The sequence below is a fragment of the Rhea americana genome, unplaced genomic scaffold (assembly GCF_003343005.1).
Source record: "Rhea americana isolate MKP2758 unplaced genomic scaffold, rheAme1 scaffold_250, whole genome shotgun sequence".
Lineage (NCBI taxonomy): Eukaryota > Metazoa > Chordata > Aves > Rheiformes > Rheidae > Rhea > Rhea americana.
In genome coordinates this window covers 836,076-901,771 of record NW_028186369.1, presented here as the reverse complement: position 1 = coordinate 901,771, position 65,696 = coordinate 836,076, and the positions used below count along the sequence as shown (strand labels likewise).

The 65,696-nt window shown below is 45.3% G+C and overlaps 2 protein-coding genes across 2 annotated transcripts; one reads left to right on the top strand and one right to left on the bottom strand.

Annotated features, from left to right (window-relative positions):
• The first annotated feature begins 13,557 nt into the window (after positions 1–13,557).
• Positions 13,558–22,827, top strand: VRK3 (VRK serine/threonine kinase 3). Its single transcript, XM_085307019.1, has 13 exons — positions 13,558–13,663; positions 13,745–13,953; positions 14,041–14,187; positions 15,505–15,557; positions 17,567–17,633; positions 18,289–18,373; positions 18,849–18,951; positions 19,300–19,392; positions 19,761–19,893; positions 20,708–20,828; positions 21,167–21,225; positions 21,665–21,813; positions 22,515–22,827. The coding sequence occupies exons 1-12, from the start codon at positions 13,569–13,571 to the stop codon at positions 21,811–21,813; spliced, it is 1,314 nt and encodes a 437-aa protein (XP_085163145.1). The 5' UTR covers positions 13,558–13,568; the 3' UTR covers positions 22,515–22,827.
• Positions 22,828–23,173: 346 nt separating this feature from the next.
• CCNF (cyclin F) lies at positions 23,174–38,229 on the bottom strand. Its single transcript, XM_085307018.1, has 17 exons — positions 38,156–38,229; positions 34,598–34,752; positions 34,054–34,160; positions 33,044–33,111; positions 32,052–32,245; positions 31,615–31,668; positions 30,969–31,073; positions 30,359–30,436; positions 29,812–29,963; positions 28,985–29,149; positions 28,123–28,246; positions 27,548–27,728; positions 27,012–27,099; positions 26,329–26,428; positions 25,866–25,996; positions 25,495–25,664; positions 23,174–24,896 (listed from the first exon to the last, which is right to left on the bottom strand). Exons 1-17 carry the CDS (start codon positions 38,166–38,168, stop codon positions 24,433–24,435), a joined length of 2,349 nt encoding a protein of 782 aa, XP_085163144.1. The 5' UTR covers positions 38,169–38,229; the 3' UTR covers positions 23,174–24,432.
• Positions 38,230–65,696: the final 27,467 nt, after the last annotated feature.

Genomic DNA, 65,696 nt, shown 5'->3' with positions numbered 1-65,696 from the left:
GGCGCAGCACGTGCGCGTGCGTGCGAGCACACCCGGGGCATGGCGTGGGCAGGGGCATGGGCGTGCAAACAAGTGTGTCTGCTCGTACAGGACACTGCACGTATGGCTTTGGGCAAGGGGCATTGCACACGTGTTGCCTGCACGCTTGTGCATTGCACGTGCATGTGTGTGCGCACACATGTAAAAGGCATTGCACAGGTGTATATGCACACGTATGTATATTTACATAGCACATTGCACATTTAWGTGTGCATGAGTGTGCGTGTGTGTGCAGGGAATTGCACACGTGATGCACAGGGCATTGCATATGCACAAGTGTGCATGTGCACATGTGTGTGTGTGTGTTCAGGGCTTTGAACCCCCATGTACGTGCACATGTATTTTCTCAGGGCATTGCACATGCGCATGTGTCCACATGTGGGTGGATAAGGGGGTTTGCAGCATACTGCATATGTGTTTACATGYGTGCACATGTGTGTGTGCACATAGGGCATGAAAGCATGTGCGCGTGTGCAAGRGCATTACAGGAGTGTGCACATCTGTGTGCATCCACAGCGCATAGCATGTCGGTGCATGTAACTCATTGCACACACACACACAAGTAGGGGTGTTTGTTCGTGTTTGTGCAGGTGTGCAGCAGATCGCACGTCCATGTAGAAGGAATTGCATGTGGGGGAGGTCCAAGAGCTCAGAATAGAATCTGRGTATCTGAARGGGAATCACAGAATGGTGGAGGYTGGAAGGGACCCTGGAGAGGTTTGCGGCTCTCGTGCATACGGGGCAGTGCTTGACCTCTCCCTGTGCCAGCATGCAGAAGCTCGGAACTCCCCGCCAGCCCCATAGTAGAACCAGCTTCTCCCCCTGAGCCCCAAGCCCTGAAAAGTCCTGAGATCATTGTCATGTGTGTTAGCCGCTTGCTCAATTTTTCCTCAGCGGTCATTTGGGCTACAATGTCTTTATTTGCAGAGCCGGAGCCCAGACGCTCCTACATGCTCRGAGCCCTGGCCCAGGATGTATGTCAAGATGCACTGGGAGGAGACAGCCAGCAAAGTGCGCGTCCCTTTCTGCACCATGCTGCTGTCCTTCCTTGCACGGGAAAGGATTGGCATCCTYCTGCTTCAGGGAGCAACACAAGTGCGCGTCCCTGCAGCTCTCTATCCCAAGACTGTGAGGAAGAGTGGGCTGAGCTGTGGCCTCCCCTCATTTTTTGAGGACCAGCACGAATGGAGCTGGCTCACTTGCTTTGGAGTGAACCAGCTGTGCTCATGGGAATGAAGCTGTTTGAGGGCTACTTAGCTCCCAAGCGGCRTCTTCTAGATAAGGATAAAAGGGCTGAAGGAGGAAAGGATTTTAAGTGGTTCSCGTCCCAGAGCTCACCTTCCCCAGGGTGCTTTTCCTGGCCCCTCCTTGAAGCCGGCTCCAGATGGCAGTGAAGGAGCACAGCCCGTTGCACCACTCTGCCCACTGCCAGGTCCTGACGCTACCATCCACCAATTTGGAAGGACCAAAAAAAAGCGGGGGCGGGGGGGAAGACAAGGGTGATGTTTTCTCAATAGGAGAGAGAGGAAGCTGCAGCATCAGCTTCAAAAATAGCACTCGAAAAACAAAGAGTAAACACCCTGTGACTGCACTTGCCAGGACTTGTCCTGCAAAAGCAGGGGAGACTCCACACACCAGGGATGGAAGGTCTTGGCTCAGCGGCTTTGCCAGCAAGGGATCACAGCGTGTCCCAGCTCTCCTGCATGGCAGAGCTGGTGGGATTTGTGGTTTCTGGAAGAGAAGCTGAAAAAGAAGCTGCTAACACAACATGGTGGGAGGAAAGGGRGAAGAGCATAGCAGGCTGCACCTCCTTTTAGTAAGGAAGAAGTGTCCCCACAGACTTGCCTGTATTTTCCTCCCAGCAATGAGTGTCCTGCCCTGAATGCAGTACGAGAYCTACAGGTAGCAGTTGCTCACCAGTGCCCATCTGAAGAGCGTGGCCCTCTGCAAAGCAATACAGAGATTGCTCCCAGCACGTCCCTGGATTTTTCAATGGACACAAGTGGAGCAAGAAGCCTGTTTTCCAGAGGAAAGCAAGCAGCTACAAGGACCTGCCCATGCAGGAAACCTTTTCTACTTGCAGCCTGCAGCAAAGTTGATTACTAGGCTCAGAAAGASTAAGGAGTTATCACAGGTCAGCGAATTACTATTCCTCAGCGGAGCGGCATACATGCACACTTTGAAATGCAAACAATGCACACTAGCAATGTGCAAGGATAGCATCTACCACCACAATGAGTATGGCCCAGCTGGTGGCTGGTAAATGCCAGCTAATGGCTAGAAATTTCTTAATTTGCTTTCCCCCATCACTTGTAATCATATTGCACAGCACTCACGTGATGCTTGTATTCTACTGCAAACATGATATAAATTGTACGAGTGCAGCTCTCTTACCTTCAGGCTCAAATCCCATTGCTCACTGTGGTGTAGGTGAACACAGACCACATCTCAGGTGATGCCTGCAGTACGCTGCAGTGGCTCATCTGTCTGTCAAAATGCAGAGTTTTACTAGTAAAATCTCCCCTGCCAGTTCTTTGATTCTGGAATAAGGGTGGCTTTTGGAGTTTAGTTTAAAAATGAACATTGGCACAGTGACACTGTACTAGTGGCATAGCTCTCCTTTTGGGGTGCCAGGCTGTTCTAACATCGAGGTTTACATTTGCACTTCAATACACAACTAAGTGGAGACAAGCAGGCAGGGCTGAGGAAGAGCCCAGCCTTGGGATCTAATCCTGTGCAGAGCTGAGCTCCTTTGTCTGAAGTAATGCAAGCGGGAGTCTGCAGACTGTCAGCAGTGGGTGGCTACAGTCCTCTGACATAGACTCTATGCCAGTCTGAAGTGTGGGGAACAGGGCCAGGAGAGACTGGCAGCATGAGCCTGAGGCTGAAGAATATSTGGGGCAGTCAGTGCCTTTGCAAGCAAAGTCCTCAGAGCTGGAGCCTCATGTAAGTCAGCACAGAGCCACCTCTGCTGCCTTCCCCACGCCTGCTCTGGCCCTGGTTTGACCCTTCCCGATTACTCCTGCCTCATTTTTCCCCTTGACCTTCTCCATTGCCTCATTCAAGTTCTCTTTGTGCCTGCCTTTGAAAGAAAGAACAGAAAGTAAGAGATATTGCAATGAGCCACAGTCAGTGGCATTTCTGTGATGCAGCTTCACACTCAACTGAGAGCTTGCTGCAGTGGTTTATAAAGCGGTATACCCATGTTGGAGCAGAGAAGCAGATGAAACCCATAGGATACAGCAAGAAAATGGCAGTAGGATATAAAGATTGAGGGGTCTGATTAGATTTTGGAAATCTACTAACTACTATTTCTACTACTATTTCTGTTAACTCTTGGTCACTYACTTGTTCAGGAGATCATTGGATTAAGCTGTTCACCATCATCTTCCCTTGAAGGCTGCCACCCCACCCCCATTTTACAGAATCATAGAATGGTTGAGGTTGGAAGGGACCTCTGGAGATCATCTAGTCCAACCCTCCTGCTCAAGAAGGGTCACCTAAAGCTTGTTARAGAGGATCGCATCCAGGCAATCCAATATCACCAGAGAAGGAGATTTGACAATGTTCCTGTATTCCTCCCAAATGTTCTGTGCCTTTTTCCACATTCTGTGTACTTCCTTCTTCTGTCTGAATTTTGCCAGGAGCTCCTTTCTCATCCATGCAGGTCTCCTGCCCCCTTTGCTGGACTTCTTACTTATAGAGATGCACTGCTCTTGAGCTTGGCCAAAGTGATGTGGCTGATACACCTGAGGGCTGTGCTGCGATTCAGAGAGACCTGGAGAGGCTGGAGAGTTGGGCAGAGAGGAACCTCATGAGGTTCAACAACGGCAAGTGTAGGGTCCTGCACCAAAGGAGGAATAACTCCATGCACCAGTACAAGCTGGGGGCTGGTCTGCTGGAAAGTAGCTCTGCAGAGAAGGACCTGGGTGTCCTGGTGGACAACAAGTTGGCTATGAGCCACCAATGTGCCCTTGTGGCCAAGAAGGCCATGGTCTCCTTGGGTGCATTAGGAAGAGTGTTGCCAGCAGGTTGAGGGAGGTGATCCTGCCCCTCTCCTCAGCCCTGGGGAGGCCTCACCTCGAGTACTGCATCCAGTTCAGGGCTCCCCAGTATGAGAGCGACATGGAGCTACAGGAGACAGTCCAGCGTAGGGCTTCAAAGATGATTGGAGGACTGGAGCATCTGCCTTATGAGGAAYGGCTGCGCCTGTTTAGCCTGCGGAAGAGAAGACTGAGGGGGGATCTTATCAATGTGTACAAGTACCTGAAGGGAGGGTGTCAAGGGGATGCGGCCGTACCCTTTTCAGTAGTGCCATGTAACAGGACAAGAGGCAACAGGCATGAACTGAACCACAGGAAGTTCCACCTGAATATGAGAAGGAATTTCTTCACTGTGAGAGGGACAGAGCTCTGGAACAGGTTGTGCAGAGAGGTTGTGGAGTCTCCTTTGGAGATCTTCAAGGCCCGCCTGGATGCAACCCTGTCTAACATAATTTAGGTGACCCTACTGAGCAACGAAGTTGGACTAGATGATCTTCAGAGGTCCCTTCCAACCTTACCAATTCTGTGATTCTGTGATGCTTGAATATTAACCAGCTCTCTTGGACACCTCTTTCTTCTAGGGCCCTAATCCATGGGATTCCACCAAGTAGGTCCCTGAAGAGGCCAAAGTTTGCTTTCCTGAAGTCCAGGGCTGCAATCCTACTTATTGGCTTGCTTCTTCCTTGCAGGATCTTGAACACCAACATCTCAAACTCCACCATTTCCCTAGGACAGTTTCTGGCTCAACTACTCCTGGAGGCTAATTCCAGACGTCATCCCATCAAAACTAGCAGGGCGTCCCATGGCACTAGCTGCTGCCCATGAGGAGGCAGCCTGTGATGCACTGTACATTACAACACCTTTTAATGCTGGGCAATGCCAGGCTGCATGTCCCTGAATCATAACTGTAACAGTCTACAGGGTGGGCACCCAGACTACCATGCAAGTAGGCTTAAGGTCCCAGCATTTCCAGGCCAGGTAGGATGACCACTCTCAGCATCTCCCTGGGGAGCTTCAGCTGATGATGGTGTGACAATGCAGCATCAAGCACAGGACGGGAACAAATAAGGCCAGGGCTTTCCTGCTCATCAGCCTCCCATAAAGCCTATTTTTTCCTGCTGGGTTTTGAAAGGTGTGGAATGACGGCGTAGGAGAGGCTGGTGCCACAGCATGGAGGGGACACTTGCCAGCAGACTAACAATGTTCCGCCTTCCTCCTCAGTCTGATTCAGAAATCCTGGCATTATGTGTCCCATACTTCACTTCATGATGAAAAGCATTTTAAACATCCTGTCTGTCCAGTCCAGGCAGTGCCCCACTCTCCATCCTGATCAGCATCACGTTTCTCTGGGTGGGTGCATCCCATCAGTAACGGGGTCAGAGACAAACAAGTATGGCCAGGTTCTGCAGACACCATTTCCCATTTTATACTAATCTCTTCCCACTTGCTGCAATATTGGATTTGGCAACAGGGAACTTTATTTATTACATTAGAGCGCCACCTCCCAGGGAGAGGATCACTCGGATTTTGTATTTTTCATTAGAGCAAGTGACCATAATTGGAAAGATGCTCGCTTCGAGAAGCCTAGTGTGAGGAGTGGTAACTCCCCAGACTGCAGATGTGCTGAGGCCAGGCAACGGCAGGACTCATTAAAGTACCTGCCATATATCCCTGCTCCAGGTGACAGCACTTCTGTGCAACCTTCTGCCTAATGCTTAGGATGCTACAGTCAGCATAATATTAAGGATTTGCTAATGTTTGAGGGGATTCTGTGCACACACACAGATGCTTGGATCCTCCCTGGTTACACGCCCAGGGGTCTTCTCTGCATACCAAGGTATGATGGAGACAAAACCATTTTTCTTGGAAACACTGGTAACATAAAAGAAGGGATAAGAGTTCCCATTTGATGTCCATTCTAGGGAAAGATGTGTCCTTAACATTTCCTAAGCAAGACACTGGCAGTTCTCCAGCTCGTCTCCCCAGTACCTGGAACACCAAAGCAATGTTAAAGAAGATGCTTAACTTCTCAGCATTGCCATGAGGGACAACTGCACAGGCTCTAGAGAGGAGAGGCTTTTCTTTCATTCCCTTTTTCTCCTCCTGCTCCCCTGCCTGCATCCTCGCTTTCTGCTAGCTAGAGGCTATGCAAGCTCTTGTGGGCATTTGTGCCACCTTTTAGCAGGGGAGAGCTGGGAAGGGGAGCAAAAGGAGGGGGGAAGCTTGCGTGAAGATGGCTGAACGGGGGCATCTAAGAAACAATACTGCTGTTGCCTGAGTGTGGGTGTTTATTGGGGCAAGAACACAGTTCTTTCCAGGAAGAGGGCTGGGATTCCCTCTGCAAGGCATGCCTGCTCCAGTGTCTCCCCTGCTTGGGGACCCCCCACAGCTGGGATGGCTGGCTGTGCATCCCAAAACCATCGTCATAGCCACAAAGACCTCCCTGGGCTGCAGCCATGGGAGACACGAAGGGAGGAGAGACTCCTCTTGCAGTGCTCAGCCACAGGAAAACTTTCATTCATGGTCTGTTGGGCTGAGAAGCTTGAGATGGGAGGAAATTTTTCATCCCCTGCTGCTCTTCCTAGTCTGTGCTCTCATTGCAGTGGGATTTTTCTGGCAGAGGTCTGCAGGGAGCTGCTGTAAGATCTGGCCCCCACTAACCTGCAAAGTGTCCTGGGAGCTGAGCAAGGGGCATCCTTGCCACCTTTGCCTGCATCCTCCTTCCCTGCCCTGCTACACTGCTGATCTCCAGCATGGCAAAGATGTGCCTATTACCGGTGTTCTTCCACAACTGCTAGAACATCCTGGGCAGCAGCTTGTGCATGCTGTGATCAGAGAGGTGGCAAACACAGTTGGGAAGGCTTTCATTGCCCAGAAGGCAGCGCAGCCCACGCATCGCAATAGCAGGGCTCTTCATGCCACCTCAACAACTGGCTGGCCAGATCAGCTTTTTTTCCAGGCATGGCGCTACTCCCAGGCAGCCAGCCTGTGGAAACAACTTGTACCACTTGCAAAGACTGGATGTGAACTGGCAATTTAGAGAAGAAAGGTTCCTGAGACCTTCCTATGACTCAGCCATCCTCTATAGCACTGCTGCAAAAGCTGTATCGCCTTCTTTCAGGATCAAAAGGGTGTGTAAATGCAAAGAAATAGCCTAATCTCGTTAATAGCAGTTAAGGAACTGGCAGCTTTGGGTGCTCTGTGAAGATCAGCATTCTCAGATTTGTGCCAGCATATAAATCCAAGAAGCCATATGTTCAACTGATGACTGCCACTCTGGGCAGACAGGGATGAGATAAAGGAGACATCACTGATTAGCTGTTGAGAAGATTCCTGAAGGCAATATATACAGCTCTTTCTGCTGCCACCCCTGCTGATGGCACATTCCTGCCTAGCACAGTAGCACATACATTCCTCAACACATAACGGTCAAATCCTGCAAGCTCCTGGAAGCTGGATCATATCCTAAAAGTTTAGCCATTTCACTTCTCCAAGACCTGTTCCTGGAAGAGTGAATCCCGCTAGCTCTAAAGCTTTCAGTGGCGATTCAAACCTCTGTCACCTGCCCTCCCATCCTGCAGAAACAGAAAGCATTGCAAGGAAGAGTGTTAAAACCTCACTTACAAAAGGCTTTAAAAGAAACCAAATAAACTGCAGTCAGTGTTGCTGGCTCAGTGAGGGTGGGCAGTTGCATGGTTTAATTTCATTTTCTAAACAGGGTGCTTACATAGAAAAAAAATATAGCCCTTAGAGCTGCGTAAAGGCAGGAAGAGGACTTCACCTTAGGCTGCTTCACCCTTTCCAATTTCCCTTCTCCATTAAGATACGGAAACAGCTGATGGCATGTGAAAAAAAAAGCAGTTTCTGTCTCAGCACCAAAGGTTCAAGAGAAACAAACTACTAAGGAGAGAAACTGTTACATCAGTTTTTCTGGTCAGTTCAACAACAGGGGCTTACCAGAAACCCAGCTAACTCCCTCCACCACTTAGCCAAAAATGAGAAGCCAAAGGGACTGCAGTGGTGGGGCTGAAGGTAGCAGGAGGCATGAGTAGGTCTCTTGGGGCAGTTGAGTTAGCAGGGCTTTGCTGGGGCTGCTTTTGGCCACACTCATTGCATCTCAGAGCATAGCATGGGTGCGTGGCAGCCAGAACCTGTTGCAAGCTGTGGTTGTGGACACATCTCCCTGACTGGGCCATGTCCACAGGGCATCATGGGACCTGGATTTCTGTCCTTCAGCAGGAAATGAAGAACACTCTTCTTTGCTGACCAGCCCCTTTTTCCCAAAAGTCATGTCCAGTCCTTTGCAAATCGAGCCATAAGGCAGTGCTTTGGCATTTAAGCACACGCGCTATTGAATAGTCTCACTGGCATCAGCGCTGAAGTCGTGTTCAGGAATCTGGGAAGATGAATGACACCTCCTCTGAGGTCCAGTTCCCATGAGGACATGGCCATGACCTGGGCTCTGCTTTCCTTCGTGGGTAGTGCTGTTCTTGCAATGGTTTCCTGCAGTCTTTGGGCATGAGGCTATCAGCCCATTGTCATTTGCACATCCGAGCAGTTTTTGAGCTGTTTCTCTCTCATCTTTTTCCACTGCTATCACCTTGAGATTTGTACTTCTCTTCCCAGCATATACAACAGGCATCTTCTGCCTAGCCCCATCCTCCACCCATAGGCTCACATCTCTCCCCATGATGGGAATGACAAGCATGGGTTTATGGCTGGGGCAAACCACTGATACAAGAAGGCACTCGGGATTTGACCAAGGATAAAAGAATAGATCCATGGATAGACAGACAGGTGCATAAGGATAGATAAGCAGATCTTAAACTTTTTGCAATTCCATATTTATAGTGCCATGTCCAGAGAATATTTTAATTTAAAATCCAGTCCTAATAGGATATAATGATCACCTTAAGCAGTATTTGATTCTAGGGACATTTTTAGGAATTCAGCTACAATAAAAACTTAGAAAGAATCACAGCAGAATCAAGTTTAGAGACTTATAAAGAGAAGTTGCCAGAAGCTAGTTAAGTTCCAGGTCTGTTACATYTCAACATACAGCAGAGCATAGCAGTTTACAGTCACATCTTTCATGAAACTCATTAGTTAGCTGTTCCTAAACTTCACAATAGAAAGCTGGTGTGAGAAGAGGAAGTGATTTTCGCTTTTCCCCTGAAAAATGGAAAACAACCAAATGGCTCTCCTCCCAGGTGAAAAAACACATAGAACTAAGAGTACGTGACAGGTATGAGCACCCCAGCCCCATGAATGGGTTGAGCCAGAGCTAAACCAGACATCTAGGCAATTTCTTGGGGAGTTCATGGCCATGTCTAAACAAAAATAAAGCCAGGCTGGCAGCCCTTAGAATAAAAATAATCTTAGGAGGTTTTTTAAATCAAAGACAAAGGGGTAGATTGGTGGACAGTGGGGATGGAGAATCATTCAGAGGTAAATTTGTAACTCCATCCCATTGATAAAGGAATGAGAGACGTCAGGACAATTCAGGAATGTGAGGAATGCTCTCTACAAGTGAAGTCTCATGTGGGACATAGAAAAACAGGCAGCCAATCCCAGATGCAATGCATGTGCTGCTTTGCAGATGTGTGGGATCCCAGCTGAATGGAGTGAATGGTCTGGTTTTAGATGAGGTTAAAGCATCAGTGCAAACCCAGGGACGCACTGAAGGAAATAGTCCAGGAATGACGGTGGAGAAGAAGCTGGTGGAGGGCTGGCATTTGAGAAGTGCTAAGGCAGGCATTGAATTAAGTGAGGTAAACGAATTATATACATCAGTAAGCAGTATGAATCGGCAGGGAATGCACTGTGAAGCATAGAAAACGAACAGAAAAGATTACTAAGGCTGTCCTCATCCTGACCGGAAAGGATGGAGATAGTACCCCAAAATGCTAAGAGAGGCTACAAGGCTGGAAACCACAGTATAGTGGAGACTTCAAGTAGAGAAATGTCACAGCAAAGTCATTCTAAGTAAGTGCGTCTTGAGATGCTAGATAGAGGCATCTCCTGAGCCRAAATTTGGGAAAATATTCTGGGAAGCATCACCACATGCTCCGTCAGTCTCTATACTCTTCCTCAGTCATTGGCCATTGCTAGTGGCAGGCACTAGATAAACCTTTAGTCTGATCTGGTATGGCTGGTCTTAAGCATGAGTGACTCTTGATTTAGCTCTCAGCAACAAACAGGACCTTGCTCGTATTGTTAGRGAAGAATCAGTCTGTCAGAGTAAGCATAATGCTGGAAATTCAGCACTCTAGTAGGAACCCTCAAGCAATAAAGTGGGAGCAGTTAAGGACTAAAAACCTCTATAAGCTTCCTTATCTTTGCAAAAATGAACTACATAAAGAAACTTGCTAGAAGGAGTGAAAATCAAATACAGAGGCAAAATACTTGCAAATAACAGGGAGATATCATCTAACCAGGATGGATATGTGCCACCTAGCAAAAGAGGTTCAATGAAATACCATGTTGAGCCCTCAGGAGGATGGCTTAATTACAAAGCAAGCTATCTAAAAAACAAATAATTAAATAAAATTAAAAGTATCTGCAAAACCTGACATTTTCTTCTCAAGCAACAAAAACRGAAAGACACATAAACCCCAGCAAGTTAAAAACTGCACTCAGATAGATGAAAAAATTTTGAGCATAATTGCCTTACTGCATAAAAATTAATAACAGCGTATTTTGGCAAACACATCAGAAGCAGGAAGTCTGCTAGAAACCCACTGTAGCTGGCAGGGCACTGAAATGGTGTGTGCTCAAGGCAAAGCCTGCAAACATTATCACAGCCTTCAGTGGGGCACAAGGCAACTGTCACACAATACCTATGAGGTGACCTGACCTTTTCAGCACTGCAAAAGCAGTTGGCAAATTTTTAGAGGCGGCTAATTTATAGAAAGAGCTCCAAAGGGCTCTGGGAAACACTGGACTCTCATTTCTAACTTTGGTACCAGGAAAAATTGCTAATAGTAGTAATTAAGAATGGAATCAGAAAACAAGCAGATAAATACAAATATCTTGAGGCAATGTCATCAGAACTTTATGGAGGGAAGTCTTGCTAGAATTCCTTGCTTGATGTGAATAGTACAAGGAGGTGCCGCGCAGGTAATATATTAAACAACAAGTTTCAAAAAACTTTGGAAAAAAATCTCTCTCCAGAAAGTCTTTGGGGCATTAACCAGTTAAAAGTGAGGCGACCAAGGGCAAGAATAAATGGACAGGATCTGTGCCAGACCTGCACCATTCATGCATAAAGGAGAGCAGACTCTGCTGATGATACGAAGCATTTCAGAGTGGTCAAATCTAAAGCCATCTGTGAAGAATTGGAAAGAGATCTCATGATGTTGAATGGCTGAGCAGTAAAACATCAAATGTAATTCAATATAATTAAATTCAAGGCAACGTACATGGGAAGAAATAACCCTATCTGTACGCAGTGATGAGCTCTAAATGAGCGATTATCATTTAGGAAAGAGATCCTGGAGTCGTGGTGGATAGTTCCCTCAGAATATCATCTCTGTGCTCTGTGATGGTTAAAAAAGCAAAACGATCATTAGGAAGGCATTGCTGGGATTGCCGTAACGTGCATGCATGGTTACCGTGTCTCAAAAAGGATGGGGTAGGTAAGACAGAGAAGGGTAAGGAAGATGGGCAGAGATGAAGTGGCTTCGGAGAGAGACTAAGTACACCCTTCAGCCTAGGAGGGAGGCATGGGTGAGGGATCCAGTAAGTGCTGCTGACACCAAGAAGGGGAAAAAAAGGAAGAAATATTTCCAGATTCCTAGAATGGAGGCATCAACACCACCACAGGACCTGATGCAGTTTAAAATGACAGGAAAGACTTTTGCAAACCACACATTACTACCTTGTGGACTCTGTTATGGAAGTCAGCAGTATAAATAGAGGAAATAAGACAGTGTATAGAGGGCTGGTTTCCTGGGGCTATCACACCCCAGAAGCACCTTCCAGCTCAGGACGTTGCTAGGTCATTGCTGGGTGCAGAGGGCAATGGGAGAGATGCCCCTTTCCTGCTCTGCCCTGGCCTCCAGTTGGACTCCACTCTCCCCATCCTGGTGCTCAAGTAGGGAACACTGGCACAGAATGCCCTTGCCTGCTCTTGGCATGGATTGATGCAAGGACAGGGCACAAGGCACAGGGTAACTCAGCTTGGCACATTCCAGCCACTCAGAGTTTTTAAAGCACCCAGTATTTTTGTTAATGTGTTGGTTATTCTCTACCTAAATTGAATGTAATCATGTCATGTTCCATAGGCAACCCACCAACAAAATTATGGACCTATTATCATGAATTATCGCTGATAAAAAGAAAGTCAAAAAATCATAACTACAAAGCTTCAAAAATCTTTGCTGAAAAAAATACATTCCCATTAGTGCATCTAGTTGTCAAAGTGGAAGGTTTTAGTAAATAAAAGCAAAGATCATTGAACTTGATTCAAGTACTAAATGACAAAATATCACACACAGGACTGATAAAAGCATATTCAAACAAATTTGACGATGGACTACTTATATTCTTTTCAAAGAACTTGAAGAGCTGCTTTGTTTAACAAAGGAATTGCTATCTGTGTCTACACAGAGCGTTAGGAATAGCGGGAACTGAAAAGATTGTGTTGAGGATGACAGTGAACTTAAGCCAATTTAGCATATGCCTGCTGCCACATAMAATGTCCAGGAAAAAAAAATGAAATGGGTAAGTAGAATTAATTCTGCCACTAGAAATTTTATAGCCAGGAATGCAGGGACCCATCTATTGCTTCTAACAGTGCTCACAAGCTTCAAAGCCAGGTAGAAAAATGCCTGCAGCAGACTGCAAAAACTAACCCTGTCATGTCCTGAGCCTCCTGATTTCCTTTGGTGGAGTTTGGGCTTCACTAGGCCTATTTCATGTGCTTACTTGAGCATCACAGACATTTTGAGGGACTGAGTGAGGGCGACTAGCCTGAGGCAACATACGATCCTTATGGAATACCATCTCTGCAGGAAAAACATCTTGTTAGCCCCCAAGATTTTGTGGTAGGCTCAGACACAGGATTGATATCCCACGTTATCTTATTCTAGCTTCTGTAACTGCTCTTCACATGAGCTCTACAGCTAGGTCGCTCCCAGGTTCCTGCTGAGCTCTTTTGAGTGTCCTCATTCAGCTCTTCATCACCGGAGGTCAAGCCTATTGCTCTTCCGTTTCTTCTTGGTTCCTGGACGCATCCCACACACGCTCCTATATGTACTAACGCAGGCAGCGGCGGCGCCTTTAGAGCGGGCCGCCTCTGGCAGCGCCACCGGAGGCCGTGCGCATCCCCCCAGCAGGGGCGGCCGCCGCCGCCTGTCCGTAACGGCCGAGCGGAACGACCGTTAGCACACGTCACACGAGCAGGAGGCGCGCGCGCATGCGCGGCGGGTCGGAGGCCTGCGCCGTAGCTGGCGCAGGCGCAGTGGCGGGGGGCTGCGGCGCAACATGGCGGGTCGAGGGGGGCGCGGGCGGAAGCAGTGTGGGTCGGCGGCGCGGGGYGTAGAGGCGGTGCCGCCGTCGGCGCCCTGCGCGTGTCCCAGGTGGGCGAGGGCTGGCGGCGAGGGGGGAGGCGAGGCGGCGGCGGCTGACGGCTGACGGCTGCGGTCTGTCCGTCCCCGCAGGATGACCCGGTTCTGCCCGCAGTGCGGGCAGGGCGTGGAGCCGGCTTTCAAGTTCTGCCCGGGCTGCGGGGAGAAGCTGCCACCGTCGGGGGAGGAGGCGCCGTCCTTGGCCGCCCAGGCGAGGGCGGCGCCGGCGCCGGAGCCAGCGTCAGCGCCAGCGCGGCGGCCGCGGCCACCGCCGCCGCGGAGCCCCGCGACCGTGGGCAGGGGTGAGCACCGGGGCTGGGGCCGCCGATGCCGCTGCGCTGGCTGCTGCGCGGCGGCGCCGCCGCCTCCAACCCGCGGTGCCTCCACAGTGAGGAGCGGCTCCTGGTCGCCGCGGAAAACGCGGAGCGCCTCGCTGGCGCCGCTCCCGGAGAACCAGGTCCTGACGGACCACGGCAAGCAGCGCTGGAGGCTGGTGAAGCTGCTGGAGCAGGGCGGCTGCGGGCTGATGTACGAAGGTGCCGTGGGGCCGCGCGCAGCGGTTGGGCGGACGGGGGGCCGGCTGCCCGTGCCCGCCGGCTCGGGGACGGCCTGCGGGCCCTCGGCGGCTCTCTGCGGTGCCGCTCAGTCCCGAAAACGCCCGGGAGCCGCCGCAGTTCGACGMGGCGCGGAGGCGGCGGGTGCCACCCGAGGTGGCGGCGCTGCCCGTTTCGCGCGGGGTGTCTGAGCCCGCGGGGRCTGAACGCCGGCGCTGGCATTGACCTGAGATCGAGCTGGCGGGGGGATTCTCCGCTGTTTACCTGTAGCTGAATCGGTAGCTCTTCCTCTCCTTGGATTTAGRTTCAAAACCTAAACGTGACCAACACGGCGCTACAGGAGGTCCTGTATTCGTGGATATTGTCGGTATTTACAGACTGTCAGTTCAGGGTTCTCATCCTGATTCAGGGCTGAAAGAAACACCACAAGTCGTCTAGGCTGCCTCTTAGCTGTTTACTGCCCGCTGATCTTTCACCTCATCTAGTTTGAAGCTTCCGAAGGAAACATTTGGATTTTATTCTCCCTTGTTAACCTGAAAGCACTATTCCAGTTGCCCCCCMCACACACACATTGGTATGCTTTGCCTGATGCTTGGCTCTAGTTTCTTTTTACTTACTTATCTTAATGCCCAGCCTTTGTTATGCAGCAGCATATGTGTCTTAAAAAGCTGCGATTTTAGAGTAAGTCAGAATTTCTGTTACAGTGCAGGGCATTTTTTTTAGACCCACCTTCTCGATGGTGAGCAGCAGATGACTCGTGTATAGCAATGAGTCCAAGAGCAGGAGAAGAGAGACTACTCCAAGACCCTGTAACGGGTGCAAATCTTTTTGGAGGAAGAAGGTCACATGTAACTTTAGCATCCACACAGAGTAAAAGAGATTTTTGGCATGTCTCTTACAGAGACTTGAAAAACTACAAAGTGAGCTGTTGTGAATTCTCAGCAAATGAATTGGAGGTACTTTTGAGATTCTACTAATGATTTGTTCTTTACGTATCATCTTCAAAGTGCCCCACTACTGTAGCTATGCCTAGATGCTACTGTGATTTAAGCAGAACTGCACTTGAAGCATGTCATGGGTGCTGTGCTTCTGGAGCAAGGTAAGAATTATTTTATAGTAATGTGGGAAGATGCCCCCACAGTGGATGCTTTCACAAAGACGAAGAGAAAGAAGCAGAGGATAAGTAAAAGTCAGCTGCACAGGCTGTGTTTAGTGGTACTGTTTTTTCTTTCAGCAACTAACACTGCAAGTACCTCTTTTCTGTGCTCCTGTAACTACATTTATTCCATCCTTCCACAGCACAGTCAGCATCTGGAACCTGTCCTCAAAAGCAAAGATACTCCCTGAAACTTGTGAGTTTTGATCTATGTGGGTAAGGAATAGTATGGAGTGTACTGTGTCTAGGACCTGACCCATCTGGCCTGTATGACTAGAAGTGTAGGAGGAATTCAGAGAAGATCATTACAGAAGCCCCCTCTAGCTTGAAGTAATGCGGTCTCAAGGAGTCTCAAGGCACAAGCCTCACTGCCTTCATGACTGTCAGTGCATTTCCTTAGAGAAATAAGAGAAAGAGCACCAGAAARTAGATATGAGGCCTTAAAAAACAAAACAAAACAAAACCCAAACCTTCATTCCAGATGGTTACCCCCTAGACCCACTAGGCTGTCTGTAATCTCCAAAAACAAATTTAGTGGTATAAGGTAGAGATTTTGTTTCATAGATCTAGTATCAAGAAGATTGAGATGTCTGACCTGCTTTTTTCATATATGACAAGAGTGCATTTTTCCTGCTGAAGTCTGAGGGACCTGAAGGAGCTAGAATTTGATAGGTAGTGTTGACGAACCAGCATTGAGAGACTTTCTGTATTGCCAGAACACATCTATAAATCACATGGTGATTAAAGTTCTGAGCCAGCTTCCTAGACGCTTGTCAGAGACTTGGGTTCTCCAGAAGTGTGTTATTTTCAGTAATACCTGTTCAGCTATTGGAATTCAGCTGACTTCTTTTCAGTAATTCACAAACCAAAGTGAAAGACTGTTTTCTGCTGTCTGCTGTGGCCCTTGGTGGTTGCTCATGTCTGGGAAAACCAATAAGGACTAATAATTTTGTGAGGAATCTAGATGTGCCCACTCTTGTAGGTATATGAAAAGTCACTTTTCTGTTTTATCGGAGAAGAGCCATTTAAGAGGATGGAGAAAGAATACAGTGTTAATGAGAAAGGACAGTTAAATGCTGCAAAAATGGAACCAGCAGGTGGGAAACTGTAGCTAGTTCCGTACATAACACTCGCAACTCCTGTATTTTGCAACTCTGGCACCATGTGGCATTTTGCTCAGCAGTTTGCTGACTGCTTGCCTCTTGCCCTTGCAGTTACAAAGGACTGTGGGGTATAGTATGGCATACAAGAGCATTTTGATTCTTGGGTTTGGTGGTTCAGATGGGTGGTACTGAGAAAGCACGTCTCTTTGTGGCTCACCAGGCAAGATGTGTAATACCACGTTGCAGAGAAAATGTTCATTTATGTTGTCTGGGAACCGTTGCTCTTTCGCAGCCCTGGCCAGTTGTGGATGAGGCTGATATCAAAATAGTTGGGATATAAAATTGCTGCCTCCTCCCATGCAGAAAGCATGTGTTCTAAGTTAGCTTGTAGTATCCTGAGTACATAGACATACTTGTTTGTGCATGTGTACACACACACACACACACACACACACACACACACACACACATATATACACTTACGGAGACTATATGCATTTCAGATCACTGGGTAATAGCAGTAGTAAAAAGGCAGTAACACGAGTATAAAAAGATGGATTCTGAAGAATTCAATACACTACCCAGACACATAGGAAACGTCATGAGTACTGCCTTTCTTACTTATCTKTTGCTTTCTGACAGTTAAAGTGGTACAGCTGCTTTTTGGAACTTGCACATTTGTAGGAGTAACATCATCCATGCTGTGGCTAAGAAGGATGCCTCTGGCTCCTTTTTTTGCAGCTTTGGGATTAGAGCTTGCTCCAGTTTGCTAGATGGTCTGTATTGTCTAGGTGATTTTAACCCACAGAGAGCCCTAAGTGGTAGGGCTTGAAACTTCCATCTTGAGATGGCCAATTTCTTTTTCTGTGCCGATGCTGGGAGTTTGAGGTTGTTAGATGCAGCATTAGACAGTGAACCAAAAGACCTGAGCTCTGTTCGCAGTGCTGTTGCTAACCTGCTGCTTGATTTTCTTGGAGAGTTTGTTGCTTTTTTTCTTTAAAATGCACAGTGAAGAGCTTGTAACAATCTAGCCCAAGTTTCCTTTTCTAGCAAGGAAGTGTGTAGCTTAAGTAGCATACCTTGATCTCTGTGCTCCTTTTAGGATGTAAAAGATGGCAAGATCTACAATGAACAGAATTTCTTCCAGCGAGCTGCAAAGAAAGCCACAGGTTGGTGCTCCTTGAAAGGGTGAGGACTGTAGTATGTGTTAGGAAAATTGGCATCCCTGTCACATAAGCTATGAGACTTTCTCAGAAGTCCAGGCTTGAATAAACTAATTCACTGCTTGCTCTGTGCCAGAGTGCTAAGCAGCTTTGTCAGGTGCCTGTTCTCCCAAGAGTGGCTAGGCACCTTTGGACAGCACAATACTGACACTGAAGCACTTCTCAGAGCTCTCTTGCCATACCCCTGCTTTGTACCTTGRTCTCTTTGGTAGCTGTTTAACCCTGCAGCTTAACCTGCCTTGGTTTCCTGGTCTCAGCTGCCACTTGGCAGCTGTACTTGATTGATCCAAAAACCAGAGTGTGGTCAAGCTGACTATGTACAAGGACAGGAGTTTTGAACAGGGGTGATAGARGAATTTATGTCAAACCTGGAAGAGAAACTTCAGGAAAGTCCTTAATCAAGTCTTTCCCAACCCTTTGTATGTAATTTGCTCCTCCATCTCTCTCCCCCCTGCCTTTTCCTCTTCCTTTTTCCCTGTTGTGAGCTGCCCAGGGCAGAGCATGCCTTTGGAGAAGGGGAGTGTAGCTTTGACCTAGCCCCTCTGTTCTGAAGCTCCTCAGCAGTGTCTTCACTGCTCTGTCTTGTTCTCTCCCCTTTTAGTGGAGAAATGGAAGAAGCTGCATTCTGTGCCATTGCTGGGTATCCCCGACTGCCTTGGCTTTGGACTCCATGGAGATAACTACCGGTGAGGTGGTTCTGTGCAATGCACAGCTGACTACTTTTGCCCTAACATCTTTCATTCCTTGCCCACCTTCCTGGGCTTTCCCTCTTCTGTCTTTGCTATCTGCTSTTCCTTTCCTTGCTGTTCCCTGGGCTCGTAACCTTGTGTATTGGTCGTATCTCATTTCCTAACAAGGGGTTTGCGTCTCTCATTGCCTTATTCCCTTCAGTTCTTGTGTTGCTGGTGAAGTCATGGCTTTTGCTGCTTCTACTGATGCCAGGGGACATCACTGACCTTTGAACTTAACATAGAGAAGACTGTATATTTGCAATATGGGATCAGCGTACGTCCTTTACAAGGAGGTTCTGTTGTCAGAAGTGAGGGAGTTTGTGTTAACTTGAAGAGGGATCCAGTCCAGGCAGATTACTTGATGAGTGTCTGTTGCAGAACTGCTGTATCAGGTAGGTACTGCTAACTGTGAAGTCTTTGTCTCTTGTAGGTTTCTGGTGTTCCCAGACTTAGGACGAACCCTTCAGTCCATCCTGGATGATGGTTTAAACCTACTGAAAGAGAAGGCAGCTTTTCAGATTGCAGTCCGGCTGGTACGTAGAGAAACTATCTGTTCTAAGCAACTTGTTCAGAAAATGCCTTTAACTTTCTCCCTAAGCTTTAAAAAGTGTTAATGGCTATGGAGATCATYAAGGGTGTTGGCAGAGGTCTTTTTAGTAGTGTCTCTTGAGCCTGTTAATATGTAACCTTGAAGGAATTTGGGGTAAGGATARTAAGAGAAACCCGTGACACTTGAAAATCAGAGGCTGTCACACATGGTGCTTGTGAGCGCCTTGACGCAGCTGCCAAGAGCAGGGAAAGAAGGTCGAGTTCAGTGCCAGCCAGGACGCTGACAGAATCGGTGTGGTTCTGATGTGTTTGCCTCCTCTGTTTACTCATAGCTAGACTGCCTGGAGTACATTCATGAAAATGAGTATGTGCATGGGAACATCGCAGCTGAGAACATCTACGTGAACCCAGCTGACCTCACAGAGGTAGGGAGGAACAGAGCTGTGAGTAAATGGCAGTGATGGTAGGCTTGTAAAGGAGGATAGAGCAGCACAGAAATGGGAAGAAAGTGCCTGCTCTTGGGCAGGAGGAGCAGTGCGGGCCATGTAGTGCTCAAGCAGGTGCTGTGTGTAGGATTGCGAGGTACCTTGTAAGCAGACTTCACKCTTGAAGGATGTTAACGATGCCTTAGCTGCCACCATGCCTCTGGTGTGAGGAGCAATGACTTCCTCTGAAGGAAATTTTTAGGCTCCTGCCTGGAGGTCTCTTTGGAGGAGGCRGAGTAAAGGAATAATCTTTGGACTTGGCCCCAAGCAGTAGCACTTAAACATTGTGTGTTCTTGATGCCTTCTAGGTGACCCTAGCGGGCTATTGCTTTGCATTCCGTTACTGCCCGGGAGGGAAGCATGTGGCTCATCGTGAAGGCAGTAGGACCCCTCATGAAGGCACGATAGAATTTATCAGCCTAGATWGCCACAAGGGAGCAGGTGAGTCTGTTGTCTTTGACATAAACCAGCAAAGCTTGTCTAGAACTATTCCCTGTATGGTAATGCTGTCTGGAACTAGGCCTCCCTGCTGGCATTTGTGTTACTGCTGCTTTCTAGGCATTTASGTGCACCTGGAAAACAGTTCTTCTTCGAGATACTTCCTTTTATCTCTCCTTAGACCACTGGTGGGGAGCTTGCTAGGTAACTCAGCAGCTGCAATAAGAGGTGCAGGGATGCTCCTGTTTGGCTGCTGCAGTCACGTGAGGAATACAAACTGGGCTCCTTTATGCAAGCTTAGCAAGAATCTGTTCCAAGCCAGACTGGATCCTTGCCCAAAACAGTCTTGCAGCAGCCTCTGCACTGACCCCAATGCTGGAAAGGCATTTAAATGCCCCTGTATCTCTCCTATTTGGGGTGGGACTGTTTTCTTCCAATGTTYAGTGTCCTTCAGGGGCTGGCGAAGGGGGTTTCCCAACTGTGTGATTTAGCAGGCTTCCAGAAGTATTGTTGTTAGGCTCTTGCGTTGCCTTAATTCTGTTCTTCAGACTTGCACCACTTTATGAGGCTACCTCTGTTTTACAGAAGGGGAACCTAAAACAGAGACTTCCAAGGYTGTGCAGTGAGTGCCCTGCTATGGAGAGAACCGAGGAACTGCCTGTGCAGCCAATTATGGGCAGTGTTCCCTTTCCATGAGGAAAGGGTTTCCCTGGTCTTGCGGTTACTTGGGCTGGAGTCCGTACTCTTTTGCGGAGGAGAGGTGCTCACCTGGGCCTGGTCTGTTTTTCACATTTGAATATCTCTTCCTTCCCATCAGCACCATCTCGTCGGAGTGACTTGGAATCTCTGGGCTATTGTCTGCTGAAATGGCTCTCTGGCTTCTTGCCTTGGTCTGATGAGCTGACTGAAATAGAAACTGTGATGGAGAAGAAGGCAAGGTAAACAGAAATCATAAAATCTTTTGGGAAATGTTCACATCAAAGCAGTGAGAGAGGATTTCTGACTGAAGGGAGATCACAGGATGGTATTGGGATACAGGTAAATCCATACTGCTGTAAAGACTGACTCTGGAAGCAGTTGGCCAAAATTCTGTCTCCAGCTGAAAGGGCATTTGAAGCCCAATCTCTCCTCCATTCAGAACGTGGCCATCTGAATTCACCCTTTTTCTTTCTTTTTTTTTTTTTTTTTTTTTTTTGTCCCTACTGCTAAAGACAAGCTGTTAAGGTCCCTGCTCTGTTATTCACTGTCTGACAGTACTTTGCATTTACTATTCCAGGTACAAGGGGGATGTGACAGGCCTCCTCCAACTGTGCTTCAGGCAGAAATTGATTCCAGGTATGGGCATGTTCTCTGTGACTGTGGAACTTGGGAAAGTAGGACTGACTATACCTAAAGTTTGAATGTTTTCTGCCATGGTGTGCTAGTCTGGGATGGCTTCTAATGGTGGCAAAGCATGATACAGGCAGGCCCCTCGTGTGAATGAATTCCTTGTTTCACTTTGCTTTACAGCAAAACAAGGATGGTTGATGCCTATTATCTGCACTCATGAGCCCTGCTGAAGGCAGACGCTCTGGTGGCTTCGAAACCACAGGGTTTTAGGACTAGTGGTCTTTTCYGCATCTTTGAGCTTCATGATGCTGGTTTTTGGTTTTGTTTTCCTCTCTGCAACTGGCCAGGCAGATGATCTGTCTACTGGGARAGTCCATTTGACAGCCTTGTAAAGATAGTTGGGGTTGCTCTGCTGCTCTGTGCAGCGGTGTTCCTTGTTTTGCAGATGCCCTGCAGAGCTACCTGCAGCAAATAATAGCACTAGGATATGAGGAGAAGCCYGACTATGAAGGCCTGCGGCAGCTCTTGAAGAAACCACTGGAGAAGATGAAAGCTTCAGCTTATGACTCATTGGATGTCAAGGTCGTACCCTAAGTAAGTTACATTCAGTGTGCAGCAGCACAATGCTCCTTTTCCCTACCTCAGCTTTCTTGCTGCTGTGCTAGCGGGAGTGTGTGAGCAGCACAGTGTTGCTGCCCTGCTCCGCTTCCTATTCATAAGCACCTGGGATGCTGCAGGCTCCGTACATGTTTCTGGAGCAGAGGGAGTGAGGATGGAGCGSAGTGTTCTGTGAACTGTCTCCAGGTGAGACTTTGGGGCTCCTCCTGATGTCAAGGGAAGCACTGGCCAGGCTTAGACTATGTCACAGTATCTATTTCTCTAGATTTTTCTGGAAATAACACTTGCCTTCTCCCTCCAAGGGCAATAAATAAAGGCTGAACAGTCTGCAGGGGTGTAAAGGTGCTAAGAAAAAGCAGACTGTGGGAACTCTGATCCTTAAAAAATACAGCCAAGGTCCTGGATTTTTTGCTTTTCCTGTTCAGATGCCAGCTTGTAGCTCTACTGGGCACAGTTGCTGTTTTATCCATGCGGGTAGCCTCCAAACTTGAAAAGCTAACTGCTGAGTTTGATACATAGAGCCCAATCAATTTCTAGTCTAGAGCTGCATCAGCTTAAACTAGTGGATAATGTAGGAGGCCCAGGTGCACTGAGTTAACTCATCTGTTTACTCCCACTTCTCAGAAAGAATTGAACAAACTGATTAATGATGTTCTTCTTTTGTGCCCTTTTTTCAGATCAAAAAAGTTTGCACACGAAGAGTTCAGTTCAAAGCTTTCTGCAGTGTGAGGCCTTTCCAGGAGATGCATCTAACTTTTATCTACCTGTTTTAGAATTGAGGTTTTTAGAGGTGATATTCTCTGGCTTTAATGTGACCCAATGCTGAATCTTGAGCCACTGCTATAACATGTCCCAGGTGATGTGAAGGCACTGCTGTGTGGCAAGTAGTTGTAAGCAGTAGCTGGGCAGCTAGCTGGAGAACTAAAATCAGGGACTTTTTGTAACTGTATAGGCAATACCTTGTTTTGTAATAAAGTTTGTGGACAAGCACTCAGGGCCAGTCTCCCTTGGTTAGTCAGCATGCTCAAGGCCTTTCTGTAGATTTTGGTTTTAGGGATGTTGTAGCAGTGTGAAGATGCTTTCAGTCTAGTGTACATTCCAGCTGTTTATGATCTTAATGTAAAGAGCTAAGAGATAGTCCTTTCTGAACYTTAAGCGTAAGACCTCACCCAGAGCAATACCTCCATTTAGTATTATGGTGACTTGTTCAACCCAACTCAATACTTCTGCTCCCCCAAGTACCACCTCACTTCTCTAAACCCCCAATTCAGTGAAATGGACGAATGGGAGCCAGGGCTGGCACCACAGCCATAAACATAAGACAGGGAGTCATGTATTTAAAAAAAAAATTTATAAAAAAAAGTCACTACACTGTATCTGAACTGTTGCTGTCTGCCACAGTGATTTCTAAAGAAGAGCCATGGAGTCCAGTTCCAGTGTTAAATTCAATGACATCTCCTGGAAGTGTTCTGCCTTGATATTTTGGTACTCACTACCTGTTCTTAAAGAGGCAGCTGTTCTTTTAACAGTTGTAGGATGAAGCAGCTTTAGCCCAGACTTGCTAGGTTGAGGTCACTGGAGATGGTTTCTTCAAAGTTGTTACCACATGTGAAATTTTCTGCTCTGTAGCAGTAGGATATGCCTATGCTGTCCTTGCAGATTGAATCCAGTAGCGAGGCTTAAATTAGAGCTTTCAGTAAGTATTACCTGCCCTTATTGCATTGCTGCCTCTGGTTCTAGTGTTCAAGTGTTATTTGTGCTTTACTTGAGGACACACTATTGAATATAGCAAGGAAGACTGTGCAAGACAGGAAACAAAATTAAGTCACTGGATGGAGGTGGCAGTTCAACCACACTATTCCAGCATATGCTAACAGTTCACAGATAGTATTACTGCTGTATCAGGCAGTGAAGTGTTAAGGCACAGAAGGGCAGTTTTTCAGGTGAGGGAACACATGGCAAGTGGGGCTAAAACCATGTGAGAGGTAGGTTAAAAAAAAATGCACAAACAACAAAAAAACCTGCAGAGAGCCTTCATATACCTCTTGATTGTATCCATTAAAAAAAAAAAAGAATAACACTTAGATCAGTGCAGCAAGTGGTATATACACAGAATAGGAAAGCACCAGCAGAGTAAGATAGCACCTGTCGGGAAGGATAAGGTAGCACAGCCTCAAAAAGGTCTTTCAAGTATAAGAGTTCAAGCATAGTGTTACATCCAGTAACCTGGGAACCAAAGCTACTTCTTTTAAAACAGGGCCAGGCCTCACAGTGAAGTAAGGGGCATGACACATACTCTGCTATGAAGGATTAACTGGCRAGGCATGATGCAAAATGAAGTGTAAATTTCATACATCGAAGGGTCTTAATTTGCATAGGATCAGACAATAGGGAATACTTTAAAAAGGCAGCAATCGAGAAAGRAAATAGCCCAGAAGTGAGCTACAGAAGCACAGGATAGGTTTGCAGACCATGATAGGCAAAGTTGAGGGGAGGGGGCACTTCTTGGAGGTATTGACAATTACTCACTACCACCCTGCACGACTACACAGAAACACTGCTTCCAGAAACCCTATAGGAGTAAACAGCATGAAATCAGAGACTTAAAAAGCCCAAGTTCACCCTTTCTTCACTGTGTTCTGCAACATTTTTTCGCTTGACTTGTCTTCTGTCACACTTGCCATCACTAGGCCTAGCACAGACTGACTGTAAACGTGATTTCAAGTAATGAGGCTGGCATGGCCCCTTGTTCGTGGCACTGCCAAGACACAGTGCTGAGGTAGTTTTGAGAGGTACTCCAAAGCTGCCTTCTACAGAAGATGTAGGACTGGTGCTGTTGACAGAGGAGTAGCCTGAGCTCCCTTCTGCATTAGGATTTCTTGGGGTGAGATATGCTGGAAGAACACAAGTGTCATCTGGCAGCTGAGTCTCACTCGGTGGTGCTGTGTGCTCAGACCAGCCTGCAGCTAGGTTATCTTCATCACTGGAGTCCTGACAGCAGTGCTCTGCTGGATCCATATAGACCACAGTTACATCCAGGATTCCACTGGGAGCTGTCACTACAGGATAATGAAAGGAAAGGTTATCTTTGATTTGGGCAACACCRAGAAGACATGCGGCATGGAGTAAGAACCAAAAAAAGTAGACTCTATGTCTACTTAAATAGGGAGAAGTGGGGGTGCAGCTAACTTTTGTCATTTAAAACAGGGACGTGCCTTCCTCACCCTGTTCAAGCAGACACTGTCTAACAGTTTACACAGTGAGAAGCCAATCATAGTGTTCRCAAATCATGCGAGTAATACAGCATTCACAACACTGGTCACAGGCAAAATCCCTGGAACAGAACCATTCTGCACAGTTTAAGTATTCCCCTTCATTCAGAGTTTGGTCCTCTGTCACAGCACTACCTAAAAATGCTGTCTCACTCTGAAACTCTAAGCACCTACAAAATCCTTCATCATGTTCTGAAGCAGTATGAAAAGAAGGGGTATATACCTCTTAAAAAAAAAAAAATTTAACATTTAAGACCACCATAGAAGCAAAGGAGTTCTTCCAGAATGGTCTTCCTCTGAAAGTTGCCCAAGGAAACAAGTCTAAGCAGAGACAGATAGCTAAATTTTGTCATCTGCTTTTTTATAAAGAGAAAAAAACCCTCACCATCTCCATCTCTCTCGCCTTCGCTTTCCTGATCACCTTCGTAACCAGAGCAGGAGTCTAAACTCCAGTCCAGGAAATTGTCCAGAAGACTTTCTTCCTGGGTGGATAGCTCAGCTGTGGGTGTAGTCACAAAGCTGCCTCTGTCATCCTGAATGCTGTCTTCTCTCCTTCTGTAGTGCACAAAAAAAAAACAACAACAACAAAAAAAAACAGAAATCACAAATTAAGTCTTTTAAAACATATGCCAGTTAAGAATCAGATTAAGATCAGAAAAATTGATCACATTTTAGAATGGAAGTTCAGGACACTGGAGAAGAGGAAAGCCTCATGCTAGTCTTCCTGGACATTTACAGTGATGAGTTAATACTAGCCTTTTAGTTCTCTTTCCAGAGGGAGAGCTAAGGAAAGTCTGAATTTCCACCATATTTGTGTGCAAAGGGCTGGGTTCTGGGTCCTCCTGCTTCACACCCAGCAATGAACACAGCTGACTGTAACTCATCATCTGGAAAAAAAAAAGAGAGAGAGAGAAACCCACACAGAGTCAGAGTCAGTACAGATTAGATAATGCAGTTTCATCTGGTAGAAGGGAGCTATTTCTCTTTATTTGCTAGAAAATCCTTCACAGCAAGTTCTTACCACATGCACTCAATGATATTATTCACAATCCCAGCAGATTTAAGTTTCAAAAAAACATAGCATTATTATTATTTGCATGTTTTCTCCTCACAAAAAAATCCAAGAGTTACTTCTCATTATTTGAAGTTTTGTACATCCTGCCATATGGCTAATTTTACTCTGAGTGTCAGGTATCACAAAGAGAAAGAGCTCACTCACCTTTTCTTTACCTATTTCTTCATAACGCTCATCTTCAAATCGTTGTTTCACTGCAGTTAAAGACACCTGCCTATAGTCCTTTGGGACATCATCATGGAAACTGGAAAGAAAGATTAAAGCCTCAATCTGAGAATGGATTACGTGAGCCCATGCTAACAACACCTGCCAATTTGAGTACTTTTCCACTGTCTAAGAGCATTTTATCTCAGCTTTGTGTTAAGGAAGTTGGTGTTTCAGCAACTAGATAGGCCACTTGGTTTTGAAGGCATATGAGCATCCAGTTCCTTTTCTGTTCCTTGAAGTAAACAAGCTATTTTGCCCTGTACTTTTCCAGAAGTGATCTACATTTGCTACTGGAACATTTCCTGACATTTGCTAATAAGCAAGTCAGCCTTATGAAAATAGTGACATTTGGCAAGCCGAAACTGCTAGCCTTAAGCAGCATCACRTCATCTGTAATGCAGGTCCATTACCAGTCAGGGAATTAAAAAGTTATCATCGAATTGGAACATATCTAATGTTGCCCRAGGCCACAGTGTCTTGTAATGGGCTGGGGAAGAGGGAAAGCTGTTCCCCAAAGCCACCTTCTTCATTTGGAAAGTCTGGCTGTATGGATGCAGCATCTCTGGAAGAGTTGGATTCCAAACATTCATGTGCCCTCCCCAGAGTTCCAAAGGTTTTACCATTTTTGGTGGAGGCTTAGCACACATGGCAACAGGTCTTCAAGAGAGAAACCAGTGCATTCAGACAGCTGGCTTGTCCAGGGATGTGCTGCAGAAGAGAGTACATACTATCATTTCATGAAGCTTGGTAGTTCTGTAATCACACAGATTTTTTTAATGGGATAAAGATCATGATCTTCTACAAGCTTATAACAGCTTATTCAAATTTAGAGCMAGCTTTAAGGATAGCTTTGCCTGCCAAACTGAAGTTATGGCTAGCTATATTGTCTATGCTGTAGAATTAATGGCAGAAACCTTCAGTCCCATTTAAACACATTTGTGTTGTATAATGCTAACACTCTGGTTCTTCATAACTATAAAGCAGCAAAATAAAAGTGAACACATCTCTGCGCTCTGAAGTCTTACACCTATGCCCTCCCCCCTGCCCTCCCCAAATGACTGAGCTCTTGCCCAARAAATAAGAAAAAATGGGTCCCTTAAAGGACAAGTCAGGCTGACATACCATGCGCAGCTCCACTCAGGAGGCTGTTCCTTACCTTGCTTGTGTAGTACCTTAGCCAGCAGCAGTGCTGCAGCAGCTAGATGAGCTGGGGAATACACGCAGAGGCTTGTGTTCAGGAGTGACAGTTCACAAATAAAGCTGTAGAGGTGAAGAGTTCTTCTTTCCAGAGACACTATGTTTGACAATACTTCTTCATAGTCCACAACAGTAGGTATCTATTACACAAAGGAGAACAGAGGTTGGCAACATAAGTCAAGCAACAAGTATTTAGAACACAGCTGTTCCTAGCAGACCCTCTTCATTACCATAGGGTTTTTTTTGTATGTTTTAAATAATGCTACACTGATATCGATATACTCCCCAGTAAGAGATTATATGACCTCTGAACTTGAGAGTTAAGTTTTAATCTCTACACGAGGGCACACAGTTTTGTATCAGCGAGTTTTTAAATGTGCAGTGTCTCCACAGCTTATTGAGAACAGTTCCATCAAAAATATCTTAGATATTATTATGAAGCAAGAAAGGATCCACACTTCACTGCTTGTTATAGCAGCTCAACTTCAGTAGCAGCCCAAGGGGCTWAGCATTCCATCCACTTTCCAAACTCACCCTTATCTTTCCTTCTAAGGCAGAAATGATCTCACCCATCATTCTGACTAGATCTTCATATTTGTACGTGTTGTCTGTTAACCACACAGCTTCCCGTATTGTCAAGATTTCTTTGCTGACGAAACTGCAATATTAAATATTATTAACAATTGATCCCAGGAGAACCTGAACATGTGCACCTGTGCACTGACTTTTTGGGGACAAATAAATGCACCCAAGATGACCAGAGTTAAACAGCTTCATAAAGTACTTGTCAAAGTCATAGATCAGGTACAAACTGGGAAAGAGGGAACAGCAGCTCTTTATTTTCACTTTAAGCTGGAACCATTTATTAGAACTTTTCTTATTCATCACATTTAAGAAAGCTCTCCCAGGTTAAGATGCAAGATATATGCAAGAATACAAAATAATAACACTCTACTGCACCATGCTTGTTTATTCCTGTGAAGTGCAGGTCTGCTCATTTGATCACGAGACTAGACTGGATAACAGTATTGCTGCAGTTGTTCCTTATAGGATTATTCATGCTAATACTGTGCAAAAGACTTTATTTGCTGGTGGAAGGCATTTACTTTCTAAATAGAGTTTTTTCATATTCAAATATGTTAAGGAAATAATATTTTGCATGCTATTTGCAGTAGACCAGGAMTATTTGCATGTGAACACAGTTCAAGCAGCAGTCAATGTAAAGGGAAGCCAAAAAGTCTTTCTTCCAGTACTATTATTAGCAAGGGGCCAGGGCAGCACAGGGTGGAGCTGGAGTAAGGTGGAAGGGAAACRGGCAGGGCAAAAGAAGCTAGAGGGCCCAAGTGAATCTGAACAATTATAGTAACTGCTTGTGATCATCAGTCATAATCCCTACCGTGTGCAAATGACCATGCAGGCAATTCCCAGAAGTTGGAGTCGAGCCCGGGGTACAGGTCTCAGCTTCAAATAACGATCCACACATCCCACTGTCATGTGAAGGCACAGGCTAGAAAAATCTTTCATGGTAGCTACTTCTACCAACCAGTCAATCAGGATGTACCTAGAATGGAGAAAGAGACAATCTGCCAGGTTAGAAGCCATTCAGACCTGGGTGGAACATTCTCCCCATACAAGTCACCTCTCCACTGAAGGGCTCCAAACCAAGAAATTGTACCAGAAGAGATCTCAGAAAAACTCTATGTTGCACCAAGATACAGATTTGCAACCAGASGCCTGTTGTCCTCTTAGGGGCCAATGGTTCTCTTAAGTATTTTGTGAAATGAAATTATAAATGCCTAYTAATTATAGGGTAGCTTTTAAGTCAGGAGGCAAAAGACCACTAGTCTAGAAAACTGGAGTGTAACTATAGCTCCAACAAGTCAAACTACTTCTAGTTTTTAAGAGAGCTTTTCAGCCTTGACAGTTGCAAGGCCTTACATTCCAAAAGAAAAAACAAGAGAACCCCACACCTCACATTTCCACTGTGGCTCAAAATAAGGGCTCTAGTACTTCTTCTTTGCAAAAGTGTCATGTGTTTCTTTAATTGTACATAATGCGTGGTAGAAGTACTGTAAAGCAAAAGGTTCCATCTTCCAGCACACCACATTTTAGATTTGTTAGATTTGTTTCCCTCTATAGATGTAAAGGCAAACAAATAATGTTTTCTGGTGTGTCACAGGCAATGCAATCTTGCAGACCTGGTTCCTGCATTTGAGTTTTTACCTCATTGTTTCATTCATTCCTTTCTGCACAGTGAAGATGCTTTGCTTGCTGACAGGGAGAGAGGCTTGAAAGATCTGAGATACCATTTCATTGGAAGATTTTGCTTCTAATCCTAGTTGGTTTCCATTCCCACAAGCTTTAGCTAAAGCTATCTGTAGTGGATAGAATACAAAAGAAAATGCTTTTATCAAATGCAAACTAAAGCATCACGGGATAGTCCTGTAATTTTCCTGTAGAAAATGGAAACGGCCAACAGGACAAACGACTTGGAAGGTAAGGGATAGGTAGTTCTTAGCCGGGCTTAAATGCTGAACAACATGCCCATTATTTGGTGATAGACCTTTAATTCTAGCAAAAAAAATGGATCCTTGCTCAGATCGCACCACAGAAATGCAGTATTTTCAGAAGAGAGTGACTCGCAGAGAACACCCATACACACATGCAGATTATTCAGTAATTTTGACTCTGTACCTAACGGGAGGAGTCTATGCTCACAAAAGAGTATAAAACACTGAAGACAGCTTTCTGGGGAAAAGTCAGATCTTACCTGTGCTTCCCAGCAGCCCTTTGCTGCATAGTCCCTTAGCTTCCTGAGGCTTTGGAGGTATCTGCCAGGATCTGACATCTAATGAGAGAAATGTAAACAGATTTCAAAAACCATTAGCTCTACACAATGAATGGAAAGATCATAATACTAATATTCAGAAAAAAAAAAAACACTTCCTGTGGTTACAAGTATCATCTCAGCAACCAGTCTGTTTGCCAACATCATTTTTAAGAAACTTACTTCAAGTTCTTGCCCAAGGTCTCACAGGAAATGAGACAAGTCATTCAGGATTCCAACATATTTATAAATGACAGAGGCAGCCTCCCCACTCCCATTCCCAAGCAAGCAACCTGATTGCTAGCCAGTAGTGACTACGCCTTTGGCAGATTTGGCATAAAGAAACTTCTGCTTGAACCTTAGCTATAACTGTTCATGGACTCATTTATTTAAAATGTCAAGCTTTATTTGTAAGAGCTCTTAGCGCTCTCCTTAATTACGAAGTAGGTAACCCATGAGGAAAAGCAAAGTCTTTCTGCAGCTGTTTATCACACATAAGAGGTCCAGATGTTACACTGGAAAACGTTGCGAGTAAAAAATAGAAGTTACTTACAGCAGCCTTTCTGTTACTTTCCCAAAGGAGGTAGGAGCTGCTTAAGCAACCCTGCTTTGAAGATTCTTCAAACATTTCAATGGATTCTTTTCTTTTTTCTTCATCCTAAGAACAAAAAGTATGATGGTATTTATGCTGTTCAGCCAACCAGACACCAGGCCTCAAAACATCAGCAGCTGCAGAACAGCTCTGTACTGAAAGCTATGGTACAGCATCTACTGGTTGGTTGCAAGTCCCCTCCAGGCTATAAGGGGCACTACCAAATCCACTCAGTGCTGTCCTGTGAAGATCCAGGCTCATGAATTAGTTGGCAGTTTTCCTTAGCTAGTACAAAGCTTTTTAGGCTGCTCACCACTGAAGGTTATTTATTTTGATAAGCATTAAGACTGGAAGCCTGCCTTTGAGGTCTGGCCACAATGCAAGCCCATAATAAGCCAGAACTAATTTCAGTTCTTCTAAAATTAAATAAACTGAGTTGAAAACATTGTTTAAAACAATCTGCAATGTATACTTATTGAGCAGAAACTCCTAGACTATTTGAGCGATACAAGAACATTTGATTTTTATCAAGGTAAATGGAGAGTTAGTATTACCAGAAAGTCATTTTCAGAATCACCAGAGACATTAGATTAGAAACACTGCTCACCTCAAAGAGGCTTAAGACCTTAGCCAAGCAGTGGAGAATGGATCCTTTTTGAACCTGAAGAAAGCATTAAAGTCCCATTAARGAGGAAAAAAAGAAATAAATAAATAATAATAAAAAAAGAGAACGGCAGCATTTTTCTTTTCCAAACAACTCTAGATTATACTTTTGTTTGCCTTTCAACCATTCCTTCCCCTTACTTTTCTCAATATTTTGTTATTTTTGAGATATAACCAGATCTCTCATAAGAGACAGTACAGGCCTCCAACACTCACAACACACCCAGTGTAGTTTGGCTGCAAATTCAATAAAACAATTGATTCGTGGTCGTTTAAGCAGCAAAGGCATAAGAGCAATTTGGGTAAACAAAAATATTTTTTTCCAGAAGAACTAGGCGGAGCTACATTATCTTAAAAATCAAGAGAAGAAAGAAATCTTACTTTCTCCAACTGGCATTCTGCTTTGAGACTTTCATAGACCACAGCTTTACAACAGCTTCCACTCAGGGACCAGGGAGGACGAATAAAAAGCCAGATAAAAGGGGCTGCGCGCATGTTCAAACGCTCCGTCAGACTGAAGAAATGAGATGCCTTTAATCCATTCACTTCTGCACGACCCTCGTCGGAGATGGACACTGAAAACAACAACCCCCATACACACACACCAAAACAGATTAGAAAGCAGTTTATTCATAATATGTTCTTGGTGTTTAGTCCAGCCAAGACAGTCAGCAGCATCATTGCTGACAATAGGATGCAATCAGGAAAAGATGGAACAGTGCATTCTCTTCAGAGCTTTAACAATCAAGGAGATAACAAAAGAAGAAAGATTTTACTGCAACCTGCAGGAACATACACTCCTAAAACTGGAGGGCATTTTGTAAATGCCAATATTCAGAGCAATGTTAATTCCTGTCAGTGCACAAACAAACATAACAGTATGCAAGTCGCCTGCCTTGCCAGAACCCTCTGCAATAAGGTTCCTCCTTCAATCACCAGTCCTTTTTGTCACATCTAACAGTCTAGGTAACCTGTCAAGTTTGATCAGAAGTTTTCAGAGTATGAGCGCATAAGCTCTGCATTGACTAATTTTGTGGGGTATTTTTGTTTGTTTGTTTTAAAAAAACAACATTTTTGTACCATAATATCATTTAACAGCTAACAGGTTAGTGGCCAATGCTTAAGTTGGACTGAAAGGTAAAACTGAAGAAGTACGAAAACCACACCCTGAAGACAGCAAACTGGCTCTACTAGTACAAAAGCATCAGTGCCCAAGGCACAGGAGAAACAACTCTGCAGGTAGCCAGTAAAAATGCCAACCCTGTGACTGGACAATCAGTCTGATCCGCAGCTAGAAACAAGCTTTAGTTCTCTACCCTTCCATCTGCCACACCACCTTCCCCAAGAGCCCAAGTACAAGCTTCCACACTTACAGCCTTCATTGTACAGGTATGCTATCCCCAGCTTCACAGCAGCTTCAAAGTTACCCTTTTCAGCAGCCCTAAATTGGGATACAGAGATGATACTTCAGGTTTAAGTCAATAGGTACTTTCAGGCCCTCATCCTTAGACTAGTTACTACAGCGTAGGCCAGGCTGTGAATTTGATGCAGTGTAACAAGTGTACTCTAACCACCAGCCTATGTGCTTCTGCCACAGAAACTAAGCGTAAATTGCGCTGGGCTTTTCTTGCTGCAGCCCTTTAATGCACCCATGTCCAAAACAATTTGACAACTCTAAAGGAACTGCTTTCCAATCCCATGCAACACCCCCAATGCCAGAATGCAGTAACATATTTTCACATTTGCACTCTCAAACCTGTTACCAGATAGTCTTTAGAAAGAACATTAAACATGCATCAGAGCAGAAGCAACAATAAGAAACGAAGCAATTGGCATGACATTAGTGACCAATACTCTTCAAAACAGAGATAAACAAATAGCCTCCTTCCTTTTTAACCAGATTTATCATTATCCATTCAAACATCAGTTTTAATGAAAAATAGGTAAATGTCAGTATTAGGTAAAAATACTTTTTCACAAGAAGTGATTAAACAAGTCAAGACTTAGAAATATGGTTATATTCTAGATCCTCCGATTTGATTTGCACATGCATATGGAAACAGGCTCCAAGAACATAAATAACACAGGTTTAAAATTTTAGTTTATGCTACATCCCACCATGGGATACTACTGCATTTCAAGAGAAATAAAACTTCAGTATATACAACAGGCCGTGCTTCAATTAAAAAGACAACAGTTCTAACGTGCACAAGAGTATAGACATGAACTCAATAATTCTTCACCACAGCAAGCAAAGACTTCTACAAGTAAGAAAGGACAGCCAGATCTCCCACATACAGTAGAAGTTGCTTCATGCTGGATACCTGGCTTGAAACAACCTCCTCTACAATCATGGACATATATTGATTCTTAAAAAGCTTACCTTTCAAACATCTTCAGATTGTTAGGAGAAGGCCATATTTCTTGGAAACTCGCACATGCCCAAACACTAGCATGATTATCCACAAGGTATTTAAGATGCGAGTGCACCTGTGGGGTCAGGGTGTGTGCATATAAGAAATCAATTACAAAAAATAAGGGACCAAAAAAAGAACAGTTCTTTAGCAATCTAATTTTATGTAGGTAGCAAATTAACCACAAATAAGTCACAATTGTTTTTCTGCCCAACCATCACTAAGGCAAGAGCTGCCAAGCTGAATTACATTTTTCAGTCACAGTGATCTGGTAGAACTCCCACAAAAAACCTACACAAAATACTCAAATACTGCTGCTCATCTTGAGCTCAAGTACTGAGAAATAAAACTGCTATTAATACAGGAAAAAAAGCTGAAAGAAACCAAAGAATATATGCAGCAGTTAGATTTACTCTGACACGAGATGCTAGCCTTTCCCATGTGCCGTCCTGGCTCCTAATGGCAGAGGTAAGCCATAGTGTGGTGCAGAGGGGAAGCGATTAGCATACTCACGGCTCTGACTGAAAGGATGTCCTCAGCAGGAAGGCCTTTCAGGACATGAAACAGTACATCTTCAGGCAGACTTAACAACGTCAGGACTCGGGGCCGTTTTCTTATCCTTCGCTTTGAAGGGAAAGCAAAACATCTGGAACATCTACAGTGAATTACTGTGAAAAAAAAACAAAAACAAGAAGTCCACCTCAATTAGCCATGGAACAGCAGGAGGAAAAAAAATGCTACAGAATCTACACATATATAAACACGCAGATCGGCAGTGTTACTGTACCACTTATTCAAAGACATTAAAAACAAACACATTTAGCCTGAAGTGATTAGCAGTTTTAGCTAGGAAGAAGTGAATGATTATTTTATTTTAATTGATTAAGCTGAGAGGCTCAGAAGGGGCAACTTGGCCAGTTCAGCTCAAGTCCTCTTCACTGAGCAGAATCCCTCCATAATCTAACTGCATCATTTTAATGATTTTAGTTAGACAGTCACTTCATATACCTCCCCCATATCCTGACTTTTCCTCTCAACTGATAGTAGTCTTCAAAGGTGACCAAAGAGATTAAGAATTTAACACCCGCCAAGACAAAAGCCCATCTTTCCAAGAGGCCACTTGTCTGCCACGGATGATGGAAGACGCCAAAGAAGCAGGAAGCCCTTTCTTGAAGTTTCAGCCTCTCATAACATTCAGAGACCGAAGCATTACCTACATCTTCTGTTCCTGTTAAGACAGAGTTTACACTCAATGCATTAGCCAGGAGTGGGAAACTACCAAACATATGAGGCAAAAAACAAGAAAAGCTTGAGAGTACCACTCGCTGAAGACACCTCCCATGGTAGAAAGTCCAATCCTTTTCCATCTGCTGGGGATAGCATAGCGTTTAGACTGCCAAGAAGAGGCTGTCACTTGCCTGTGCTCAAGGGCATCCCACACTAACAGCAGGCTGATGAACAAATGTTAGAAATTCAAATCAGCGAAAGCTGCCAGGAGGACAAGAGMATGTTCCTCATATCATGACTGCACGTGGTAGAGAAGGATTGCTCCTACGTTATTGGTTGGGTAGGAGGATCCCCCTCAGCCCCGATGTTATTTCATGCTCTGCTTCCTTTCAGAGCTCCATCAAGCAGCCACAGAGATATCAGCATTGCTCAAAGTCAATCTCTTACCAAAAATAGCAGTAACCCACTCAAAGCAGAGCTCTCAAGAGTAGCTCACGCAAGCAACAGATCACACAGAATGAGGTTGGAAGGGACCTCTGGAGAACATCCAGTCCCACCCTCCTGCTCAAGCAGGGTCACCTACAGCATGCTAGACAGGATCACTCCAGGCAAGTTTTGAATAACTCCAGAGAAGGAGAATCCACAGCCTCTCTGGGCAACCTGTTCCAGTATCGCCATTGGGTCTATTGCAGAGACAAAAGAGGGCAGAGAGGAGGGCTCAGAAAACCAATTCTGAATGAAGGTTTCAGTCCCACAACATGAAGGCCCACATTAGGGTCTGTGCTAAGGAAGACTTCTTGCTTGTATTTTTCAAATTAGGCTTCTAAGTCCTATACAAAGAGATTATCTTTGGAAAATGTAGTTACTGACTTTCTAAAATACGTCATAGAAGATAAGACTCCACTAAAGAGGCCATTCATTTGCTACACATGGGGCCCCACGTTTTTACCCTTCTTCTGCTGGTTAATATCTAATTTGAAGTCTTTTTGAAGTGAATTAAAAAAAACAGTAGAGTCACAGTAGTAATATAATATATATGGCAAACCACAACGTATTATCTATGAAGTAAAACAAGTTAGACTTACGCAAACTCACTAGATTATAGTGTCAAATGTATAAACTGAAGGAACAGTGCAGCTCCTAAGTTTTCTTCTCTTTACAAGGAAATTAAAAGTTGGAAAAGATAGATAATTTTAACAAGGAAAACATTTTTCCTCCATGAAGTTCTTCCTCCTCTGGCCTACTCTACTACTTTCAGTGTTTTACCATCTCTTGGTAATAACCTAGCATGTGGAAAGCCTCATAATATAGTGTAGCTTTCTGGTTCTTTACATAGAGCTTGGATGAAAGACTGGAGAAGCAACAAATTGCATTTATTTTTGAGAAAAATAGAGCATGTTACCAGCTGCAGTTTCAATGAATGGAAAAATATGTGGACTGTCCAGTTACAGTGCTCTCTCTCACCCACCAGAATTGGGAAGTATCCAGATTTATGCACTGCATAGCCAGTGTAGAGGTTATAGATGATTTGTTCAAAGCAAAGTTACTGCATCAGCTTCAATTACTTTACACAGCTTTTTCAGCTGGCAAAGTGAGTTTCATCTGGCTTTTCAGCAGAATTCTTACGAATAACCTGCAGATTCCCAAGGAGACCATAAACAACCACTATAAAGCCATCATGCTAAAATAGCCTTTTGTGCTCATCTTAGTGTATATACACTATTAACTTCCTTGGCACTTCAGGTTTAGTGGAATAAACCACCAAACATTATAGCATCTGCTGTCCCAGTAGAGCATGTACCTATCTGCTACCTGCCTTTTCATAACAGGCTATTGCCAGAAAATAAAAGCCTTTTGACATGTCCAAGGAGAATATTACTCTTGTTTGCATCCCCTTTCCTTTTCTGGGGCCAGTTCCAGCAGAATTATTGCAATGAAAAAGAAAAGGACATCTACAGTGYTATGCCAACCTACATGAACACTGGATGACTCAGGCACGTGAGTCCTGAGCAAAGCAAGATAGGAAACAGAAAAGGTCGTTTCAAAAGCTAGGAAGTCACACAGGGAAATCAAGTTGTTACTTCACAGGATCAGAGATCCGTTGTGGTTGGACCTGCAGAGATCCTGTAGACCTACCCTACCAGGGCAGGCTCAGCTTCGGCAGGCTGCGTAAGGCTGAGTCCAGCTGGGTTTTAAGGATGGTTTTGAGGATCTCCAAGGATGGAGACTCCACAAGCTCCCTGGACAACATCTTCCAGCATTCGATCCTCAGAGTAAGAAAAAGGCTTTTTACATTTAAACCAAGTCTCCTGCATTTCAGTTTGTGCCCAACAACTTCATAGCTGCCCTGTATGCTATTCTGCACACGGCCTACATTTCTTCACAGCTGGCTTCAAAGAAGCGAAGGGGGGCTGAGCTACATCTAGCAATTACAGGCTATTTACAGCAAAAARCAAACAAACAAAAAGGACTAGAAAGCGCCAACCAAGTAAGACACGAAACCTCGGTGCCCCAGCAGCACCGAGAGCCGTTTCTGCTTGCGATGCGTAGGTCTGCGGCGAGAAGCCTTTRGTAGAGTTGGGGAGGGCTCCGGCCAGAGCGGGGCATGTCCCCGCGGCAGAGCCCCCCGCCGCCCGCCCGCCCGAGCGGGCCGCGCCGCCGCCGCCGTTTGAATTTCCGCGCGCGCGACGCGGAGGGCGGATACGCGGCCGCGCCGCCTCGCAGCCCGCCGCCTTCAGAGCTCCGCTCCGGAGGGCGCCCGGAGAGGCAGCCCCCCGCGGGCGCCTCTCGCAGCTGAGGCAGGAGGAAGCGGCGCCCCCGCGGCGCGGCACAGCCCGCACTCACCGCCCGCCTTCATCTCTGCGCGCCTCCTCGGGCAACCGACCGGCACCAGCGGCCGCCGCGCCCCAGAGCCGGCTCCGAATGAGGCGCGCCGCGCGGGGGGCGGGCCCCAAGCCTCTGGCGGCGGGCGGGGCTCCGCATCAGGCCACGCCCCCTACGCCTCAGGTCACGCCCCCTCGCGCCTCAGCGAGGGTCAGGGAAAGCGTGCGCGCCGAGCACCGCCCAGGCCACGCCTTCCAGGGGCGTCGCCCCGTCCCGACCGGAACTCCTCCCCGCCTGGGATAGGCCCAGAACCTGCGAGCGACGCCTACCAGCCGCGCGCACTTTTTTTTTAAACCCAGCAGGCTCTGTGATTGGTCCTAAGGCTAGTTGGAGGTGGTGCCTACCCTGCCCCACTGGCCGTGATTGGGCGTTGAGGATGCGAATTCGAATTGGGGCAGTTGGCGGTTCGAGCGTCTCGCTGACTCGGCGCCTGGGGCGCATGCTCCCAGGGCAAGCCCTGCCCTCAGCTGGGGATGGGGGGGGCTGCGTTGCCATGACAGCAGGCGCCCGTTACGCGCCCCACCCCCAGGCGGCTGAAGTGACGTCGTCCTTGTCCCGTCACCGTGTAGTGTCACTCAAGCACCCAGGCGCCATGGTGGGGGGGGAGGAGCGCCCTGCAGCCTGCAACTAGGGCGCAGGGGAGGCCTCAGCCCCTCAGAGGGCCTGTGGGCCGTGAGCCCCTCATCCCAGCAAGGCCCCTGCTGGCAGCAGCCTTCCTGCCACCCCTCTCACCCACAACCACTTGCACCAATCCTAGAACTACCCCACACTTAAAACAGACCAAAAAAAAAGGGGGGAACAAAAAAACATAAGGAAGATGAGTTTTACTGGTGATCTCTTTAGCTCAGCGAAGCTTTTTGTGAGGCTTTCAGAGAATGACAGCCAGAAGAGGAGCTTTGATTTGGTTAGGCATGCAGTGACTGTGTAGTGGTTTGTGCTTGTGAGGAACTTCTCGGTCCTCAGGTGCCTTGAAAAAGCATCAGCAGTCTCAGCACAGTCAAGGTCTCTTCCTGGTAGCGTTCATGTGAGCTTTTTTTTAAAGGACTGCCTTGAATTTTAGGAGGTTATTTTTTGGCTGTAGAACATGAAATCCTGGGTGCTTTTCTGTGCAGACGTGAATGTAAGGGCTGTGGATAGCTTTAAAAATAGCATTATCTTTCAAAGTAATCTCAGTCCATGGTTGGAGAAGCTGAGCTAGAAAAGCTAGATGACTTGTCTAAGGTCACACTACAAACTCTAGCAGTGCTGGGACGCAACGCCCAATGCGCTGACCCACCGTCTTGTGCAATGACCATGCAGGACAGTGGATGCACCCAGACTTTTTCAGAGCGTGAACCGGTCTTTCTAAATACACCTGCCTCTGTGTATAAGCTTTCTCCTGCACAGATCCGTCTCCACTACCATCTGCAAACCTGCATAATGTTCTCTGGGTGTGCAGCAATTGTGAACATGAAAAAGTAGTATTGGGAACAGAAGGAATGTTTAGCTTCTTTTAACTGGGAGATATTTTGAGGTAAAAAAGTTAATCATGCTGTCTGCTTTTGTTCTTTGTTTCTTTTCTGGCTGTTTCAGTCAGCTGTAAGTCAAACCAGCAAACAAAACATGAATAATCACCTCCCGCAGAGAGGTAAAACACCCCCAGGAGATGCTCTTTAAGTCACAGGTGATCCACAGTTCCCGAAGTTCCTTCAGGCCGATCACCCTCTTTCCAAAAGTTACAGCAAGAGAGGGAGGCAGGGCATGGGAAAGGTTATAACAGAAAAAAAAGAGGACTTAGGGATGGGAGGTAGCAATGCTGTGACGAGAAACAGACTGCGACTGTAGATACCAAGAAATATGTGGAACAGGGCAATAGAAGCAGTGCCCAGATTTACTGGTGAGAGCATGCCCACCACGAGTGTGCATGTAAGGCCTGACCCAAAGTCAAAGGTGTGATCCGTACAAGCGAGTCTCCCTGTGCATTTCAGGGTTTGGAGCAGGTCTATGAAGAAGAATGAAAGGATAAAAAATATTAGTCAAAGCTATATTCTGTCTTTTCTCTGAAAGTAAAAATTTATGGTTGGAATTCTCCAAAGCACTAAACTTTGGTCTGTTTAGTCCTTTCCAGAATCAAATGGCAGAATACTCAGATGGTTTTAGCACTGACAAAAATAAGATCAGAGGTAGACCAGTGTGTGGGTGGCATTCATGTTGCCCAAACACGGCCATCTGGCAAATTTTTAGAAATCCTGTGGTATCAGCAATGCTGGCACAGAGCTGACAAGCATGAAACAGAGACCTGCACCTTTTCCAAGTGGCAGCTGGAAGCCAGGTTGGTCTTTCACAGTTCTGCACCTCCTCAGAAAGGCATTACATGATGAAGAGTCTGTCCCTGAAAAGAGATAAGGCTATTAGTATGTGTTTTAATCACTGTCTCCAATTTCTGAGTGGAGTTCTACTTATTTATCATGTCTCTTTCTCCACTGAATAGTAGAGAGATTGTGTTTCTCCTGAATCAGAATGCTTTTTTCCTCCCTTCACATCTGTTTGCTATGGAAGTTAAGATACATATAGTAAATGCCTTTTGTTTACCTTTTTGAGATTTAAACAAAACTCAACACAGCTGTAACACTTACTCACTATATGGTCAAACCTGTGATTCTTCTGCATGGGAAGAGATGTTGCTATGCCAGCTCAAGTTTCCATCAAGGTTTGATCCTTCTTACCCTTCTGATCCGAGACACTCAAAGGCCCAAGACTGTGGCATCTTAAGCAATAAGGCACTAGAGGAAGGACCATAGTCAACAACTACATTCCCCTGGCAAAACAGAATAGCTTAATTCCAAGATGAAGTTTGTCTGTGTAGGAGACAACTTTCTCAGAGGGGAAAAACACTCACAGAAACCTACAGTCCTACAAACCTACAAACCCTTTCTCCTCCAAGTGCTGGTTACAGTTTGCCATAAGCGTATCTTTATGTACAGAGATCATGGCACCATATACACAGTTCCTGCACTGGGAAGAGAGTGAAAGGGAAGAATCCTCCTCTCCCTGGCAGCAGTACTGTATGGCAGAGGCCAGGCTATAGAGAAGGGGCAGAGTAAGCAGCTATATAACTGCTCAGGTCAAGAACAAATTATCTAATCAGAAATGTCTGTAGTTTAGGGATTTTATCCACGCTTAGGATTTATTCTTTTGTTCTTGCTGTTTCAGTCTTATCTTCAGGTGACATTATATAGTTTTATCAGTAAACTTACTGAAAATACCTTTTAATCAGGCATACTTCAACTTGCATGTTTTTTAATCCATTTTGAGAGAGAAAGGATTTATTGGTACAAAGATTATTACTCATTGGTGTCCTCTTTCTCAGGAACTTTTTAAAGTCCTTTTAGAGCTAATGTATTTTTTCACCCTAATATGCAGGGTATGTGATCAGATTCAAATAGGCAGATTTTAAGGAGAGAATAAAGATGAAGAATTTCAATAAGATAGGACTTTTCAGAAAGTGATAAAAGTAAATCCGAATGTAACATCCCATATAATGTCTTCAGCTAGTGAATATGTTAGCAAGCCACTTACTTTTTTAGACATTCAGAACGTGTTCAGTCTGGTGAACAAATTGTAGACAAGCAACTATGCTCTAGCAGTTGCATTACATACCATTCCAAAAGTAATTTTATTTAGATTTTCAGGAAAATAGCGTGTGTCTACATTGCAGAGTAGAGTTGCGTGGTTTGCAGAGGTTCTTTCTCCCCCAAAGTAGCACTGTCCAAGTTGGTTCCAGATCTGAAAACAAAATGATGATATTCTAATACTATATGCAAGTTAATTAGTGAAGTTGAGACTTAGGAATAATTAGCTCTGATGCAGCAACATGACAGCTATATTGCCTTCAGGGTCTAGTATTTCTACAGGGTCTGATGTGGTGCCATCTGGAATACTAGGATGCCTGAGGCTAGAAAACAAATGTGCAACTGGGAGTCTAGGAGTTTGCTACAATTTTTACATAGTCTGTGATTACTCAATCAATAAACATGATAGTTTTATATTATCCCCTCTGATGAATGCATTCAGCCAGTTGTAAAATGCTGTCTTTCCCAGAGTTCAAAGAGCAAACAAAAACACAGACCACTTACTTTGTGAAAGGCTGAAATGTTCCATGAATTTTCCTGGCAGTCACTACTCTGTAGCAGTCAGACTAAATTACTGAGAGGGTAGAAAGAGCCAATCCTCTCTTGAGAGAGCCAATCCTCAAATGAAATAGTGTTACCAATCTTTATAACTTCTGTCCTGCTTTTAACAGGGTGAGGTAATTCAGTACACACTCTCAGTACACTATAACAACTATTGGGCTAGAAATGGAAGTTACTCTCCAAGAGAGGAAAGAGCCAAATCTGTAAATCTAGGTGAAAATTAGATGAAAGAGTTTGTCTGAGGTCCTTAAACTTTAGTGCAAGTTTTAAGTCAGGCCATCTCAGCATATACTCCAATGGCTGCCTCCCTATTTCAGCATAATGTTATTAATTTGCAGTCCCTGCTGGGAGGATACTTCAAGTTTGCACGAAAGTTTATTAGGAATGCTGTTTGTAGACAGTATTGCAAATCAGAAATGACAGGCAAGGGCAGATCAGGATGTCTCTGTCCTTTCTCTACATTGTATTTCTCTTTCATGGAACATCCCAAAAGAATAAAAGCCTTTCCTTTCAAATCACGATATAAATCTACCACAAGGTGGCATCAAACACATATGATGGGGCATCAAACATCTGTCAACTATTGCATTTTTTTCTGTATTTGAGAAAGCCTCAGCGGAGATGTTCTAACCCAAGAAGGCGTGCACTAATATTTTAGAAGCAATAGGTCTTCGGTTTACAAGTCTTTCTCACATGTAATACTGATGTATAGAATCTCACTGCCTTCCATTACTAAAGACCACTCTACAGTAGTAAATGAACAAGAATCAAGACATTTGCCATAAAGCAGGTTAATGCAGTGCTTTTCAGAATTCACATCTGTCCCCACCAAGGCAAGAGAAGAATGAACATGTCTTTTAATGACAAATGACTTGGCAAAAGAGGTCTGCAATGGGCTTCATTTTCCTAAAAAGGGAGCTATGGTTTCAAATGGTTGGTTGTCTTACAACTACAGTAGGTTGCTGCTAAAGCTATCTAACATTTATCTCTAAAGTCTCATTGCATAAGACAAAGGCAAGCATCTGACACAGTAAATTGGATAACAGACGCGTGCCTCCGTGTTGGGTCATGTGAAGTCCTCATTCTGAAAGGACAGGTTATGTGACAGCCTGAAGCCCACTAGGTATAGGAAGTGGTAGATTCTCTAAGGGGTCTCCTTCATTTCCTCCAGAACCCACAGGCAATACTCAGCCTATCACAGACCCTCTCAGCAGCAAGGTACAATATATGGAGTCCCAGGGTTGGAAAGAAGCAGTTGTGCTGTGTAAAACACAGGAGAAGGTGAGGGGAAGGAGAACAGGAAGGAGTGAATCTCATGTCTCCTGAGTCAGGTTGGTATTCTARGGTGTGTTTGAAACAAGTGCACAGTCCCAGCCAAGATCCAGCTAACAATCCACCTCCCATTACAGTCAGATCCAACACAGGCAGCTTCAGGAAAGGCCAAGACCAGAGACTGACCTGTCTTGTCTCTGCAGATCCCATTGGCAGGCTCACTGTGAGTCTGTAATGCTCCCATTCCCTGGATGGTTGCAGGCCTTTATTTCTTGGGCTTTCAGTGGGACATCTTACTGCCTCTCCATTTGAGTGGAAACACACCACCTGCACTAGTGTCTGCTGCAGAAAACAGGGAACGTGGTCTTTCTCTTCTGGATAAAAACTGATACTCTTCAAGCTCTTGCTAGAAGAGGCACATTTAAAATAATTGAAGCATATCACTTCTTAAAAAAATCCCACAACTTGTACCTGAGGGAAGTACCTGGAATAGAACCAGTAAGCCTTAATTGGGAGACTTGATTACACAGTACAAGCAGACAGAGCAATGCTTTATCTGCCAGACAAGCACCGAGCCAAAGGCTCTTAGTGTGACTGGTCTTTCTCCTCTGGATGCAGAGTGACCTTCGAGGTTCTCACTGATATAAGGCATTCAATTTATATATTTTTTAATGGAAAAAAAAGAAAGYTTGGTTTCAAGATACCTTACTCAGACTGACAGCTGTATGTGGCATCCTGAAGACTCAGGTGTCAGGAAGGGAATGCTGCACTGGGTCCATCATAACTGGGGCTGCTGGAGTTACTGTATAAAGTGAGCAGCACCCCTACGTTTGTTTGTGTCAGCACATCTTTCTCTGCAAGTCCCTGAATACCAATGAAAAAGTCAGGGCCATACCACAGAATCACAGAATCGGTAAGGTTGGAAGGGACCTCTGGAGATCATCCAGTCCAACCCCCCTGCTCAAGCAGGGTCACCTAGAGCATGTTAGACAGGGTTGCATCAAGACGGGCTTTGAATATCTCCAGAGAAGGAGACTCCACAGCCTCGCTGGGCAACCTGTTCCAGGGCTCTGTCACTCTCACAGGAAAGAAATTCCCCCTCACGTTCAGGCAGAACTTCCTGTGGTTCAGTTTTTGCCCATTGCCTCTTGTCCTTTTGCATAGGACAACTGAAAAGAGTTTAGCCCCATCCCCTTGACACCTTCCCTTCAGGTACTTATACACGTTGATCAGATCCCCCCTCAGTCTTCTCTTCTCCAGGCTGAAGAGGCCCAGCTCTCGCAGCCATTCCTCATAGGGCAGATGCTCCAGCCCTCTGATCATCCTCATAGCCCTACGCTGGACTCTCTCCAGTAGCTCCACGCCTCTCTTGTGCTGGGGAGCCCAGAACTGGATGCAGTGCTCAAGATGAGGCCTCACTAGGGCTGAGGAGAGGGGCAGGATCACTTCCCTTGACCTGCTGGCAACACTCTTCCTGATGCACCCAAGGAGACCATTGGCCTTCCTGGTCACAAGGGCACATTGCTGGCTCATAGTCAACTTGTCATCCACCAACACTCCCAGGTCCTTCTCTGCAGAGCTGTTTTCCAGCAGGTCAGCCCCCAGCTTGTACTGGTGGCTAGGGTTATTTCTGCCTAGGTGCAGGACCCTGCACTTGCCCTTGTTSAACCTCATGAGGTTCCTCTCCGCCCAGCTCTCCAGCCTGTCCAGGTCTCTCTGAATGGCAGCACAGCCCTCTGCTGTGTCAGCCCCTCCTCCCAGCTTGGTATCATCAGCAAACTTGCGAAGGAGGCACTCTGTCATTGATGAAGAAGTTGAACAGGATGGGACCCAGTACTGAGCCCTGGGGGGCTCCACTAGTCACAGGCCTCCAACTAGACTCTGCCACCACTCCAAGGGCAAATCTTACTTCAAAATTAAAAGCTCCTGGATACCTTAATAACTTAGTTTATTCTCCTCTCAAAACCAAGTTATCACTAACTGGATCTCCTTGTCTTGCAAGGCTAAAAACACAGACCCCATTTGGTCCATGGATCTATGCCTGAAGGCTTTATCTCTCCCTCTCCCTCCCTTCCATTGGAAGATCTTATTTTTATTCCTCTACTTAATTAGAGATTCCCCATCTTTTTATTCCCCCTCCTCTTCCAAAGGACTTGGGAAAGCTATCCTCTTTCCCTCTTGTGCATCAGGGAAGCATACACGCTGTCTCCTTATGCTAGGATGACACAGAAACATAGGMTGAGAGGGGTACCTGATCACCCAGGTCAGCTTCCCTATACACACAGCACCCATGTGTGCATATTTACTCCAGGAGGGACTGCAGAACTTCTCTGCACATCCTATGGCACCATAAACTGTGAAACAGTCTTTAGTACCCTCCTACATATTAGTAAGCAGAGTGAAATAAAATAGGAAAGAAATGAAATGGACCTGACAGGCTGTCAGCCCAGTGCTTCCAGGCTAGACCACAGCTCAGTGATTCCCAGCAGCTCTGGGTCCCTGCAAATCCCTGGCATATCTTCCGTGCTCTTGGAATACAAACATGAATAGCTTCATTATAGCTGAAGCACAGTTTGCCATGACTAATTAAGCATATTTATATCTATAATGTACTTTGCTGCTACATACAACAAGTGAATGAAGAAGCCACACGGGGTTCCAGATCATTATGTATACAGCTCAGTAAGGCCTAGCCCTAGCTGTACTGCTGATCTACCTATTGCCAACCACTAATTCATCACAGAAGGTGGTGAGCGCCGTGAGTTTCAGCACATGTAAAGGAATACTGCCCTAGTTCTCTATGGTTCCTCACTGATTACATAGTCTCAGCCGTTTAATACTGGGTGTAGGGTTGCTTTTGTTTCCTGTAAAGAACGTAGTGTTTGGCAAAAGAGGAGAGTGAGAATGACAACTGTGTACACATTTCACATATTTCTAGTATTATTTCTCCTCCAGAGAAGAACAGAACTGTTATTAATAATCACCTCGCCAAGTTTCTAAATTGATGTTTTGAAATGAGCTGAGTGTATAATTTAAGAACCACAGGCAAGGGAGAAAATGTGCTTTCAATTGAATTTGAAAAGGGTGGAGAGTTGATGATGTGGAGAGATAAACGATGGTGATTCTGGAGGGCCAGAACTCTGGAGAAGAAAGCTGTGTAACAGACATTTGCCAGACTTTGCAAAGCTAGAGACAACATGAAGGGCTAGAGGAGTGAAAGGAGGAACAGCAGAGAGAGATGCAGACAAAGGAAATGCAGGGGTCAGGCCCAGACTCCCTGTGTGGAATTTGCCATCAATCTGGGGCAGAAAAGGGATGCAGCTGGAAACCGGAGTCGTGATATTGTGTCTCTTTCTGCAGAAGACAGATGATGTGCTGGTCCTGGAGACTGGGAAGCCTCAGGATGGCTGCAGGGAATGGGACTGCAACAGCCAGAGCAAGGAGAGAAGCAGGCTGTAGAAGCACAGAAGTTGGAGCAGAAGTTAGCATTGGCATATGCACTGGTTACTGTCTGACACTAACCTATGCCCAGGGCAGTGTTATCCCTTACCATACCAGATACATATGAAAGATACAGATGTAGATACATAGGAAATGTCTTGTTATTTAGGTAGCATCAGAGTGTGCACGGCAGTTTACAGAATGAGCAAGCCTTTGAGAAATATGTGTTCAAAATGTGAGGGAGACAAGCCAAGCTGCAGGAGAGGGTAAATACTTGGCAGCTTGCCATGTCAGTGTTTCCTCTCTAGTAACCTGTGACCTCCTACAAAAACTAGGCTCTTGGGTAAAAATGGAGGAAAGGAATGAACTCTTTAGCCTCTGTAACTGCAGAGCGTTTTGGATTGTGACTCAGTGCGGGGATGTCTTAGTGGGCCTCCCTCCAGCTAACCTGAAACAAGGACTGTGAAAGAGAAGCTGTATAGAATTACTGATGGCTCTCTGTAACCCCTGCAACAAATAAAATCCTCGGTGCAAAACCTTGCCCGTAGCTAACCTTATAATGGAGGCTTTCTCTCTTCGCCTGCACACCGGTGCAGGCCTGCTCAGTCAATAGCATTAGCACTTCTTCTATTACAGCAAATTCATCTCAGTCAGCCTTAGACTCACCAGTGCAAATATTCTCTGCATGCTTCCTGGGACAGCCCACTGGATATCTGTAAGGATTGCTTGTTAGAGAGAAGGTGAGTAACGGATGGACAATGGAAACACTCTTTCCAGGGATACACTGCAGCTGCTGGCCAGCTGCAATTGCAGGAAAGCTTTCTCATCATAGCACAACCATTTAAAAAAGCACCAAAACTTATACATTTAGAGACTCACAGCTCAGCATTCATGTCTCAGCAAGCCTGCCAGCCCTGAGGACCTTTGGGCAACCAGCTGTGAACCCTATGCTTGGGCTGACCCATACCCATGATCCGTGGCCATCCTGGCTCAGACAAACAGAGCTGCCTGGGCCCCTAGAAGAGCCCCATGGTGATTTCCAACCTAACCTGAACACAGAAAAGCATAATATGCAGCTCATTACCTGACATGTGGACCTCCCAACCCAGCCTTTTGCATGTTGTGGGGCACATCTTGATGATACAGGAGGCTGCTATCAGRGCCCTGAGCATAACCTCTTCCTCTTCTTAGGGGCCTGATTACTTATGTCCAAGGTCAGCTGTGGTACAGTGTGGATATGTAACCTGGGATCAGACTGCTCAGAGAAGAGTTGTGTGGGGCAGAGCAGTGAGAAATTTTGTTGGGGGTCACCAGAGCTGCACATAAGCTCAGGATCTTGCCCTCATGGCCATTGCATGAGGTRTGCCTATGCCTGAACATGCACCTCCCTGACCTGGATCCTGACCTGCTGGCTTGACTTACTGGTTTGAGCTCTGACCAAGTCCTAGGACACTAAGAACTACTGCTCCCTTCCTCCTGAAACAGGCAATATTTCTCTGTGGTAGCATATGTCAAAATACAGTCCGGATGGTGATTAGAAGGCTGGTTCACAGTCTTCTGTGGCTGGACTTGGATTAAACACATCCTAGCCAGTTTGAACCTTGTAAACACAGAGGCTTGCAAGGAGCTAACAGTGGTGCTTCTGCACTTCATGTGAAATGTAAGTCTCAAAGCACTGCAAACACATGGCATAAAAACATCAGTCAGTTTTCAGACTCCATTTCAACAAAGAACAAWTTTTTGCATATCCACAATGGAAATCCATTTCCCTGAATTTTGTGATGCCAGAATTTCATGATATCTCCCATTACATTTTAGAGGTAATATTTAAACACCTGGATCTTTAAACACCTGGAATTTTTAATGTGAAAAGCAAGTGGAAAATAGAATGCTTAAGAGTATCTTGTGAGATCTYAAGAGAAAGAAAGAAAGAAACAGCCTTTCCCTAGTCTTTTGCCTGAGTCTTTTGTCTCCTGCAAATAGATAACGATATGCATAAATATAGGTCCAGATCCCCAAATATATTTTGCCAACTGCCAATGCTCTTCATGCTCCTTTATATGATGCTTGCATTGCCACTAATCAGAATTACATCTAAYTGCAAGAAGAATGAATCATTAGCACATCTTTGAACAGGTTATCTACACCAGAGAACAGAATGAGTGTCTGTYTACTGCCATCCTCTTCCGGCTTGTCCCTTTGGCAAGAGGTGCAACAATAGTCCCCTATTTTTATGCTTTTTAGCATTTAAAGAGTTGACCTGCATATTGTAATGACAATGCTTATGTACCATCTATTTGATGGCTGTATGTTCATAAAGTAAGCCTTGGATTTGTCTACTTGAATCGACAAAACAGAGCAAAACATCACCTAAGACAGAATCAAAGTATGAGAAAGTTCCTGCCTGGCACAGTAGCCTGCCTCAGTGCCCCAAAACATGAATAATCCCTGTGCAATTGGTGATTGCATTAGTGACCTGGTATCATGRTATTTTTCATGACCTCAGGCTTATAGTGATACTCCCCTGAGTGTCAGGCCCCCTCACTCGCTGAGAGTGTTGGATGCAATGCATTGGCAGAGCTCCAAGAGGGAAAGATTTCTTAGTAATTCCTTATCTATTGACAACTGTTGTCTTCAGAGGCAGATGAACACTCACCCAAAGTCGTTTCTGTAGCTGAAGTGATAGGGCAGAGTAGAGCCCAATGAGAGACACTTCTAGCAAAATGTGGGACAAGTTGCAGTGGGTGAAGCTGTAATTACAGCAAGCAGTTTGTGCCAAACTCTGCACTGCTGTGAAGGGCACACAGGAGAGGATTTTTACTGTACAGTCTACATGCCTGCAGTTAACAAATCTGGTTGATGCTCTTCAGTCACCTAAGCTAGTTTCACGTTTTCAAAGCCTTTATCAGTCATTARGTTAGTTCGTGGTTCGGTTACTACAGTATCCAAGCTTATCAGCTGTCGCGTATTGTTATCCTGAAAGCAGTTGATGGGTAACATCAGTAACAAATCTGGCAGAACTTCTTGAGTGTACTAAAGATGTCCAAGCTAAATGGAAAGAACAATTAAATATCCYTCCTTCTGCAACAACTGGAGCAGTGAAAGCCACTACACAAGGCACAGGCAACTGCAGGAAGATCTGAGCAGAAGCCCTGAAGTTCCCTGGTCATCTGGAAACTAACCCTGCAAAAAATGAGTTTTCACTGCACAGATGCATAGAGCTGATCCTGGGGAAGGGAACCAGCCTAACTTCACACCTTAATTAAAGTACCTAACCGAGGTCCTAGTAGCCCTTGGTCCTTGCAGAGCCCACAAAGAGGGGCAGGCACCTCCARCATGTGATTCAGACGCRGTGTGGGTAGGATAACTCTGCAGCRCTCTCCAAGAGAGGGACTTCTGCTATTGGGCTCCAGATGTAGAAAGCGAAATGCATTCAGGCTTTAGTGRCATCCTTGATGCTGGCAATGAAATCCAGATTACTTACACYACAGGCTAATAACTCCACTGCTGAACTAGCTTTCCTCTCACTCAKGTGTTAGACAAAGTTAAATCAGGTTACTCTTCTGCAAAATTAAACCCATATTTAATTACTATTGCTGACATTACCATATCACTAAATAATCCTGTCTGCAGGTGCAGACCCTGCTGTTTCAGGCACTGTACAGTTGCACTGCAGACTGTTTCCTGCCTGAACTGTATGCTCACTTAGCACTGCTCAGGCAAGCAGGGGAAAGCATTATAGACTTGTCAAAATCAGACAAATATGTCCTATCCAGGAAATCCAGGTCRTTATATACTCTGGGTTTGAGGATCACATTTGTCAGTTTTTGCTGTAAATCAAGTTTTTGTTTTTTAAGCCTGTGAAATAAAGCAATTGTAAGGAAGTCCTGGCTTGAGAAAAGGAAGTACTGATATGCCTGATATGTTACATTTCTGGGTTTATGAATTACAAAATTAGAAGTGATTTCTGCAAGTARCTTGAAGATGTAGCAGAAGAAGCTTGGACAAGCAGAGCCAGAGAGGCAAGCATGGGAATGGATTCAAAAAGCAGCCTTACACTCAGCAGCATAGCATGTTACTAACAGCTGGCCAGGAATATGCCAAATGCACTGCAAGGCACAGGCCCTGGCCAAAGAATTTGCAACCCAACACCGGTAAACTCAAAATCAGGACATTGTTGTGGGGAAGGAAGTGGAGTATGYACGCAACAGGAAGGAAGAGAAGAGCAATAAACACTGTTGTGCAAGCAAAAGGTTGATAAAGGACTTTGTATATAATGAGTGACTGGCAAACGAGATGGGAAGGGGCAGCATGAAAGGGAGCAAAAGAAACAGGAGACAGGAGYGGAGAGTGGATGGGAAAGGAGAGAGAAAATGAGTTTGATCTTGATTTTTAATATCATGCATTGTGGATAAAAAAATGGTTTAAATACATGTTTATTGTAAAAGTCCTGTTGTTGCTAGTCTGYTGATATGACACTACATGCTCATCAGACAATTTGTGGGTGTCCGCTGTGCTGAGTCCTACAAACTCATCACCCCMTTCTGTGTGAGCACATGACACACCCTCTCCTGATCCAAGCCTAGGATAGCAGAGAGAGATGGAGCTCTGTATTGCTTCCAGCCAGCAGTGCTGTAACAGTTGCCTCTTTGCAGTCCTGCACACTTCCAAAAGGCCAACCTGAGCTCCTTGTACCAGGACAAGAATAAGGTGTAGAATCAGGCTGAAAATCTCTGACTGTGCCTTGCCTGGTGTTGCCCTGATACTTCCAGCAGCTCCATGGTTAAATAGTATTTCCCTCTTCTGTTTACTGTCTTCAATAATTCTACTCATAAAATTTCATTTTCTTTGTGAYGATACCATAACTCAATGAGCTGGAAACATTCCCAGAGTGAAAAGAAAACTGCTCCAAGGAGGTTTAGATTAGTTATTTTATAAGCGATCCTTAGCAAATGACATCAAGTTATCTCCAAAGGGTCAATTTTAAAGAATGGGTGCTTCCCCTCCCAGTGAGGCACCTCGCACTGAATCTCTGATAGGTCCACTTTACCTCTAAAATGCTTTTTGTGTCTCTATATCCTCTTTGCAGATGGTAGATTTATTTGCTGCTCTTCACCTAAGATGGCTGTTGGTCAGCTTGGCCTGGACTTCCACCCCAACAAAAATAAGACAATACTTGGAGGAGGATACTAAAAAGTCTGGCTCTTCCCTGTCTCTTGGAATGATGTAACTTTGGGTAGCTGTTCAGGTCAGGAGGGCTGTCCTGAGCAATGGGCTGACAAGGAGAGATTGCTAAAACAGATCCCAAAGTCTCTTAGATACTCAGCAATGCACTGGCCCTCTCTGCTGAGACCTCAAAAGCTATTTCTAGCTGTCCCTCCATCCTTACCTCTGAACAGTTACCCTTGAAGAGAGTGCATCAGAAAGTGCTCATCAGCTGACAAAACAGAGCTATTTCCTTCAGAAATGTGATATCCCAAGAGATTTGAGGTTATAATCTTCACAGGCAGCTCCAGAGAAAAGACATTGTTAYAGATGTTCAATAATAAGAAAGGCTCTGGACTTTTCTTTACAGAAAGATTCAGCGATGTTCCACTTTCTCCAAGCACTGCTAGTGACAAACTTGTGCTTGGCACAATAGGGTAGGAAGACTGCAGGCTCAACCACTATCACCACTCCTTTAAATGTAGATAGCATTGCTGGGGAGGAAGAAACCAGAGCTGCAGGCTCAGTGGCTGTGCACTACATCCATACCTTGCATAGCAGTACTGAACCAAGCCATCTTCCGAGTACACTTGCAGAGTCCATTGCAGACAAATAAATATTGCAGAAGGGCTTAGCCGGTTGGATGTGGCCAGAAWGTGTTGCATTAACTGCATTTTCCTCAGGCCAGCCACCCTTCCCTGCTGTCCTGCATCACTGCTGTACGATCATCACTTTATGATCCCTACAGGTCATTGACTGCTGCTTCTTTCCTCCCACAGCACAGAAGCTTAAGCAAACAGCAATCAGGAAGCAAATACCAACACGGTTCAGTGTGTCCTCTTTCACTGAAGGCCCACTGGCTTTTCAGAAGCCTTGTCAGCAATTGAAAATCTAGTGCATGTCAGACTCAAGTTGTCCTGGGAGTCACAGAAATGAGAGTCAGCAAAGGTCTCCTGCAGTTTCCTCATGGTCACATTTTAGTGTGCCTGGGGAGTCACCTACTAGCCCAGCACTTTAAATTGGGGTTCAGCGGCTGAGTTCTTGAGTTTTATCAAAGGTCTCCAAGGAGAAAAGCTTTCCTGACTTGGTTTCAAGATAGCAGCTGGAAGCCATTTGCAAGAAGGAAATAGAAGCGAAAAAGAAAAAAAGTGAAAGGACACAAAGGTTGGAGGTTAAGACTTAAATGCTCTAGAGTTATCACTTAGCATACAGGAGCCCAATGGGTCTGCAGCGGAAGTGGAAATTATAAAAGAACCCAAACACAAGGCAGTTACAGGCCCATAGTAGATGGACAAACCAGAGAATAAATTCCTGTGAAGTGGGGTTTGCTGGTGGAAGAGTTGGGTAAAAATGGACATGGCTTTCTTCTGTGCCTGGGACTGTGCTGGAGAATCTTGAGCAGGTYCTTCACCACCAGGCTGTAAACAGGGTGGATGTTCATAGTGCCCTATGAGCCTTCATTTGTATATGACACAGTACCCAAGCAACTTTGCTTTCATAAAGATGTCCCTTATCTCAAGACTTGTTTTGATACACACTGGGAGCAGTAACTTTATTAACCAGCTTTACTTCACTAAACAGTATTCCTACAATCACAGTCAGTATAAAGTGCATTCAAAAGAGCGTGTTAAAGTCATTAGCTGAAGATTGACTGAGGAAGTTATCCATTCCCTGGTGATTAACCAGCAATTTCCTATCCATCAAGGCCTGATGCTGTATTCTTATTAGTCTTTATGAAGCGTGTAGGGTGTGAATATGCAGAGAACATGGTAATTGCTTTAATAACACTTCTTTTGATTAGTAATTTTCCTTCACTGTCGAGAATGCTGCCTACCCCTTCATTTGTGGAGAACAGTTTTCATCCTTTCCTTCTCAGGAACATGCTTTGCATGAACAATTGCTCCTCAGATCCATATCACACTTCTCTGCAGAAGAGCATGAGATTTTTATGTTTGCCTGTGTGTGTGTGAGTGCATGAAGAAAGCTGTCGTGTTTTGCTCCTTTCTCAGCTTCCTGTAAAACTGTGCGTCTTCATAACTGCAATACAATTTAATTTTCAGAAGCCAACAGGCAGATTTTTTTCCTCCTGCCTCGTCTTTTCTCAGACAAACTTGTTCATGTTGCTCTTGTCCAACACTTCAGTAATTTCTTTAATCTAATCATAGCAGACATGAGCTCTGGAAATGAGATGGTACACAAGTTTTGCCTGTTCCAACTGCCAGAGTGTACCACCTCATCTCCAAAGCTCATGTCTGATAGAAAAAGATGATTTGGTCCATTGAATTAGGGCAGAGAGAGGGACAGTGGCCTGTAGCATGTTGGAAAAGTGCAAGATCTGAGTGGAAGGTTGTTAGAATAGCAAAGCCATGGATGGAATTGGGGCGAAAGGAACAGATTTACCTTCCTGGATTTGTTGCCAGATGATCAGTAAATCATTTTACCTAAGAGTGTTCTAAAATTTAGTTCACAGAAAAATGAGATACCAGCCAAAGTGGCTAGGACAAGGTGGCCAGTGCCACGTGGACAGGCAGGGAGTCTAGCAGCCTGTCAGTGAATGCTATGGAATGACTCGAGAAGAGGCAGCGTCTCTTTTCTGAAATCCAATTCTGACCTCCTCAAGCCTACTTAGTAGCCAACTGTTCCCCAGGATGTGATACTTTGTGTACACAAAACATAATAATGAAGCACATCTAGTGACAGCAGCAAACCCTCCTGTACAACCTCACTGGAATAAGAAGAGTGGCATGGGTGAGAGGGAATAGCATTTCACTTGCTGCCCTGCCAGCACCCTGACCAAGACACATAGGTAAAGACGGACGTTACGCGGAAATGTATTTGCATACATCTTATGCAGGAAGGGAGCTGGATTAGCGCTTTAGTCAAGCAGAAAAAAGTATGACTGAAGCATGGGGCAACCAGCATGCTTTGAGTAACCAGCTCACATGTGAACCTTTATGTGAGCCATCACATGGTTAATGGCTGATAATTTATGCTCACAGAAGTTACCTAATGGCATTATACTGACAGAACCAGAGCTCTGGGAAAGGCCTCACAAATCTCCAGCAACACAATCATCCTATCAAGATCCCTTTTGCCAGTGAGGCATCACCAAAGGGGTAGTGTGTCATACCAGCAGGGAAGGTGGTGGTGCTTCCCAGCCCAGAAGATTGCTCTGCCAATGCATTAGCCTCAGCTTAGCTACACCACCACCAGTGGTGCAGTCAGAGACAAGCCTTTCAGCTGGCCTACTCTTTGCATGAGGTCCTTTCAAGAAAAGGTGTTAAGGCATAGAAAGTCTTCAAGTTAGTATTTGGCTGATCTTTGTAGRGAAGAGAAGATCTCAGATAAAGTTGGTAACCATAAGCCTGAACTGCATTATGTTTAGAATAACATAATTGATCTGTTTCTTCATYTGCCCTCAGAAAGTATGTGGTATCTAATGCAACTCACAAATAGCACATCTAATCTTGTACAAACCTGTCCTAGATAGGCAAAATTCTCTGAGATGTGGTATTCAGAGTCATTATTTTCAGATGCAAGGCCTGCATTTTTTTTGGTTTAAAAGAAGTAGCTCACTTTTTATTTCACTAGTTCATTCGTTTATGAGTGATTTGCGTATAAAGAGTGAAAGAAGTGAGGTAGAGAGAAAACAGCTAATTCATTTTATGCAATTCAGAATGCCAATCTGTCTCAATTGTATGCTCTAGGAATACAGAAAGARCAGGATATTCAAAACTTGTGACACATATTCTAAAATGCCAAGCTGAGAAGCCAGGTACCATGTGGAGCCATAGTTGGTTATGCACAGATGCTGGTAGATTCCTGTAATCTACAAACTCTTGGAATAACTTAAAGTCTTATCTATACATGTGTTTTCTGAATGATGGAGAAAACAAAACCCAGGACTTGAGAAAGGATTTATCAGCAGATGAATAGAGACAAGCTTTTCATATATATCTTAACTCAAAACAGGTATATCCTTGAGGCAGAGAGATCCAACGCATTACTAAATMATTAGCAGTCATGTAACAAGTAAAGTTCATATCAGGTTCATATCTGATAGTGTTTGTACTGCAGGATGTCAAAAAAAGCTATACAAATAGTCAATCATTTCTCTCCCAAGCGGGGAGGTGTGGTAGTTGTGAATCCCCATATAGTGTGACCAAACTAATGGTTGGTGGAAGAAGGCAAGAAGATAAATGTGCTCCCCAGTCCCTGAACTGTCAGCAGCTATCAGAGATGTGTTTGACCAGTGAAAGCTAGCTCAAAACAGATAGTATAAAGTTGAAGGAAACTTGTTTGTGAAAAAGAAAAAGTATTTAATGCGAGTACTAGAGAGACGAAACATTATGGTATCATAGAAACAAATTGGGGAGTTGCCAAGGGACAGTCATTACAAGTGGCTGGGGATAGTGTGTGTGTGATTTCCAGTGAAGAAGGCATTGTTGGTGAAAYGTTCCACTTATAAAATGCATATAAAATAAGAAAGAAGGATGGAAAATCCCTGCTGTAGCCACATAACACTATCAGAACAACCYACGCAGGCAGAATATTCCCATGTTGATTGAAATCAAGCCAGGCCAATGGGATTAACATCCTCTTCTTGGGAATGTACCAAGGGAACTTTGCATGACTGCAAGCAAGCTGAACCTCTGTTTTAAGTTTCAGAAAGACAGCCTCCCTGGCAACAYAACATCCTCCAGCAGAGATTCAATCATCCTGAGCTGAACTCAAAGCAGAGGGCAGTTAGCAGAGCTTTGAGTACTCCCTCAGTCCTCTCGAGGGGTCTTTCATCTAAGTTTAGGCCAAAATTTGTGCTCTGCATTGGCTCTGAGATCCAACAGAGGCAGCAGCTAATTCAGGCAAGTGTGGAGCTTTGAGTTAAAGTATTCAGATGGGCCATTCATGTTGGAAACTCCAGGATCCAACATGAATAAGATAACACCTGTGACCTGCTCCAAACACCTGGGCATGGGCAGGACTTTGGGCATCCCAGGGGAACTCAATAGATACAGCATTTTATGTAGGATTGCTGCATTTGTGCCCTGCTGCCTGAGAAGCCTGACTTTATTTCCATCATAGCACAAACCAGTTTTTGTTAAGAAGCMCCTGGCATGAGACTGTAATGTTTAACACTGAGCTTGGGATTGTGTCTCATCTCCAGCAGGCAGCTGGTGGCAGCAATCTCTGACCACCTTTGTGGGGCTGAAAGGCAGAAGGAAATTAAAAAGATATACAATAAAAGTTCTTGAGCCTCTACCAACTCTGTATCTTTTTCTTGAACAACAGTAGAACCAAGAAAGCAATAGCAATGCTGAAGATGTGGACTMTGAAGTTAAATACAATACTACAGCTCCAACAATATGTGGTGGGCTTAGCTTTTCTTTAGCAAGGTTCAAGACCCATTTGAGAACATAACATGGAAACGTTCATAATGCGCAAACCTCTCCCATTTTTTCTGTGCTTTAATCAGTGGAGGCTTAGTTCAACAGATGGGCACTTCAATCTGTTGTTTGTTCTAGCATCTATACTCACCCTTGCTCAGCCAGGCTCCATTCAGCACTTCAGACATGCATCCCAGGGACAGACACTGGTACATGTATTTACACTCAGTTCCAGATTTGAAGCTTTTTATCTCTGCGACACAAAAAGTTGGAAAGTAAGTGTAGTTTAACAGAGGAAGACAGCTGCTGGAACAAAAAGTTCTGGGTTGGGTTGCTACAAGCAGACTCTAAAATGAAGCACACATGCAGCCTTTGAAATATTCACAGAGACCCCCCATCCCTCCCACTTTCCCCAGCAAAGGATTTGGATTCACCCAAAGTCACAAATGGGATCTAGAGCAAAACTAGGAACAGGTTGCAGATGTCCAGTTCTGAAGGCAAAGCATCAATCTTCACTTCTTGCCTCCAGCAGGAAAGTTTTTCACATTGACTTCCTTATGATCTTAGAGAAATAGAACCTTTTACAAGCTACTACAGAACAGCAGCCTAGTTTCCTAGAGAGCAAAACTTTTATGTCAGATCCTCATCTCTCTCTCTCTTAGCCAAAGACTGTTTTCCATCTAGTTTTTGCTCAAATATTGCACAATGCTTGAGAAAGAGGATGGGAAGRTTGCTATTCTTGGAGGGAAACTAAGTGAAATGTCAAGAGGAACATCTCTACAAATCTAACATTTAATACAAGTATACATGAAAATCCAAGGCTGAGTTCATTTGTCTGAGCAGATGTTAATAAAAAATTCCCCTTCAGATCACAAACCTACAAAACAAAGAAGAGTATCCACATTCCCAGTAAAATCTGAAAACACTGCATAGCAGAAAGAAAGAGACTGGCTGGGAACAAGGCACTTTCACTAAAACATGAATGGRAAAAAAAATTGTTTTTTACTAAGACTAGGCACATCTCCATTCTGAGGTATGTGTCTAATGCTCACAGTCTACACCCAAAGGAGTGGTAGCTTGGGAGAGCTGCTTCCTCTTGAACCCAGGCCAGGTAAGCTCAATTGCAAAGAGCATTTTCTTCAATTACGGCACAAAATGTCCAGAGGCACTTACTGCCACCCACAGTGATGGTGTTACTGAGAGTTAAATTCTGGTAGCTGCTGAGATTTATGCCAGTGGATACCAGCAGAAGACAGGAACCTGCCTCTACTTGCCAAATAATGGGGAAAAAATGTAGGACAGCATTAAAGTGTCTTAGCTGTGGACTGCAATGCCCTCTTTTCCATCAGAAAGTTTCTGGTTACAGCTTTTCCTGCTTTGCAGGCACTGGTCTGAAGATGAATGTGCTCCATCTGGCACATGTAACTAGAGGAGAAAGTAAACAAACTCTGCATCAGAGCTAGGGGATATTCCCTCTTCATCAGCTATCTGAAATGCGTAAGGTTGCCTACAGCTGACAGAGAGCCTCCAGGGCTTTTAAATAGCTCCCATAAATTTAGAAGTCTTACAGCAGGTCTCATGGTCCTCACCTAGATATTACAAAGCACAGTAGTGGTTCTGGACCTGCCTGAGCTGGAGGAAAATGTCAGCAATCAGCTGGTGGCATCCTCTTTTTGGAAGCATCCCTGCAAACAGAAGCAAAAGGGTTGGCTCTTCAGAGGTGTGCGTGACTGAATCCAGACAACCTGTCCTTCATTGAGATTCTTACATTAGTTCCCTATGGGACCCCAGAATGATGTTTCACACTCAGTGGGACAAACAGGCCAGTCCTCTCCTTTCTCCTTCCAGGGTCATGGACAATACCAGCTCTCTTCTCCCTGAAAATGTGCTGGTGCTCAAACACCCTGGTGATGATACGAGACCTGGATGGATGAAACGTGGCTGCAAACATTAACCAAACACTCACAGGAGAAGGGACGAGGTAGATCTGATAGCCCTTCCATGATCTATGTGGTTTTGCTTGAGAAATAACTGTATTCGGTCAGACAGAGGAACAGTTTGGGCAGCATGGCAGGCAAGCTGGGAATCCATCCTCAGCAGCCTCCAAACTATCAATATCAAACTAAACTAAAAGTTTAGCTGAGCATTCAACAGGTGATGGCTGCTGTGTAGCAAACATACAAAAAAATCAAGAAAGGAAAGAATGAAAGAAATAGAGCAAGCAGAAGCAGAAGTTAGATTTTTAGATCCAAAACTGGTACGCACAGAATGAAAAGCAAAGTTGCATCACAGTGCACTGGGAGGGAAGWAGTAGTGGTGTGAAATAAGAAGCAAGACAGACAACAGAACAGCAAAGGGAAACCCTTGCTGTCTTGAAAAGTTKTGTAGAAAGTGCAAGGTCCCTGAGCTGTGGCAAGGACACAGCAGTAGTGTTGCGTGCTGTCCGCAATACCCAGCAAATCTTTCCTACGATGTGCAAGAGCAAGCCAGGCTTTGACAAACATTAGCCCACATTTTTATTCAGCAGATTGCTCTCTGGCATATTCTAGCACAGAACTCCCGAACGCCAGGAGAGGAGCGCAAGTTGCTGCCRTCTACGTTTTGTAGCTTCTTGCTTTCCCAGGCTTAGAACAGCTGCAATTCCCTTTATTCCCTCTTTGCAGGGAACTGAAATCTGTATCTCCTGTATGCAGCACTACAGCAAACAGAGCCTTGCTGGTTTATTCTATTCCAGTGGAACCACTTTCAAACAGCACCTTGTGATTTTTCTTGATCTTTTAAAARAAAGAAGTTAGCAGTTTCATGAGTCTTTTGCTTCCTTGCTGATGTTTATAAGAGCCTTTCAGTTAACGAGGATTTGACATTGGCCCGGATCTTTTAAGTGCCTGCTCTGATAAGTGGTCCTGATGCCAGTTCTTTGTGTGTACTCACTGCTGCTAAAGGCACAAAGAAAGCAAAACAAACAAACAAAAAACCCAGCTGCATAGATATTGAGTTAGTTTTAGCAGATCCTTTCAGGTAGGGATTTTAGTTCCCTTTTAATATGGCAGGAGTGAGGGGCCTAGAGCTATCTGGCCTGGAGAGCCTGCTGACTCCACTGGTACGAGCACAGCACAGTGAAAAGTGGCAAAGAGACCCACGRGTTGGAAGCAGGACTTGCAAGATGCATCACCTAAGTCCCACACCTCTAGGTGTTTGCAGTGATCACAGGCAAATTACAGCTTCTCTGGGCCTCCCCATGCCTGCTTGCAGGACTGGCTCGATAGCCACATCAGGATGCTGGGAAGACAGTACATTAATGAGTCRAGCTGTCAGGGACTTTGGTGAATTTGGGGATGAAAGTGCCATTTCCCTCCTCTAATTCTGTGCTTCCAAGGGCTTGCTATATGATATAAGGCAATGCCCTGGAGTGGTTGGAGAGCTCCTGTCAACACTTCCTTCCTTATTACAATATACACACCCACACACCTCTGTGAGCGTGCGGTCAGTATGTAACAAGTGTCTGTGCTTTGCTGCTCCAGGCTATGCAACCTCATTTGCTGTGAGCCACTCTGTTTCCCAAATCACGCTTCACTCTTCATTGTTTTCATCTACTGCAGCATATCTAGAAGGCCCTAAGCTCTTCAGCACAGGGACAATACCATCTCATCTGAAATAAAATTACCATGCATACTTCAGGTGCTATTTTAATAAAAAATAAGAGTGATTATTTCTGTGGACTTAGAATGTGTAGCTCAAAACTCTTGGATGTTTTAAGCTGCAGGCCAGGACACCTACTGATTTCAGAATTTTCATGGCAGAATTCATGCAGACCTTTAATTTTTACTAAATTATCTTGTGTTCCTCTGTGGGATTTGCTTTTTAATGCGCTCTCTCTCCTGCAGAAATTAAACATCAGCATTTCTCCATCCTAGGAAACTTAAAAGAGCCAAAGAAATAAATTACAGATGCCTCCACATCTACTAGTCTGTTGTTGAAAAATATTAATATGCAAAGGCTAAAGGGGTTCGTGAGTAGTCCCTGGAGTCAGAATTCTGTTAAATCCTAGTTATCCAGCAAATACAGTTAAGAATCATATTCTGACTTAGACCCCGACTGTGGTATAAACAAGGCTTGCCCTTGAGCAAGCCGAAGGAGGTAGCCCGCTCTACCAAGATGAGGGCCAGAGAACTGCACATAAATGTAAGGAATCCATGCATAAGAGGCAAGACCAAACAGCCAGATGTAAAATTGGAGGGCAAAAGCACTTTCCCATGCTTTCTGTTCCCTCAGTTTGAGGCATTTGACAGACAGCACTTCACACTGGGGCCACTGCAGCTTTCCCTGCAGTTGGGGCTTGCCCTTCATGCCCAGTTGAACACATCCCTGCACTGATCCCAGCCTTTGACTCTACACTCCCCCATTCAGGAGAAATAAAAGAGATAATAAATTAGAGAGAAATGAGAAGTATATAGATAAGTAGAGATATTTCTCTGGAAATATTCAGGGACTGGAAGGAAGAAAGATTAACAAGCATCCTCGAGATTCAGTATGCCTCCTTCCTCTGCACCTTTCTTGCAAGGAAGAAGCTCCCTGCATGGATTGCTCTGCTTCTGCTGGACCTGAAGGTGAGGAGACCAAGGAGGGGTGATGGTGGGCACCWAGACAGGCCTTGGGGGTGACCTTGAGAGCAGAAAGCACAAGACAGCCCTGGCTAGTCTACATTGGGAGGAAATGGAAAACTACAGAACAATTTGAAGAGCTTTCTATAGCCCTAGAAATGGCCCAAGGAGGCCGACTAGGCAATCTTTAAAGATGTGTTACTATAGCAGCCTTGATGGTAATTTACCAGAACATCTCCTTTTCTCTTCTTCACGCCCCTTTCACAACAWAAAAATGAGATTAGTCTCATCTTCCCTCATTACCTCGCCATGTTCCCTCTGCAGCCTTTGGCTAACAGCGTTCCAGAAAAGCCCCCCAACGCTACACAAATGAATGCAACATGTTGCTCTTCTGTGGCATGAGGAGGAGAAAAGCCTGTGCCAGGAATATCCTGTGGGGATAAGGACAGTGTCGCAGGAGAAAACACGTGACGCCTGCAGAGCAGGCTCTCAGGGCACCATGCCTCTGCTAGGCTAGCTACAATTTTGGCAGGAGCTTATTATGTGAGTGGGAGAGAAGTTTTGCTGGAGGTGCAGCAGGAAACCCTGGACTATCTTTGCTCTCACTCTGCGAACATGCAGGGGTTAGAAGTAAAGCTGCAGACCAGTGCCAGTTTTCCAGGCTTTGGTTTCACTAGTGGTAACCAGTTTTAACTTAAATCACTTATACAGTCTTCTCCAGAGGGAGGGTGGAGTGTGGTGTCTGGTCCCATGTAGGGAGGCTTGGTGAATATTTAGTGCCATGAGAATGCAGTAGCTGAGGGCACTGCTCCCATCCTCCGTTGCTCTCTGTGCTGCAGGACAGTCCCCATGCCAGCTTCCTGGCTGGTCTGGAACCAGACGGGTCAGGGAAAGCGTGAAGTGCAGCCAAGTGCACGCATGCCCAAGGCTGGGAGCACAGGGGGAGAGGAGAGGTCTCGCAGAACTGCACAGCACTGCCAGCTGCCTTGGCTTGCTCTGCCACCGAGGAGGGGCAACAATGCCCACCTACCTCGCTGTACATGCCAGGAATGGAGCTCTTTGCTCTAGCACACCATTACAGCTGGAATTTTTCTGTTCTAAACTAGCATAAATAGCCCTGGTTAAAACTCCATGCAGGATGGTCTGTTCGGGATATCCACTGTGGGCCACTGTGCCACAGCTTAGTCCCACCACCACATGGTCCTCGTGCCCCTTCAGTGGTAGCAGATGACTGGCAGCAYTCCTAAAATGCTTGTAGCCTGGCATGCAGGAGGCAATGGCTAACATAGCACAGCTGCATCATCCTGACCCCCAGCTCCTACCCCTTATAACATGGGTAATAAGAGTACAAAGACATCCAGCCTTTGATCCACAACCTGCTCCTTGACTTATGTTCCTCAGGAACCACCCAGATATAGCCCTTTACTTTGGGCTTCACTGCAATCTTATTTTGCCACACAGAAGGCTCCTGAGCCAGCCTGGAGCCACTCAGAGATCGCCCCAACTTAAATATTATTCAACATACTCTTTCTTCCTCAGTGTTTTTACTTAATCCTGCACCAGAGAGGAGACAGGAGTCTCCCTTGTCTGTAGTGGTTAAAGAAGGAAGTCTGCTTCTACAGAGCTTCCTGCACAAATCAACCTAATTATGAGTTCTAGGGCAGTTAATTAGCTTAAGGTTTCATGGCATGTACTTGCTTCCATCTCTACRGGAGAGGCTTCAGCTGGCACTGTCCTTAGCTAAAGAGCGTGGCAGCAGCAGTGAAACAAAGGGCAAAAAACTCATGGAATGAAACAGCACCGTCGGTAGTACTGTGGCTGCTGAAACAGAGCCTGTCCCCATGACTGGTGTCAGCTGGGCTTGAAAATCCTGGGTGAGCACCTCATAAAAGTGTGCTGCTATGGCAAGTGCTGCTCTTGAAGAGGAACCCTGCCAAGCCCCCTGCTAACTTAGACAGCACTGCTTTTAGTCATGGGGCAGGAGCCTGGCAGTGTTTGCCTGAAACTCCTGCAGTGCAAGCAAAGAAGGATCCCAATAAAAGGAGGTTTTGTTGACTCACAGCTGCAGGTGACTTCACTGCATCTAGGCTATTTCCTCAATACGGTTGGCAGCACAAGTATAGGCCATAGGGTCCCTCAAGAGAAATGTTGTAGGAAAGCTAGCCATAGAAGAAAGCTTGTACTGGGTTTAGTGTTGATTTTGGTGCTAAATGGAGTTTCTTTTTCCCATCATCTCACTTTCTTTTCTTCTCAGTTAGAGGAGCTGCTGATGGCTGGAAATGTCCTTGATGGGGCATCCTCCAGTACTGCATACATGTGCAGGTATCTATCTAGTGCAGATGTTGACTTTCTCTGCACTGGGGATGTATGACATGATGGCCAGCACATTTGTGTTCCTGTGCAGAGCTACAGAGATGAAAACCCTGTTGTGGAAGAAGAGACCAGCGGATACTGCTAAAACCAGYATCTCTAGGGCACACTGGGATCTGGCTGCATGCCTGCTTTGGCTGTCTCCCCTGTAGTAGCCTTTCTGGGGAGATGCTGCTCATAACCATTAGCAAACCACTCCGGGAGCTTGYGCTCCCTGGTGCTCTCTGAGCCCTGTACCCACTCTGAGTTGCCAGTATTAGCCAGGAACCGAGTTCAAGATCCTCATCATTTGCAGTATTATCACTGATTACCAGGTCAGTCCATTGCRAGGCTCTCTTGGGTCCCATGTATTTTAGTGCTCCCCTTTCCATACAGCGTTTCACACACTAAGCATGAATAAAAAAACTTACTAGCCCCAAAAGCAAATGTATCCTCCTTTAGGTGGCATAGCTGTTTAGATGCCAGCTCACATGCTCAACATATGCAGAATTTACTGTAAAGTTTGACATCCTTCTTGTTTTAGTGCACCAGCTGTGTAGCTATTTCAGTGCTGCAGCACTAATCCATTAGCCTTYGCTCACCTAATGGGAGTGTACCATTTGCACTGGTGCAAGCAGCTTTCAGTGTTGTTAGGAGTGACTCACTCATCTGCAAGGACCRTGCTTGCAAAGAGGCACTAATACAATTTTGTCAAAACACGATTGGTTTCCCAATTTCTAAAAATCTATCTGGCAGGCTGGGCCCACTTCCAAGGTTTCCTGGAAATACGAAGATGTTAAGAAGGTACTTCTGTCAGAGGCATTGYGTCATCAAGAATGAACCAATTGCTCAATACAGTGGTAGGTGGTGCTGTCAGGCCAGCCTTGTGACTTCCTAAAATGAAGTCAAAAACACACTTGCATGCACAGGACTCAGGAACTCATGGTWAAATTCCAGCTTGGCTGGCTCATCCTACACAACTCAGCTTGTTTTGAACCCAGCACCAAGTCATTCCTTTGCTTCTGGTCCTAAGCTGGTGTTGTGTAGTGTTAATTACTTTGTGCTGCCATATTCCTCC

Bases quoted from the DNA above. Each gene is read 5' to 3' on its own strand.
- CCNF (XM_085307018.1), bottom strand. The intron at 31,669-32,051 runs GTAAGATTTCTT...TGCTTTCTTCAG, and splicing joins CAGAATGCCAGTTGGAGAAA to GTTCAAAAAGGATCCATTCT. The intron at 31,074-31,614 runs GTGAGCAGTGTT...TTTTGTTCTTAG, and splicing joins AGGTCTTAAGCCTCTTTGAG to GATGAAGAAAAAAGAAAAGA.